Source organism: Papaver somniferum, chromosome 8 (genome assembly GCF_003573695.1).
Source record: "Papaver somniferum cultivar HN1 chromosome 8, ASM357369v1, whole genome shotgun sequence".
In the NCBI taxonomy this organism is placed as follows: domain Eukaryota; kingdom Viridiplantae; phylum Streptophyta; class Magnoliopsida; order Ranunculales; family Papaveraceae; genus Papaver; species Papaver somniferum.
Window position 1 is genome coordinate 107,275,977 of NC_039365.1, and position 72,089 is coordinate 107,348,065.

General features: G+C 36.7%; 2 protein-coding genes across 6 annotated transcripts; both read right to left on the reverse strand.

The window, feature by feature from the left end:
* Positions 1 to 31,742: 31,742 nt before the first annotated feature.
* Positions 31,743 to 33,721, reverse strand: LOC113306574 (derlin-1-like). Of its 2 annotated transcripts, none has more exons than XM_026555501.1 (7): positions 33,559 to 33,721; positions 33,170 to 33,305; positions 32,865 to 32,938; positions 32,642 to 32,735; positions 32,413 to 32,550; positions 32,191 to 32,319; positions 31,743 to 31,986 (listed from the first exon to the last, which is right to left on the reverse strand). In XM_026555501.1, exons 1-7 carry the CDS (start codon positions 33,573 to 33,575, stop codon positions 31,933 to 31,935), a joined length of 642 nt encoding a protein of 213 aa, XP_026411286.1. In that variant the 5' UTR covers positions 33,576 to 33,721; the 3' UTR covers positions 31,743 to 31,932. The 2 variants fall into 2 exon arrangements, with proteins under 2 accessions (XP_026411286.1, XP_026411285.1); XM_026555500.1 differs by having other exon boundaries at positions 32,159 to 32,319; positions 33,559 to 33,712.
* A 409-nt stretch (positions 33,722 to 34,130) lies between these two features.
* Positions 34,131 to 41,485, reverse strand: LOC113302500 (ceramide kinase-like). 4 transcript variants are annotated; one of them, XM_026551417.1, is made up of 15 exons: positions 41,394 to 41,485; positions 41,040 to 41,302; positions 40,304 to 40,471; positions 40,043 to 40,210; positions 39,258 to 39,350; positions 38,609 to 38,701; positions 38,161 to 38,365; positions 38,024 to 38,050; positions 37,563 to 37,644; positions 36,908 to 37,057; positions 36,710 to 36,811; positions 35,898 to 36,296; positions 35,258 to 35,324; positions 35,003 to 35,163; positions 34,131 to 34,744 (listed from the first exon to the last, which is right to left on the reverse strand). In XM_026551417.1, exons 2-14 carry the CDS (start codon positions 41,223 to 41,225, stop codon positions 35,026 to 35,028), a joined length of 1,878 nt encoding a protein of 625 aa, XP_026407202.1. In that variant the 5' UTR covers positions 41,226 to 41,302; positions 41,394 to 41,485; the 3' UTR covers positions 34,131 to 34,744; positions 35,003 to 35,025. The 4 variants fall into 4 exon arrangements, with proteins under 4 accessions (XP_026407202.1, XP_026407203.1, XP_026407204.1 ...); XM_026551418.1 differs by adding an exon at positions 36,629 to 36,633 and having other exon boundaries at positions 36,727 to 36,811; positions 41,040 to 41,477; XM_026551419.1 differs by having other exon boundaries at positions 40,304 to 40,438; positions 41,040 to 41,477.
* Between the last annotated feature and the right edge of the window lie 30,604 nt (positions 41,486 to 72,089).

Genomic DNA, 72,089 nt, shown 5'->3' on the forward strand with positions numbered 1-72,089 from the left:
GGGTGCTCAAGGTCCCGACAGTTTTCAACCTAGATTTCTTAAAGCTAATTGGCAAACGCTAGGGTCTGATATTACTTCTACGACGCATGATTTCTTTAAATCTAGCGATATACCTTGGATTTAATACAAATTTTATAACGTTAATACCAAAAAATTTCGCCCCTCAAACTCCCTTAGATTTCAGACCAATCAGCCTCAGCAACTCAATTTACAAAATTATTTCCAAATCTTGGCTAATAGACTAAAACCATTGCTTTCCAAAATTATCTTCCCAAATCAGTCGCCTTTTTACATGGAAGGCAAATTACTGACAATATTATAATTGCCTATGAAATCCTGCACTCTATGAAGGTTTTAAAAAAAAACAAAAAAAAAACTACCTAGCTCTAAAACTAGATCTTTCCAAAGCTTTTGATTGGGTGGATTGGCCTTTCATAGAACAAGCGCTTCTATCTCCCGGATTTGATATAGTTTGGGTTAACCTCATTATGCAATGTATTTCCACAACATATTTCTCTATTCTGCTTAACGGCATGGGCCAAATTTCACCACATCTAGGGGAATTAGAAAAGGCGACCTTCTATCACCATACCTTTTCCTTATTTGTATGGAAATCCTCTCTAGGATTTTATCTAAAGCAATTTCTAAAAACAAGATATCAGGTTTTAAAATCAATAAAGTTGCTCCCATAATATCCCATCTCTTTTGTGCGGACGATTGCTTCCTTGTAGACACCATGTTGATGGGTGAAAGATTTGCTAGTTTTTGAGGAAAAGTGGTGAGACGAGCGGTTCCTCGAACGAGCAAATTGCTTACACCTTTAGCAAACAGATGCACTGCACGGGAGTGCTTTGAGTTCGAGAGATCAATCTGTAAGACTCTGGACTAAACCAAGACAATGGTCGTTCTAGGGTCAATTCGCTCACAAAGGGGGATGGTGGTCGATCTGCAGGAGCGAGGCTGAGAAGTATGTGAGATCAATGATGATCAAGGATTGTGGATGTGTTGTAGACTTCTGCAAGTTTTCTGTGAATTATTGAGTTCCAATAAGATAAGTTCTGATAAATTGAATTTTGCTCTGTTGGGAATTCTTGTTGTTTAATCATGGACTGAGGAACTTATTTATATTGCAAGAGTAGTAGACACATTGATCCCCATTAAGTGTGACGGTTGTATAGGAGTGAAAGAGTGGGAAAGTTGGAAATCGTGGTTAAACCAGTTCCACGTGTGTCAGAGAATTGTTTGATTGTCCATCCACTACTTTGCTAACTCCTTCAACTGCTTGCACGATTTACTCACATTTCTCATGGTGGATGTACACACGTGTCGTAGGCCACCAGACCAAAACCCTAGTGAATATCCCCCCATGTGACATGATTATTGTCTCATGAAAGTGGAGTCTGCAAGGCAGACGTGTATTTAATTGGTCAATTATTGACTTGGCTAGATCACGAGTCTTCGCTTTGGTGAGTCGAGCATAATTGACGAATGTGATACGCTTTGAGACACGTGGTTGAGCGTGAGATGTCTGTTGAGACAGGATAATGCACATATGCTGAGTCTTGATGAATTATGATATATCATTTTACCAGTTGAGGTAATAATGATGTTCTTACAATTTGGATCGACAAGCGCCAATGAGATTGCTCAATCATGGACATATTCTGATATTTAGAGTATTCGACAGGAAATCAGAGATATTGTTGAATTATGCAGAATGCTCATTTCTGATCTAATATGCCATGAATGATCGAATTACAAAGTAAAAATCAGAGTATTGGATTCGATGGTTATCTAATAATATTGGATAGTCGGTCGTCTGAACCATGTTGCTCAGTCGAGCAAAAATGTTGGTAACAGGACCAAACATTAAATATAAATTAAAATATTGATTGCTGGATCAATATAAAAGTTATCAACGTTTATCGAATAATCGTAAATTCGAAACCCTAATTTTAGAGAAATATGGATCCTGGAGATAGAGAGTTTTCCAATGTGGGTGGAGAAATATCGACCAATCAATGGGCGTAAGAGTCTGGTAGTGGATAGACATCCGAGCGTGCGGAGGAATGTCCATGAATGAGGATTCATTATTGGAGAATTATGAAAGATATGAATTATTATTATTAAAATAATAATAGAGAGACGTGGGACCAGTCGGCCATGATGGCTAAGGGACCGTCCAGGTCCGGTCATGGTGGTGCACGGGCCACCATGTCCTTCGCGCGTCCAATCCTGAAAGTTTCAGGTGTTTTGTTGGATGTTTGAGCAACTTTTGGATTTTCATAAGAGTTTGATCTTGATTGAAACTCTCAATTTTGCATGAACGAGAAAGTAGGACTTTGCTCATACGTCCAAAATTTTAAGAATATTAAAATAATGATATTTTATTATTTGTCGTGAGAAGCCCGGACGGTTGTGAGACTATTTGTCTTTTTTGGAGATTTGAGCAATACTGAAGAAATATGGAAAAATTAGGTTTTTCGTTCAAACGAGGGAGATCCAAGAGATGAGGAAAAATAATAAAATAAGATAAAAAAGAACATATAGAGAGGCGTGGGACCGGCCACGATCCGGGCATGGACGGCCGGTGGGCCTGGTCCCGTGCGTGCGTTTTTTTTCCCTTCCTATTTTGCATAGGTCTTCATACTTCCTCGTGTGCGCGTCCAATATTTTATTAAAATAATGTTATTTTAATATTATTGATAAAAAGAAAACCTGATAGTCATGGGACTAGGTTTTTGGAGAGTTTGAGCAAATATTTGGAAAATATGGAAGCTAGGAGTTTTGCTCAAACGAGGGAGTTTCAAAAGATGAGGGAAACAATTAATAATATAAGGAATTAGAGAGCCATGGGACCGGCCACGGTCGTAGCATGGCCGGCCGGCCGGCTAGGTCCCAACGGCACCTTTTCTCTATTTTTATTATATTATGTTTTAACTTCCTTAGATCTTCATATTTTCTCGTTCGTCCATATTTGGGTGCTCGTTTGTGCATGGTGCTCGTTCGTGCGTTATTGTTAAGTGCACTCGCACCATTTTTTCGGGGCTTACTCGGTGGTGGCCTAAATGCACGAAAAGTGAACATCTATTAATAATCCATGGAATTCAGTTGAGAAAAAGCTGTAAATTGAAGTAATGAGATATTATGATAAAAATAAATTATTTTCTAGGAATTCAATTGATGAATATTGCACTAGAATTAATTAATGGATGGCTCTATACTAGCAGGAAATCTTTCTAAGAGAATTATATTTATTCGGGAGTCGAGGTATGAGATATTAGAAGCGTCATACTCATTTTAAATGTTTATTATGTATATTGAGGGAACATTGCGACATCCTGAAGACGTTCTTGTTCTATACTAGCAGTAAATCCATCTTGGAGCCGTCCAATCATTAAGATTCTATACATATGTATTCTGTATAGTCATGGAACATCGCGACATCCCGAAGACGTTATTTCTCTATACTAGCAGGCAATCTGTCTAGGAGCCGTCCAATCGTTTTTTGATTCTATATAAAATTGTATACTGACATTGTTCAGTATAAATGATGAAATATGCAAAATATTGAAAGCTCAGCCGAGAGGCTTTAATAATTACATATGCATGCTCTGAAGAGGTTATACGCTCGATTCATAAGTCATCGTGACATGAGCTTTCATGTCAAAATCCACAAATTTTGCACATTCTCCTAAAACTAGGATAGAAATGCACAAAATGATTTTACAATTTTATCCTTCGTAAAAAATTCACCATCAACACACCCAAATCAATTGCAAAGTAATAGCAAATTTTTCAAAAATCCCGTTATTGACGAAAAATGAGAGATATTTAGGAACACCGCTCTTCTTTGATAGGAATAGAAAGGAGAATTCGAAACTTTAATTCAGAAATATTATTCGTCTCTATAAGGTTGGAAGTCGAAACTTCTTTCTCAATCAGGAAAACGGTCTTAATACAATTTATCCTATAGTTTACCCAACTTATTAGATGCAATGCCTTACCTTTCCTAAATCCACCATTGACCAATTAGATAAAATTCGACGCGGCTTTTGGTGGAATAAAGATAAATCCAAAGGAATAGGCGGATAATTAAAGCTTTGAGAAGTATTTGTAGACAAAAGTCCCTACGAGGACTAGGAATTAAAAATCTGCACCAATTTAATGTCGCTTTGCTAACTAAACTAGCATTGATGGTAAGGGACGGTTTTAGGCGAAGGTTTTAATGTCCTGTTTCTAACTAAAAATATGCACCAATTTAATATGATTTTGCATTCGCCTGAAGAGGTTATCCTTCGTATTTTTACACAAAAGCTTTAATATGCTTTAATATAGATTTTACACAAAAATCTGCACCAGTGATTTTACATTCGCCTGAAGAGGTTATCCTTCGTATTTTTACACAAAAGCTTTAATATGCTTTATCAAAAAGGACTAACCTTTATTAAAGATAATTTCATTTGGCAGGTAAGGGACGGTTCTACCAAAATCTGGAATAATAACTGGATACCCAACTCTCCATCCATCCAAAAACCCTTAGACAAAGAATAGTCAATTTCTGAGATGGTCAGTGATCTTATAACTCCGGAGGGTAGATGGGGAGACTCCAAGTTAAATGAGTTTTTCTCCCCAAGAATCAAGACAAATATCCTAGCCTTCACTCCTCGAATAGATAAAGCATATATGATTGGGTGGAGACACCATCACTCAGGAAATTTCTCCGTCAAAATGTCCACAATTATCTTGTATCCCAACACCCAGAAAATAATTCTGATTTTTCTTGGAAAAAGATTTGGAATATTGCGGTCATTTCGAGAATTAAACTATTCGTTTGGAAGTTTCTTGTTTCAAAATGTGTTCACAGAGGGACTCTATTTAAGTACCAATTAATGTTTGGAAAGGAGTTATACCAAACACTTTCAAGAAAAAATCTTCGAGACCTTTCTATAAGATTTTTGGCTGTAGAGATAGCGTGGCAAAAAACCTTATTTTGATCATGGTTTGGTAGACCAAACATCATTGTAGTAGATGAAATTTGTTTCTGATAAGAGTCAGTTAGATTTCTCAGGCTGTCCGAAAAAAAATATTTTTGCAGATAAGTGATACTTATGGCATTTAAACATTTTCCAAAATAATTTCGGACAGTGAGTTTCAAGTCCTTCATTCGATTTTTCCACCAGGAAAAATTAAAGCCATCAAATCTTGATGGCACGTTAACTGAATCAGTCACCGTTTCCTTCAAAACCATATTTACATTCATTCTTTATAGGTTGGATCGCACCAAACGAGGACTGTTATATCTTATCGTGTTTGTCCGCTCTGATACCAATTGAAATGGCGAGGGTACCAAGTACACCGTAATCTAGTCTATATCAACCTATGCAAGACACACCTCGTGTAAACTAATTAATACAGATAATAACTGTCAAGAAGATTACAACAACAAGATGTACACTTCATATATGTTATAAGTTCGAGACCGAACCAACTATGGGATCAAACCAAGTGTTCGATTAACATACAGTGGTATTACTTTAATTATAACTATGAAAAAATAATGATAGTGCAGAAAATAAAGTAAAGGCACACAACAAGATTTTGTTAACGAGGAAAACTGCAAGACAGAAAAACTTCGGGACCTAGTCCAGTTTTAAATACTCTCAGAATTAAGCTGCTATACAAAGAATATTACAACTTCATATATGTAAGACCAATTAAACTAATTCAAGTTACTCGGTTCCTTTAGTATCCCTGCACCTATAAGTAATCTGGTCTACACACGTGAATCCTAAGATAAAGTCCACTATCTTAACTCACTTCACCTGCTATGAAGACTTCAACCACTAAACTCCTTTGGATCGTATTCTGAAATAGTAAATGACTAATCCGTTTCAGTAACCGCTCTATCAATCTTCTAGATCAATAAGTTAATCAGATATATAATTGAACATAAAGGTTCTTCCGTTTAATCAATGTAAACTCCTTTGTATCGGTTAGATCAACCAAGATCAAGATTACCGAAATAATCAATCTTAGCTCAAAAACTATCAAATTAGATCTCAAAGACAAATACACAAAGATAGATTGTTGATCCATACAACAAGCTTAAAAAGTCTATATGAGATAAACAAGCTTGTTGGATCCCAGTCAATCAAGTGTGCAGGAAGTTATCACAAAGATCAGAATACCAAAAAGTAAATCTTCTAGTGTTCAATCTTCAGTCATTGTTAGAACACTGCTCGGTTGAACCCACCAAGCGTTAGTATGTCAAGGTTGGTTGTCATATTTAGTATCAGAACTTATAATTCGTTTGATTAGATTACTAGAGTCAACTTCGTTAGGTTAGACTAGGAAGTCTAGAAATGTTGAGACATACAAGTATTATTCTGAAGACCTGAAGAATCCGAAGAGGTATCGACATCAACAAAGACATCATCCTTCCACTTGAGGTTATTAATACATGACTTGACTTGGTTCCATTTATTTATCGTTGCTTTCAAGTCGTTTTTGATTGAAAACATAACATGCAAAGTTATATACATTAAACTCTAGTATTAGAGATTTGATCATCTTATTATGATCAAAGTGTCAAGGAACAATATATCAATAGTTATGAATGCTTTGTATTGGTATATTTAATTACGAAGTATAATTCTTATCTTTTGAACTTCGTAATTGCAACATCAATCTTTGTAACTCGTTACTAGATTGTGTAATGAACATAGGTTTGATTTCATGCCTAGAAAAACATGTTTAATTATATGAGTTTAAGGAAAATGAACTTGTGTCGTAGTTGAAAGAAATCAAGAAGATTAAAGGTCCAATTTCCATTGAAGATCTTAATATTGGACCGATCCTAACCTATATAGGGAACCAAGGTAGAACCGATCCTAACTTATGATGGTAATTAAGGTAGAACCGATCGCTACCTATATTTGGAGTCAAGGTAGAACCGATCCTAACCTATGTTGGGAGTCAAGGTAGAACCGGTCCCAGTAGGAAAAATCGATTTCATTAAGTCATGTACACTTTAGGGTTCGTGAGATTTGGAATTGGGTTTGAAAAATAGGAAAGTTCAAGATGTCAACATAATGAGTATTTTGAACATGTGTTGAATCTTATTTATTAATTGTTCAAAGATATTCCTTGATACTCAAGGTGAGATCCCAAACCGGAAGGGTTGAGAATCTTTTAAGATTTTCGAATGAATATGATTTTGTTTTACCAGCAAGCAAAACATATCTCTGGAAAGATATATTAGTTAAGTGCTAGCTAATATCGAGTTGTCCAAGAGAAATTTCGGTTGTACCGTTGGATATTGGTTGGAATTAGACAAAACCGAATTTAGAGGCTTTATTGCAGATCTTGAGAATATTTTTGGTTATGGAAATTCCTTGTATCCAAACTACCTTAGTCTATAAATAGTGAAGTTTGTTATTCTTACAAATTTATCTTGTGGCATACACTTCGTTTCATTGTCACTGTTATAGCCGACTAATAATCTTTACTTGTAATATTATCTTGGAGATGAGAGTAACTTAGTTCGGCGAAATATCTTACATTCGCTAGTTTAAAAACTTCTTTGGGATCAAGAAGAGTCTACTAGTACCGTTGGTTTTTGCACCCCCCCCCATAGAAAATTACTAAAGGAGCCCCAGAAACGTGCTAAAGGCACCCCAAAAGTATGTTGGAGACGCCCACGAAAAATGTTATTGGCACCCAGTAAAGTTGATAAAGGCACTTGGAGGACACCTGCTATTCAGACCCCTCATGTTGGATAAAGGCCACCCAGTTATTAAGGGCACCTACTTGTTATCGGCACCTCGGAACCTGCTAGGGGCACACCCTTTCTTCTCCGTCGTTTGAAAGATTGGTTTTGGCGGGAAAAATATATTCTCACCTGCGTAATTATTGAATCGAGTTTCAAAAGATTTTGTGAGGATTCTTTCATGGTTTTTGACTTGTATGGGGCTGTTAAGTCCAAACATGGCTGATAATGAGTTTTGCTTCGAAAGAGAAGGGAGTCTCCACGTAGTTTCACAAAAACAGGGAAAGGGAGGATAACTCGTGATTTGGTTGTAATTGAGAGTAGCAAGTGAGTATTTCACATGTTGCTGCAGTTTGACAGAAGGTGACCACGTGTAGGTGTAGATGGTGGATTTTCGACAAGGGTTAAAATCGTAAAACCATAATAGTAGTACTCCTGATGCAGCAATCAGATGAGTATTGAGACTCATGTCTCCCGTCGAAAGCATGAAAGCTCGTGCCACAAAATCTTTGACTGAGAATACTGTCTCTCATAGTATATGTAGATGCGCAGTCTCTCAGCTGAGGCAACGGCACATCTCATGAATACTGAGCAATTTCAGTAATTATTTCTATATAGAATCAAATGATTGGACGGCTCCTAGACATCTTTCCTGCTAGTGTCGAGCAACAACGTCTTCAGGATGCAACAATGTTTTCCCTGACCATATAAAGGGAATATGACGTTTCAAAAAGCCGATATCTCTCAATTATCAGATAATTAATGCTCCTAGACATCATGCCTGCTAGTATAGAGCCATCAGTTAATTATCTCTAATCGTTAACTGAATATTCAACAATATTCTACGATTTTTCGTAATATTTCGTCACTTTAATTTGTGGTTCTTCCCAGCAGAATTCCACGGGTTAGTGATAAATATTCAACGTACGGGCATCTGAGCAGCTCTCGAGTAAGCCCCGACCAAAATGGTGCAAGTGCACTCAGCAATAATGCACAAACGAGCACCTGAATGCAAAAACGAGCACTCCAAAACACGGAGGAACGATGAACCTATGCAAAATAAGAAGAAAATAATAAATAATAAAATATTAATCGAGGCGCTGGGGGACTGGGCCCACCGGCCGGCCGGTCGTGCCGTGGCCAGTCCCACGCGCAATTTTATATTTTATCATATTTTTATTATTTTTCCTGATCTCATGAAAATCCCTTCATTTGAGGAAATATCCTTCGTCTCAAGGAAACTCCCCAGTCTCATGGTGTTTCCTCGTATCAAAGAAATAATAATAAATTAGGAAAGATGTCTTGGGACCGGGATCACTAGCCGGCCGGCCATGCCCTAGCCGTGGCCGGTCCCACACCTCATGACTCCTTATTATTTTATTATTATTTCCCTCATCCCATGAAAATTCCTTGAATTCATGAAATTTTCCTCAAGTCATGAAAATAATGTAAAAATTAGGAAACTCGTGGGACCAGGCCTTAGCTGTCCGGTCATGCCCTAGCCAGTCCCACACGCCCCTTATTTTATTATTATTATTATTTATGTTTCCCTCATCTCATGGAAACTCCCTGATTTCAACAAATTCCTTGGTTTCAACAAACCTCTTGATTTTATGATATTTCCCTAAAATCATGAAAGATATAATAAAATTGGGAAAAGTGCCCTGGGATGGGCTCTTTGGCCGGCCGGCCATGCCTTGGCCATAGCCGGTCCCACATTTTATGACTCCCTGTTTTATTATTATTATTTCCATAATCTCATGGAAATTCCTTAACTTCATGAAATTCCCCAGTTTCATGATATTTCCCTCACAACAAGGAAATTACATAAAATTGGGAAAGGTGCTGCGGGACCAAGCCTACTAGCTGGCCGGTCATGCCCTAGCCGTGGCTGGTCCCATACCTTGCAATTCCCTATTTTATTAATTATTTTTCCTCATCTCATGAAGATTCCCCAGTTTCAGCAAAACCCTGAATCCTTCATATTTTCTCAAAATGTTGCTCAAACGCGCATCAGAAAATATCGAAACTCTCAGGACTGAGACGCGGACATTATGGTGACACGGGCATGTCTCCTTGACCGACCAAGGCTGGCCCTGAGGCTTGCAAAGAGCCGGTCCCACGTGTTTTAACAATTTTGAACTAATTTGCTCAATTGCTCATATTGGGTCCAAACTCTTCCCAAACAACTTGGAATTTGCTCAAACGACCATCAGCTGGTCCCATGATCACCAAGGGCCGGTCTCATGCCCCCTTGGTCGGTCCCACATCTCTCCATAATCAGGTTTTACTATCTGACGCTCACACGAGCACTATTTTAATAAATGATTAAACCAGCATTTAATTATCTTTTCACCAACTGGTCTTCAGGAGACTTTGGTATTTTGCTCACTTGAGCATCTGGGAGCTATACGGTCGATTCATCATCCCATGTAGCCGGTCCGTCCTTCATATCATGAACGGTTTTCAATAAATCATCAATTAAACAATTGATCAAAATTAGGGTTTCGAATCCAGAACTCTGCAAAAAACATAATTCTGAGCAGATTCAAACATCAACAATTTTACGTTGATCCTGTGGTCAAAATTTTAATAATTATGCTCGGCTCAGATGCCAACATCTTAAATCAACATTTGCTCAGACGAGAAACATTTGTTCAAATGAGCAACATCTGCTCACACCAAAGAATATTGGTTCAATTATTAATATTCAATAATTCATCAAATGAGCAACATTCGCTCAAATGGATAATATTTGTTCATGCTGAAGAATGTTGGTTCAACTATAAATATTCAATAATTCATCAAATGAGCAACATTTGCTCAGATGAGCAATATTTGCTCAGACTAGCAATATTTGCTCAGACTAAGGAATATTGGTTCAACTATCAATATTCAACGATTCAGCAACACAGTTTGCTCAGGTTATCAACATTTATTCGATAACGGTATTTTCTGTCTCAGCAGACATGTTCGATTCATGAGTCTCAAAACATTTGCAAATCATGTTCAACTGAGCAATACAAGGACTCATAGTCCCATAAAGTCAGCAACTGACTAACTAAATACACGTCTGTCTTGCAAACTCCACATTCATGAGATATCAATCGTGTCACATGGGGGAATATTAACTAGGGTTTTGGTCTGGCGGTCTACCGGACGTGTGTTCATACACACGATGAGAATGTGAGCAAGTTGTGCAATCAGTTGGAGGAGTTAGCAAAGTAGTGGGTGGAAAGTTAACCAAGTCTCCGCATGATGAGCAACTAGTTTCAACACGATTTTACACTTCCCTACTCTTTGACTCCAACAAATGTCACACTTCATGGGATCATGGTGTTTTCAATTCAGCAATGTAAAAGGCCTCTGAATCATGATTGAAACAGACAAGAATTTCTCGACAAGTTCACACAGACAATCTTTCGTCTACACGAACTCATCGTCTGAGCAATCACTCTCAACCGATTAAAATTCAATCATTCAGAACTTTCTTACGTAGAATACACAACAAACCTACAATCCCGATCACCATTGATCTCACACATTTCTCAGCTTCCCTCTTACAGATCAGCCCATCCTCACTTGTGACCGAATTGACTCTGGAACGGCCATTGTCTTGGTTTAGGCCGGAGTCCTAAAGATTTATCTCTCGAACTTAAAGCACTCCCTTCTTGCAGTGCATCTGTGTGAGGTTGAGCATTTGCTCGGTTCAAGGAGTCTGCGCACGGTCATCTCCTCAATTCTGTAAAAACCAACAAATCGTTTTTCCCCATCTTCAGATTGGCGACCACAGTGGAAGATCATTCTCTCGGTTGGAATCTCAGTATTCACAAAGATGGTTGGTCTTAGGTCTGGGTTAGTTACAGGTTCCAATACAAACGACGGTAGCACTAGCAACAATAACAATTAGGATATCCCGGAAACCATTCTGGCCTCTAACACCGACGGTGGTGATGTTATTCCTCCTCACGCTAACATGGAAGGTCATTCCATGTTCGGCCGACACCTTGAGGAAGTCAGGGGGAATCCACCACCTACCATGGCTGATCTCATCAAGGTGCAAGAGACTCTTGCAAAGAATCAAACTGACATGGCTGCAACACATAAGGAGTTATTCAATTATCTCAAGACTCTCACTGACAAGATGTCATGGAAGACTCAAGTAAAAGGAAAATAAAAGGAAATATCCTCAGATACTGATCCTGAAGTAGTTCCAATTCATACAGTGGATGACAGCAAAGTCCGAAAAGCTGCAAACGATCCATCAGCGAAGGAATCATCAAATTTCATTACTCGAGAAGATTTGGAACGCCTCTTGGAGAACCATGGAAAATACAAGACGTCACATATCCATCGTCACCAGCCTCCATACCTTGCTGCTACGCAAAGGATTCCTCTTCCAAAATGTTATACCTCTCCAACCTTCACTTTGTTTGACGGAACATGCATTGCTCGGGAGCATGTTTCTCGGTTCCTGGAAGCCTTGGGTGAACATGAGCATAACCATGTTGTTCGGCTCAAAGAATTTTCAAAATCCTTGAAAGGCAGGGTATACACCTGGTACAACAACATCGCACCAGGAAGTATCACCAGTTAGGGAGAAATGATTAATGCTTTCTACAGAAAATATTTCTTCGTTTCAGAGCAAATTACCCACTCTGATCTTGGAAGGATGTTTCAAAGGAGAAAAGAACATCCTAATGATTATGTGAAAAGGTCCAGAGTTCAACCCCTGGACTGTCATGATCCAAATATCACAGAGCAGCAACTTGTAGACTTGTGCATCAATGGAATGATCCCGGTCTACAGAGCTTTATTGGAAAATCTCCGGTTCCAGACCTTTTCATAACTTCACGAAGCAGCTAAGAGATCATCAACTAGTGCACCTGTTTTACTGGAAAGAGCAAAGTCTGCAAGATCGAGGAACCTCGAAGCAGCCGACGCCTGGTCAACAATCGGTACAATCTCCATCCTTCAACAAACGTTGTTGCTGAAAGGAATGAAAGGAAAGCCGAGACACAACATCAAAGCGCTTATCCAACATCCCATAATCCTATGAAGGCGCAAAGAAAGATAACCAATCCTGAAATGCACAAACCTCGACCCAACATCAACAAACGGGGGAAATGGTCTGATTCTCTCTTCCCATGAAGGAGTGATTGAGTTACTGGAAGTCTGGGTTCAGGATGGTGCCATCAAATTGTCGTTCATCAGGAGAGAACCAACTGAAGAATAAATGGAGAATACAGGAGTACACAAGAATCCTCTCCAGTCAGAACCTTTACACTCTCTGGACAACCAGTCAAAGAAGCAGTTCAATCCTTGGTCAAAACGTGAATTCTCTATCTGTCGAAGGAACAAAGGAGAGACATGTTCACAGCACTGAACCACATCGTGTCAAGAATTCCATTCCGGAAATACTTCTTGAGCCTCCAGCCACAGACTAAGAGATGTTCGACTGGGGACTGCTTATTGTAGATGGGGAAAAACGAGCCGCCGGTTTTTTGGGAAAGTGGAGAGTCGAGCGTGCTGTCGAGACTCCTCAGCCGGGAAAAATGTTAATCTTCACACAGATGCACCGCTGCAAAGTGGATGCTTATATTCGGGAAATTAATCTGTATGACTCCGGCCTAAACCAAGACAATGGCTGTTCCAGAGTCAATTCGGTCGCAAAGAGGGAGATGGGTTGATCTGTAGGAGGGAAGCTGAGAGTTGTGTGGGATCAGTGATGATCAAGGATTGTGGGTGTGTTGAAGGTTTCTGGAATATTGTTGAACTACTGAAGTTGAGTTCTGTGAATAAGTTTATATCGAGTTGTTGACGGATAATGATGATAATCGATGATTGATGATATTCCATTGATCCCCTCTGATGTCTCGATTTATACTTATTTATATTGCAAGAATGATGTACCACTGATCCCTGTAAGTGTGACGGTTTCTTGAGTGAAATAGTGGGAAAGTGGGAGATCGTGGTAAAGTCAGTTCCATGTCGTGCGGAGACTTGACTGATCGTGCACCCACTACTTTGCTAACTCCTTCCACCGTTTACACGACTTACGCACATTTCTCATTGTAGATGAATCCACGTGTTGTAGACCGCCAGACCAAAACCCTGATTGATATCCCCATTTGTGACGTGATTGATATTTCACGAATCGTGGAGTATGCAAGGTAGACGTGTATTAGTTGGTCAGTTGTTAACAGATTTAGACTGTGAGTCTAATTTTGTTGAATCGAGCATAAGTGGTGAATGCTCGGCGATTCATGGATTGAACATGTAGTTCTCTGAGATGTCAATGAATTACTGACTAGAGACTGAGCAAGTATTGCTCAACTCGACGAATTGCCGAATATTGAAAGTTTGTCGAGCAACTGAGCAAGTATTGCTCAATTCGACGAATTTGATAATTTTGGTGTGCAACTGAGCAAGTGTTGCTCAATTCACCAAAACACTGAATATTGATAATTTTACGTGCAATTGAGCAAGTGTTGCTCAATTCGACAAACTACTGATGAATGACCGAATATTGATGGTTGGATCAATATTCGAGCAACTGAGCAAGTATTGCTCAATTCAAAGAATTATTTACTGGTGCCATGACCCAATAAAATATTAATCAAAAATATTGGTGAATTACCGAATATTATTAATTTGGATGTTGATTGCTGAGTCAACATAATTTTGTGTTTGAATTTGCTCAGAATGGTGATTCGTGGAGCGTTTGTTCGAAACCTTAATTTTTTGATCAATCCTTCAACAATTGGTGAATTGCTGAAAATTGGTCATGAGTGAAGAGGGACCGACCACATGGGATGATGAGCGTCCATGTGATGCCCAGTGCTCGAGTGAGCACGCACCAGGGTTCTCGGTTTGAGAGTTGGTGAAAGAACGATGATTAAATGCAGGTTTCATCATTTATTGTAATATTGCTGGATTCAGCATTAGGTGACAAACCTAGGTATGAGAGATGAGGACCGACCAAGAGAGCATGAGAGCAGATCTTGGTGGTCACGGGACCAGTTGTTGGTCATTTGAAAGGTTCTCCAGTTGGTTGGAGAGAGTTCGGGCCCAGTATGAGCAATTGAACAAATTAGGTCAGAATTATGAAAACATGTGGGACCGGCTTTGTGCAAGCCCTAGGAATGACTCTGGTCGGTCATGGAGGCATTCACGTGTTGTTGTGGTGTCCGTGTTTCCATACTGAGAGTTTCAGTATTTTCTGATGCGCGTTCGAGCAACATAGTGAATTTTCAGAAGAGTTTCATCTTGAGAATTCTCGATTTTTGTTGGAATGAGCATGTTTGCTCAATTCATCAATATTTTGAAAATATTAAAATAAAAGTGTTTTAATATTTAAAATTGCCGTGAGAGGCTAGCCAGTTGTGCGACTATGTTGGCTTTTGGTTTTTCGTGATTTGAGCAATATTTGAAAAAATATGGAGAAATCATGAATTTTTCTCAAACCCAGGAGTTTCATGAATTGAGGAAAATAATAATTATGAAAGATTAGGGATTGCAAGGTGTGGGACCGACCATGGCTAGGGCATGGCCGGACGGCTAGGTTGTCCGGTCCCGCACACCTTTCCTTATTTTATTATTTTTCATGAATCCTTGAAGTTATGGAGAATCCACGAGTTTTTGTTGAAACGGAGGAGTTTCGTGAGATTAGGGAATAATAATTATAAAAGGCTAAGGATTGTGAGGTGTGGGACCGGCCACGGCTTAGGCATGGCCGGACGGTTAGGTTGCCCGGTCCCGCACACCTCTCCTTATTTTAAAATAATATTGTTTCGTGAATCCACCAAGTTATGGAGAATTCACGATTTTTGCAAAAACAAGGAAAGTTGCTAAAACCAAGGAGTTTTCCTGAGTTCACGAAATAACAAAAAATAAGGAAAATAATGGGAGAGGCACAGGCGACCATGGCTATGGCACGGCCGGCCGACCGGCTGGTGGGCCCGTCCTTGGGCGTCTCTTATTATTTTATTAATATTCATTATTTTCTCTTGTTTTGTGAAGGATTCCTCATTATTTCATATTTTTTTGGACACTCGTTCGTGCATCCGGGTGCTCAGTCGTGCATCATTGTCGAGTACACTCGCACCATTTTTGTGGGGCTTACTCAGTGATGGTCCAGATGCCCGGTTGTTGGGTATTTATTACTGATTTATGAAATTCAGTGGAGAATAACTCATGAAACTGAGTAATAAGATGAGTAGTTATTTGATTATCAATCCATAAAATCAGCAGCGGATTTGACTATGGATTCATAATAATAAAATGATAATTTCATCACCATCTCATGGAATCGCAGATTTGACCATAAAATGGGAGTAATGAAATAAGTGGTGATATTACTATTTCATGAGATCAGTCGTGGATTCGATCATGAAATCGGAGTAACATCTATTACCATTTCATGAGATCAGCCGTGGATTCGATCATGAAATCGGAGTAATACATTTATCTATTACCATTTCGATCATGAAACAGGAGTAATTAGATAAGATAGATTATCTTCTAGGAATTCAGTGGTGAATATGACCCAAAATTTAATCTCTTGCGTATAATCAGTAAATCAGCGAGTGTTGCTAATGTCCCGAAGACGTTTTGCCCTCTCAACATTTCATGTATGGAGGACCGCCTGAGTCTATACACGGGTCTCTCTACATAGTCAGGAACAGTGAGTATCACCGTCCTGAAGACGTTATTGCTCTCAATCTTACGGAGAACCGCCCAATTATTCATCTATGTAGAGGAAAATTCCTCTATGTAGTCAGGGAACAGTGAGTGTCACCGGTATCCTCTGAAGGCGTTAAGCTCTCAATCTTACGAAGAACCGCCCAATTACATTATTCTACATAGAGGCTATGATGAAATGCCCGGTGTCGAACGCTCCGGAGAGGCCTTTCGAGCGACATATGCATCATGCTTCGTAAAACACGAATTTTCACATGGATCTCTAAAGCCGTGTCAGAAACATGCAGTATCATGATTTTACAGTTTTGACCTTTGTTGAAAATCCACCATCTACACTTACCACAGTCAATCTCAGAAGAAATAAATTTGGAAGAACTTTGATCGATGCTGGCACAACCATCAACAACATTCCACTGAAAACCATCGGATCCACAGGCATCACTCGACAAGAAGCTACTCATGCTCCCATCTCAATCAGATACCTTCAAGGAACGCTCGGAAATACTTATGGCTACATCACTCTCAAAGTGAACATAAGTTCAACCTGGATAGAAACCAAGTTTCACATAATCAGGAAGATCCAGGATATAACATGTCCTTCAGACGAGCGTGGATCCACGCTGAAAATATGGGTACTTACAAAGCGCTTTTGGTTACACATCTCTCCTACGAAGAAAGTTCTGATCCAGAAGATTTGGCGGGCGTTCCATCATCAGAGAACTTGGAGAAATCTTTGACGAGGTTGAAACAAGAACCTGAAAAAGATGCATAGACATTCATCAAAAGGTCATGTACTCAAGAAAGTCTCATTCCTCCCATGTCTATGTTATTTATTTCCTCACATGCTATTCTAGCATGGGGACTCAATTCTGCTAGCATCTCTGCTATTGCAAGACGCTACAAGTGGGTAATCTCACTTCAGAAATATTTTACCAAGTGGTTAAATTTAACATTTATCCGAATCGAGCCTCTCACTGAGACATTCATTACTGAGATGATGTTCAAGCACGACAAAGAACAATTTGGGCATTTCTCCATAACCTTGCAGGAGTGTTCATGTGTGCCACAAAACCAGAAAGCTCTGATTTCTGCACAAGTGTTGAATCCCACTACCGCGACTAAAGGAATGCTGAATCAACATAAGATAGTTGGGACCCAAACGATCAAACTTAAAGACATGCTCAAGGAGTATGACGCTTCAACGCTCAAGCATCTAAGAAGCCTTCAAATTTTACTCCCAATCAAAGGGTACACCTCCTATAACGACGCATCTAGCTTCAGCACAAATATCTCGACGATGACACACTGATTCAATACAACGCAATCAAAGTGTAACTAAATTACAATCGCTAATTCTTCATTATCCCATGATAAGACTTCTGAAGCAGATGCAACATCATTCATCCATGGATGGCACAAAATCCTTCAACATACAATGGGGACTTGATCTTATTGGAATTTGCAATCTGATGTGATTCCATGAAACTTCATCAAAAGAACCTCTCTACATCACAAGCCTTGCACGACCAAGGAACTTTTTCTCCTCACATCATGGAGACTGCCGATGTTATCTGCCAAAACAACATCGATTCCCTGACGAAGCCACTTCACAGTAAAGTCATATTTAGGAGAATTTGGGTTGAAGTCCTAGAACATCTTCATCTTAGGAATGCTCAACTCACCAACTAGCTCGTGAAAGGCTCACTGGATGAAGGAGCAAAGGCTATATCGATAATCATAGTTCTAGCCTTTTTCGGTATCTGGAGCAACTCCAAACATAGTATCGGCATCAATAAGAATATGTGGAGGAGATCCGTTCATGGTCTCAGCATCAACAAGAATTTCTGGAGAAATTTCAATCGTGATCTAGCATCAACGACGGTCTCAAGGGCAACATCCTCATGACCAGCTTCATCAACTATCCGTTCTCTGAAGTGTTACTCGATGGATCGTACTTCTCAAAGCACTAATGATTCATATCAAGGTGTGTAGACATGAAATATGTTCACATGAAAATCTTTCCGAAGTTTCAGAACAGGCTGGCACAATCCCAAGTCTTCTACAAGATGTTCTCATCACCTCTACAAATGAGATACAACATACTTCAGCCCATGGGTTTACAAAAACATAAAAATGATTGAGGAATGGGTAAATACTTCCTCAACGAAATATGTTCGTCTATGTCTCTTCTACAACATACCAAAAGGGTGTATCAATCGGACATACAAACTGAAAGATATGGCATTTACCGTCAGGCCTATGAAATCTGAAAGTCTTGTGCGGGATTATAAATTACAAATGTGCACGTTTTGTTGGATGACCTATGCAACTCCAAATTAAGTTATTATTTTCTCATATTATGACTGAGTCTTTTAGCTTCAAAAGTTGGGGTCAAGAACCGAATTCCGACGTCATATGAGCTTCCTACAACTTCCAGAGCGTACAACATGCAAGCAGCAATTCTTGGACGGGATTCATAACTTCCAGAGTCGATCGGTTTCCACCAGGTCTTTCCACTAAGTACTTCATCAAGGTACCTTCAACTTCGACCACCTAGGTCTTTACATCAATTTATCTACCTGGGTCCTCTATCCAAGTCTTGCCAGAAGAAGAGAAAACAAAAAGGAGAGATTTAACAAAATACTGGAGACTGACGGTCCACTGATCATGTCGATTAGTTTCACAGTCCAAGACCCGTGGCACCAGACTCTCATGTTCTGATCATTCATCATAAAACGAATGCTACCACTAGGACATGAAACCACATTCATTAAATCACCCCCTCCTGAGAGCGACCTCAGTTATGGTCCTATGACCAGGGTTTCAGAAGTAATGTTTCTACGACTGACAGAAGCAAGACGGCACTGCAAGCACCATGCTCATGTATCAATCAAGGTTTCTTGATCTCAAATGACTCAATAACATTAAAATCCTTCACCAACCATTCAATACACAAGCGAATGGTCTAAAGACACAACATGAGCGTTTTACAACAAGCTCGCCTAAGATGATTTTACACTTCCACGCACAAAGCAGCGAACTGGGAGAAATTGGTGAATAATATAGGGATGGGTCATATACCATTCTCTTCGTATGTATGTCCTACACAACATATCCAAAATTCATAGCAATTGGAGAAACGAGCAAAAATATGTGGCCAAAACATTGGACTACATACCAGCTGAAAAATTTCTGGAAGTTTACTGTTTCGTCAATTTAGACCCTTAAACGTGCTCAAAAGCCGAAAATATTCTTTGGGTAAAGCTTGGAAATTTTCGGAGGATGAAGAAACATGGGTAGATCACGAGAATCCGACATCGGACGAAGATTCTACATCATTTTCACTGAAGACCTGACTTCTGAATTTTCTGATGACGAATTATGACGAAATTCTTGATTCATATACATCTGAATCAGAAGCTACGCATTCCTCGCGAGATCAGACTTCATCTTCAGCCGCTAGTCTCATTTTCTGAAGCCGGCGGCGTTTTGCTGATAAGATGCAAGCCTTTCATCTTCAGCTTTCCTTTTTAGTAATAACTCATCTCGTCCCTGCTTCTCTTCTGCATCCGCTAAGGCTAAGAAAGCGTTGATTCCACCAAGGACGACTCCCAGATGATTGAGAGACATACAATGCATCAGCTGTCCAACGTCTGTGAAAGGTTGATTCACCTCGGCATGATTATCTGTAGAAGTCTTCATCTTTGACTTGATATTTCTGGAGCGTTCCCCGGAAGGGACAGAAGAGTGGTTGTAACCAGAAGTCACCACTATCTGAGGCGAAAGACATGGAGTCATGGATATACAAATAACAAACGCGTAACAAAATGGTAACAATCCAACTCTTACCTATTTACAATTTCACTAGCTGTAGTGATTATAACGTCATAATTTCGAAAACTTGCTCGTTCCCTCAAACCTGCAAAGACGAGAAAAATTCATTATTCAAAATCATGACTTGATTTTCATAAAACCGTGAACAACCCACGTGAATTTTAACATCCACTGGTTTTTCAAAAACTAGACAGACATCCATTCTACAATTGTGAAAACTCACATACAGACATTGTTTCACCATGTATAATGGTCTACTTTCAAGAGTTGTTCAAAATCAAAACATGATTTTACAAAATATATAAATATTTACGTGAAACTCACGTAAATTTGAAATTTGCTCCCTCGCACGAGCATCTGCTTCGAAGCGAGAGTCTATTTTCAAAGATTTCTGAAAGCTCGAAGATAAAAAAATTTCTTGAAAGCTCATATACAAAATTTTATTACTAACAGACGCACGTCTATTAAAAAAAAAACTTTTCTCTCGTACGAGCATCCACCTTTGAAACGAGAGTTTATTCCATTTTGTGAAATCTCACATATTTAAAAAAAAAAAAATTGGTTTTCGTGAAAGCTTATAGACAAAATTTTATATCATCATACTGAGGTCTATTTTGTTTGTTCCTTAAACTAACAAACGAACGAGCGTCTGTTCCTAAAAGAAGGATTTCTTTTCTTGGGCCCGGACCCATGAATCCTAAATCAACCAAGGATCGATCACTAAATCAGCAGTACTACACCAGTTTGCGCTCGATGCTCTATCATGCTACTGAGATCTTCGTTCAAGCCATGGTTCGTGCAATCGAAGATCCGGTAACATTCTATCTTACGACTAAGTTCAATTACTTTTTTCGTCTGTAACTAGAAAATCACCATCCAGTGCTGACTGAGGAACGTGACTGTCCCTCACTAAGCAGGGGACTTAATGTAGATGGTGGATTTTCGAAAAGGGTTAAAATCGTAAAACCATAATTGTAGTACTCATGATCCATCAATCAGATGAGTATTGAGACTCATGTCTCTCGTCGAAAGCATGAAAGTTCGTGCCACAAAATCTCTGACTGAGAATACTGTCTCTCAGAGTATATGTAGATGTGCAGTCTCCCATCTGAGGCAACGACACATCTCATGAATACTGAGAAATTTCAGTAATTATTTCTATATAGAATCAAATGATTGGACGGATCCTAGACACCTTTCTTGCTAGTGTAGAGCAACAACGTCTTCAGGATGCAACAATGTTTTCCCTAACTATATAAAGGGAATATGACGTTTCAACAAGCTCATATCTCTCAATTCTCAGATAATTAATGCTCCTAGACAGCATGCCTGCTAGTATAGAGCCATCAATTAATTATCTCTAATCGTTAACTGAATATTCAACAATACTCTACGATTTTTCGTAATATTTCGTCACTTTAATTTGTGGTTCTTCCCAGCAGAATTCCACGGGTTAGTGATAAATATTCAACGTACGGGCATCTGAGCAGCTCTCGAGTAAGCCCCGACCAAAATGGTGCAAGTGCACTCAGCAATAATGCACAAACGAGCACCTGAATGCACAAACGAGCATTCTAAAACACGGAGGAACGATGAACCTATGCAAACTAGGAAGAAAATAATAAATAACAAAATATTAATCGAGGCGCTGGGGGACTGGCCCACCGGCCGACCGGTCGTGCCGTGGCCAGTCCTACGCCCAATTTTATATTTTGTCATATTTTTATTATTTTCCCTGATCTCATGAAAATCCCTTCATTTGAGAAAATCTCCTTCGTCTTAAGGAAACTCCCCAGTCTCATGGTGTTTCCTCGTATCAAAGAAATAATAGTAAATTAGGAAAGATGTTGTGGGATCGGGCTCACTAGTCGGCCGGCTATGCCCTAGCCGTAGCCGGTCCCACACCTCATGACTCCTTATTATTTTATTATTATTTCCCTCATCCCATGAAATATCCTTGAATTCATGAAATTTCCCTCAAGTCATGAAAATAATGTAAAAAATAGGAAAACTCGTGGGACCGGGCCCTAGCCGGCCGGTCATGCCCTAGCCGGTCCCACACGCCCCTTATTTTATTATTTTATTTTTTTATGTTTCCCTCATCTCATGGAAACTCCCTGATTTCAACAAATTCCTTGGTTTCAACAAACCTCTTGATTTTATGATATTTCCCTAACATCATGAAAAATATAATAAAATTGGGAAAAGTGCCATGGGATGGGCTCTTTGGCCGGCCGGTCATGCCTTGGCCATAGACGGTCCCACACTTCATGACTACCTATTTTATTATTATTATTTCCATAATCTCATGGAAATTCCTTAACTTCATGAAATTCCTCAGTTTCATGATATTTCCCTCACATCAGGGAAATTACATAAAATTGGGAAAGCTGCTGCGGGACTGAGCTTGCTAGCTGGCTGGTCATGCCCTAACCGCGGACGGTCCCACACCTTGCAATTCCCTATTTAATTTATTATTTTTCATCATCTCATGAAGATTCCCCAGTTTCAGCAAAACCCTGAATCCTTCATATTTTCTCAAAATGTTGCTCAAACGCGCATCAGAAAATATCGAAACTCTCAGGAATGAGACACGGACATTATGGTGACACGGGAATGTCTCCTTGACCGACCAAGGCTGGCCCTGAGGCTTGCAAAGATCCGGTCCCACGTGTTTTAACAATTTTGACATAATTTTCTCAATTGCTCATATTGGGTCCAAACTCTTCCCAAACAACTTGGAATTTTCTCAAACGACCATCAGTTGGTCCCATGATCACCAAGGGCCGGTCTCATGCCCCCTTGGTTGGTCCCTCATCTCTCCATAATCAGGTTTTACTATCTGACGCTCACACGAGCACTATTTTAATAAATGATTAAACCAGTATTTAATCATCTTTTCACCAACTGGTCTTCAGGAGACTTTGGTATTTTGCTCACTTGAGCATCTGGGAGCTACACGGTTGATTCATCATCCCATGTAGTCGGTCCCTCCTTCATATCATGAACGGTTTTCAATAAACCATCAATTAATCATCAATTCAGCAATTGATCAAAATTAGGGTTTCGAATCCAGAGCTCTGCAAAAAACATAATTCTGAGAAGATTCAAACATCAACAATTTTACGTTGATCACGTGGTCAAAATTTTAATAATTATGCTCCGCTCAGATGCCAGCATCTTAAATCAACATTTGCTCACACGAGCAACATTTGTTCAAATGAGCAACATCTGCTCACACCAAAGAATATTGGTTCAATTATTAATATTCAACAATTCATCAAATGAGCAGCATTCGCTCAAATGGACAATATTTGTTCACGCTGAAGAATGTTGGTTCGACTATTAATATTAAATAATTCATCAGATGAGCAACATTTGCTCAGGCTGGAAATATTTTCTCAGACGAAGGAATATTGGTTCAACTATCAATATTCATTGATTCAGCAGCACAATTTCTCAGGTTATCAACATTTATTCGACAGTGATATTTTCTGTCTCAGCAGACATGTTTGATTCATGAGTCTCAGAATATTTGCAAATTATGTTCAACTCAGCAATACAAGGACTCATAGTCCCATAAAGTCAGCAACTGACTAACTAAATACACGTATGTCTTGCAGACTCCACATTCATGAGATATCAATCGTGTCACATGGGGGAGTATCAACTAGGGTTTTGGTCTGGCGGTCTACGACACGTGTGTTCATACACACGATGAGAATGTGAGCAAGTTGTGCAATCAGTTGGAGGAGTTAGCAAAGTAGTGGGTGGAAAGTTAACCAAGTCTCCGTACGATGAGCAACTAGTTTCAACACGATTTTCCACTTCCCCACTATTTGACTCCAACAAATGTCACACTTCATGAGATCATGGTGTTTTCAATTCGGCAATATAAAAGGCCTCTGAATCATGATTGAAACAGACAAGAATTTCTCGACAAGTTCACACAGACAATATTTCGTCTACACGAACTCATCGTCTGAGCAATCACTCTCAACCGAGTAAAATTCAATCATTCAGAACTTTCTTACGCAGAATACACAACACACCTACAATCTCGATCACCATTGATCTCACACATTTCTCAGCTTTCCTCCTACAGATCATCCCATCCTCTCTTGTGACGAATTGACTCTGGAACGGCCATTATCTTGGTTTAGGACGGAGTCCTACAGATTGATCTCTCGAACTTAAAGCACTCCCTTCTTGCAGTGCATCTGTGTGAGGTTGAGCATTTGCTCGGTTCAAGGAGTCTCCGCACGGTCATCTCCTCAATTCCGTAAAAACCATCAAATCATTTTTCCCCATCTACAGTAGGAGATAAATAAGGAGAAAATAAAAGCTACAGACGCGTGAAAGAGAAGAAAAGGAAACAAATATATCCCCCTGACTTGCAGTTTTAATGGAGATTATTCTGGATTGATTACGGAAGATTGTTGGTCTCTTGGACTATAAAAAGGAGACTTGGGATCCATAGAGAGGGTGTCGAGTGATTGGGGAAGCTACAGAGAATAATAGAAAGTCGAGCATATTTTTCTGCTGCTGCAGAGAATAAGAACTTGAAGAACATAATAACGTAAAAAAACGGTCGTTTCCAGCGTCTTATATTGAATAGTTTGTAACGGTCTGTTTGTAACGTTTATCTTCAGTTTGTGACATATATGGTAACGTGAGTTCTGTAACGCCAAAGCAGTGTTGCGAATTCCCTGAGTTATACAATTTCTTCGTTGTAAACACCATTTGAGCGATGAAAAATCATTTTGAAAGAGTCCACAACATGAGGAGTTAAACCCATTACTGGGTCGACAGACGAAGCTGTTTTTCATCCATGTGGTAATTTAATTAATTCTTTATTTACTTTTTGCATCAATTTTAATTGAATTATGATTTTTATTAATTACTTGTGACCTTGTTTGATGGAGCACTTAGTCTTAAGGATTTTTGATGCGCCGTACTTGTAATCTACAAGTAATCTTCTATGGAATCTACCTTTGGCAAATAATTAGAGTTGATATTTCTATTGTTTGAGCTACAATTGCCTATGATTAATTTTTGAACCACTTGAATATGAAAAATAGTGAAATCCTGAGTCTCAGTAAATTCTTCATCCTCGTCAACTTTTGTGCATATAATTTCTTTATTTCTAGTATTTTCATTTATTAAATCTGAAATCAATCCCGTCAAGTTCGAGTGAACGACAACCTTTCTTATTATTGTACAAAATCAAATCAATTGGCCAGATTGGTTGTAGGCGCAGGGATACTGAGGAAACTAGGTATCTAGGGGTAGTTTACTTGAAATCAACTATACAAAGTTGGTAGAGTCTTTATATAGCGGCCTAATTACTTGAGTATTCAAAACTGGACTAGGTCCAGAAGTTTTTTTGCATTTGCGGTTTCCTCGTTAACAAATTTTTGTGTGTGCTTTTGCTTTACTTTCCGTACTATAATTTTTTTAAGTTATAATTAAAGTAGTTGCACTTGTACGTCAATCCCAAACACTTTGATTGATCTCTATAGTTGAAGTTTCAGTTTTGAACTAGAAACTATATACCAAGTTTATACCTTTTGGTTGCTATCTTCTTCACAGTCTCTGTCTATATTAGATCACGTAAGGTATATGAATTATATGTTGATATCGAAAATATTGTGGTGTACTTGGTACCCTCGTCATTTTAGTCTTCAAAGTACCTGCACAAACAACTTGATTCCACTAATGATCGATTATGAAAAGGTCGAAGTCTGTTAACAATGGATTATCAAAAGTCATATCTTCAGATCTAGATACAATAAAGCAGATATAAAATCGTTGATATTTGAACTAGTTCGAGTGACCTTATATGGCATAAGAAAAGGATCACAAAATAAACACACTAGATTTATCAAGGTTCAACACACCATTAGTCAATAAAATCAATAATTAAAAACTAAATAACAATACGATCTAGTTTCCCGCCAATGGTACTACTAGTGATTTTTTTATCCCACATAAGTCTTTAAAAAAAGCGCACACAAGAGTTTTCACCTAATTAGGATACTATCCTCTCAAACGAGTATTACAAGAGTACTCCACTAGGCTTCCCACACAATCAGTTATCTCAGTGTGTCCAAGGGATAAGTTTGTAAGAATTATAAACGTCACTATTTATAATGACTAAGGTAGTTCGGACAACAAGGAATTCTAAATCCGAAAATACTAAAGACACGTGATAAAGGCTTATTTTCGGTTTTGTAAATCCAACTAATACACCAGAATCTCTCTTGGATTACAACTAAATATTAACTAGCATATTGAAAATGCAGGGGTACCAAGTACACCACTAACTTTTTCGTTCGACAACATGTATGTACAAAACCTAATATAACTGCAAGTAGACCAACTGAATGATTCTTGGAAATATGTATATAAAGTTTATATCTCTAACCTTTTCTCAGTCAGTATGTATATAGAAAAGAGCTTGTGAACATGATGTTAAGAAGAATACTTGGACGATCTCAAAAATCAATATCCAAGATCGATCTAGTCGTATCCAAATAATCCAATCGGAATTCTGCAAAGTAATTAAACTTGTTATTTATCTTTCAAGATATGAATTCTAAAAGAACGAGTCTCTTAATCGATCACAATTAGATAGACGTATTTACTTAGATTCAATACGTACAACTTGAGTAAATACAATTATCAAGATAAATAATATAATGCGGAAAAGGAAAAACACAAGACACCAAAAGTTTTGTAAAGTGGAAATTGCAATATCAGAAAAACCTTGTGACCTCATCCAGATTTGAACACAAAATTGTATTAATCCGCTACAGACACTAGCCTACTATCAGACTTCGAACTGGAATGCAGTTGAGACCGAATCCACCCTCCAAGCGATTCAATTATTGTCGCGCTCCTTACATCTCTTGAACCTCGCAAGGCTCTAAGCAGTTGATTCCCTTAGCTGACGTCATTTACATCCTAAGAGTTGCTTCAGCCGAAATGAAGACTTTTGGTACCAATCTTCCTCTAACAGATAAGCCTATTTGATTTCAGTTTAGATCAAAGATCAAGGTGAAAAAATTTGTTTGCAATAAAGAAATCTAGAAAAACTCATAAATCCAGAACTTACGACTCCCTAAGAGCAGCCTAAATTCTTAACCACCTCTCAAGAATAATATTCAAAAGATCAATTAAGATTAGTTTTCAAATATCTATCTTGAGGAACCAAAAAGTCTGAGACGAAGAGAACTTTGCGATTACTATTTATCTTGCTTAAAAGAGATTACGAAAACCTTGATAACATAAAAGACACGAACTATCAGGGTAAAGATAGTCGTACCTGGCTTCACGAATCCCCAAAACGAAGTCTTTTAGTCGTAGACCTGATTATGTTTCTCAGAGAAAACATAGGACTATAGAGGACGACTCTAGAATCAACTAAGACACAAAGTGTCAGGGATTTATTTTCCCAGTTAAAAGAACATCTCTGTTTATAGATTTTCAAAGGCCAGGGGTTCTTAGAATTCAAACTAAGATAAGGTTCGTGTACCTGATTGTGTAGAAGAATTATTGGATGATCTCAAAAATCAATATCCAAGATCAATCTAGTTGTGTTTGAATAATCGTGATCCGACTTCTAACAAGTATGAAACTTGTAATCTGGCTTTCAAGATATGAATTCAACAAGAACAAGTCTTGGTTTAATCTTTGGAAAAAAAAGAACTTAAACTATATAGATTGATTACGTATTACTTGTGATATTCTCGTTATAAAGATAAACAATATAATGCGGAAAAGGAAATAACACAAGACACCAGAATTTTGTTAACGAGGAAGCTGCACTGGCAGAAAAACCCCGGGACCTCGTCCAGTTTTGAATACCACATTGTTTAAAATTGCTATAGACATTAGCCTACTATCATACTTCGGACTGAATTATAGTTGAGGCCGAATTAACCCCAAGCAATTCAGTTGCAATCGTGCTCCTATACGTCTCTGAACCCAACATAATTCTACGCACTTGATTCCCTTAGTTGATGTCCTTTACATCCTAAGAGTTCTTCAGTCTTAGTGAAGACTTTTAATATCTATCTGCCTCTAACGGACAAGCCTATTTGGTTTTCACTACAAGAGAATCTAGCTATTGCTACACCATATATTGCCACACCTTCAATATAGGTGTTGCAAAAGCAAATTTCTAGTCACGGTGCTTTTCTGTTGCAGTTAAAAGCTATAATTTACTGATACAAAATAAAACTTTTGCCACACAACTGTAGCAACAATATGTAAAGAGTATGGCAAAAAACTATAATCTCTTGCTGCGGCAATATAGATTGAGTGCAGCAATAGACTTCTTGCTACATAGGTTGTCGCGACACTAGTAGGGGTTTATGCCATAACCATTAGGTGCTGCAATATATTAAGTTTCTTGTAGTTTTTCCTTTTGATATCTTTCAATCAAGGTTTGGAAATCTGTTTGCAGTAGATAAATCTAGCAAACCATTTTTTTTGATCAAAATGGAAGTTGTATTAAGAAGTAGAAGAATGTACAGAGTTTCTACCAGAGGTAGATGAAAAAGAAAACCTTATAGAATGTAAATCTAGCAAACCTCACGGATTCGGAACACTTACACTCTTATCGAAGAGAATGCTAAATCATTAACCACCTCTCGAGAACAATCCAAATAAATTATAGAAGAGTTTGGATATGTATCTCACAAATTTTGAGACGAAGAGAACTTTGTGATTTCCATCTATTTCGTTCCCGATCTGAGTTACCAAAATCTCAAAGATCAATAAGAACAAAATCCGGATATATGAACTATCAAATAAAAAGATAGTCTGACCGGACTTCTCGAATTTTGTATTAAGAAACCTAGGTTATAGAGGACGTATCTAGCTTTGGAACTACGACAAAAGAATGTTGGGTATTGAAAAATCCTATTACAAGAGTTTCTGTATTTATAGATTTTCATGGCAACTTTCAATGGTTTTCGGGATCCTCTTTTCTATTGGTCAGAAGTGTGTTTTTCCTGTTGCTCCTTGTGCAGTTGCATTTCAAGTATTTTGGACAATCTTCGGATATTCTTTTCGGAGTTCACTTACTTTCCCTAGGTCTGCTTGGGTTCTTTATGGAGCAGTTTTTCCTTTTATCTTCACCACCTGGCCTAGTGCCTCAATAGCCGTTCGACGCGTGTGGCCTTTCCATTTGACCCCTGTGGCCTTGTGCTTCAGTTAGCTTTCTACTACCCTTGTCCCTCCAGAAGGTTATGGCTTTGGAGTTTAGCCTTTCATTCTGCCCGTTGTACTTTGCCTGGAAGGTTTGTCTAGCATTTCTAATATTTCTAAACTGCCTGTCTAGATAACTCCTTGCTCCTCCATTTCACCTTTTTGAAACAATGAAGAGTATGTATGCTGTTTAGAAACATCTCGGATTCTCATGCAATAGCTTAATTGATTACCTATTCATGCACTAGTACGACCGTTGGCATAGTGGGAGGGCCGACCGAAGAAGAATCTGAAGATGGGGTTTGTCCGTAACTTTTTTTGTCCTGTTTAAGAAAAGGTGATACTTTCACCCCGTTTCAGAAAAAGTGATATTTTCCCCCCGTTTCAGAAAAAGTGATACTTTCTCCCTGTTTCGACAAATTATACTTTCTCCCCATTTCATAAAAAGTGATACTTTCGCTTTCTGAAACGAAGCGAAACTATCATTTTTCCCGAAAAGGGACGAAAGTATCACTTTTCCCGAAACGGAGCGAAGTATCACTTTTCCCGAAACGGAGCGAAAGTATCACTTTTCCCGAAACGGAGGTAAAGTATCATTTTTCCTAAAATGGGATGTGAAAGTATCACTTTTTCTGAAGTGGAAAATTAGTCGATCCATAAACCAAAATATGGTTGAATGATGTGTTATGCATCCTTTGTGGTGGTTTGCGTAATAGCTATGCATTCAATTTTCGAGAATTGTGCCTAAATATCATTTTTCTTGAAACAGAGGGAGTACATCGTTTTATTAGTTGCAACGGAAAATTAGTTGATGCATAAACCAAAATTTTGTTACATAAAGTATTATGTATCCTTTGTGGTTTGCATAATGGATATACAAATTTTCTAAAATTATGCCTAAAATGATAAATACCTCCAATTTTTTCGTAAAAACTCTAAATTTGATATTGTTGTTTGTACTTGTTGCGTAGAGTTTTTATAAGCTTTCCAACGAGATAAAATTTGTAAAATTCCAAGGCACGGATTTTTAGATATGTTATATTAAAGTTTGGTTTCCAATCATACCCCTGAAAAGATAAGATACAGGAGTTATAATAATTGGATTAAAAGGGAGTGACATTTTTGGTTTTTTCGGCCCTAACCATTTCCAATCTTTTTGTGTCAATTGCAATGTAGTCGATCTCGGCCATCTCGGCCGAGATTCCGGCGATTTTCTCGTTATCGCTAACACAGTAGCCGAATTTCATAATCTCGGGGAAACGAGATTGTAACGAGAATTTCGCCGAGATAGTCCTTATTTCGCTTGGATCGGTCAAAAATCGACCGAGAATAACCATAATTTTCATCAACAGAGACCTAATATTCATGATTAGAAACCCTTGATTTTTACACATAATTAACATGTAATTACATCAATCGAAAGAGAAAAGAAAATGGAGAAAAGGGTTTTAAGTGATACAGATTTTTAACGATTAAATCCACTGTTTGTATCAAAGCAAATTAATGATAGATGATGATAAGTAGTAAGAACAAGACAATCAACCAAAGGACAATTTCTTTTTGGCCTTTCAAATAATGAAACACAGATTGACAGGAAAAAAATGGAGTACTTTCTCGACTTTCTTCAATGTTCTCAAATCTCAACAATCCCTGCAGCTCTTTTTTCCTAAAGAAAATCGATTTTACCTCTTACCTATGTTCGCTTCCTATCAAAGAGACAACTCTTTGCATGAAATACACGTATTTCCGTAGAAAAAAGTTAAATAAATTTTTGATCATCATCTATCATTACTTTGTCGACCTTTGGTGCGTTGTGGGTGTGACTCTATTGGCGTTTGTTGTTCGTTCATTTTATTTTTAAGGAATTTGTGTTATATCGATCTTGGTTGCTTTTAAAATGTACGAGATACTTGACAAATACGTTTTACATGCATGTACAAAATATTTGACATATAATAATATTTGTGTAAAATTTTAAAATATTGATTCCGAAATTTCACCGAGAATCTTCCCGAGATCTTGTTGTATCAGTGTCTCGGTCCCAGCCGAGACACCCCGAGATCCGAAATTGACTACATTGGTCAATTGATCACTTACATTTTACAAGGTCTTCCCTCGTTTCGCTCGGTTGGCCCAATAATCCTACATTTTTTTACCCTGAAAACAAATTAGTAATGTGATTCCGATCAATACTTAGTTATAACACAATTTAGATAGAAATTAGAATTTCCTCTTGTATTTTCAATGTCTTTCAGTTCGCCAAATTTCTTAGAAAACAACATCATCTCAAGAGAAGGATAAATGGATAATAATACATAAAAAGCTTATACAATTCATGGTGTACAGCTTAATTTCCTCCAAGTCTTCGACCTCTTCCGCGAAAAGCAATCCCAGCGGATGGGTTAGGTTCAACCGGACTGTCTATTTGAGTTCCCTTGCCCCAAAATACCACCAACTTGTGACTGCAAATTAAGATGTTAAGGCGAAAACAACTCCGCTGCATCAGTATCTACGTTACTTACATCTATGTCGTAACAAACATTTCAAAATATGTTTGCGGGAAAGATTAACGTTAAGAATCTAGTCAACTAGAGTAACATAACATAACATATATATATATAACAGAAAGGATACACCCAAAGTGGAGTCTTCAAAATGTTTCTTACTGTAGAGAGAGGATAAAGCACTGTCAAGAAGTAATATAAATGGCCGGCAATAATTCCGAGGATATCTGGTATCAGAGGAGCTCCAAAGATCAAATCCAAAGCAAGCATCGCCCAAGGAAGATAGAATCCCTATATGCACACAACAAAACTTCAATTCGACAAACATACCACATTTTATCTATCAAGGCATTTGCATTTGCATAATCTCAAAATAACAAGTACCTTCAGTCTCACAACGCCATATATGTTGATCTGCGCATTTGGAGACTCACGGCTCCAAACGTAGAGAAGCATGAAAACCAAAGATATCGACATGAAGGTTTTGTAGGGAGGCAATAACATCAGAACTGGAGCAACTGTCTAGTAAATGGAGATCAAGGCAAAGAAATTTCAGCAAGAAAACTTACTGGATAATAGATTTCGAATTCACAACTGCTTTGATAGTATTTACCAAAAGTGAGAAAGCGCCAAAGATCATCATCCACAGAAAATCAGCCGTTCTCTTGTCAAACAGTCCTTTCTCTAACAGAACTCCATATCTTGCTCTATGAAGTCCAATGACAAAGTATTGCAAGGTCAAGCTATGTATCTCTTTAAAGAATGAGAATGAAACAAGCACTAATTGAAATGGAGTACAGGCCAAAAAGTAAGTTGAAAAGAGTGGGTTTTCTTACAGCATTATAAGACGAACCGCAAACCCGACAGAAAATGGACCAAGGTAGAAGAAATTGGAAACTAGCCTCCATATCTGCAATGTTAAAACAAGTACGTAAAACTTGCAGTCAGGGCATCAAAAGTATTGTGGAGTCTCTTGATTGACATGTCACAGTTTCAAAAAAAGTTAATTCAATGTTGAGACTCTTTTTTTCCTACTTGGGTTGGTTTTATAAATGGATCTCATATATCTCGGAACTTTTAAGTGATAAAAAAAGAATGAAGCAGGTAATTGCATGTAAGCTAGGAGGCATCCTTGATGTACCTGAAAACGTTTTAAAACGAGCCCGTACTGTAACGATAATATGTCCGGATCATACAGTTTGAGATAATAAGCTGCAGCGGTCATGAAGCAGAATACTCCATAAAATTTGCACACTGGTGGCAGGGATCTATAATATCTGAAACAAGATCAATGAGACAAATTCTTGGTATTAAGAATCTGAATATCTCAAAGTTTTCAGAAATAATTCATGTTACATTTACAATTTAGCATATCTATAATTAAGTAGTTCCAAGAAATTGAAAACAATGATGACAAACTATAAAAATGACAATGAACTAGAAAGCATGAGTAGTTCACAATGGAACCAAAACTACTAACACAAGGATAAGTAATACACGCAGCGAGTTAACATGAACTAGAGAGCTTACTCTCCCGGTGTAGACATTGGCAATGGTGTTGAAATGAACTGAAAGCAGAGATGTGGTTTTGGTTCAATGTGAAATTCCACTGAATAAAATGTAATGGTTGGTTTCAAGAGGAATTTCCCAAGTCAATGCTTCTGTGATGACTTACTAGTCCAATGGGAAGACTTAAGACTTCCTATTCTCTAGCTCTACCGCTATAATCAATATGGCCTTATTCCAAACCTAATAATGGATGTTGATATTTCAGCTCAACTACACTGATGGATGTTTTGGGTCAATTCCATTAACATGGTGGCGGAAATATCACCCAATTTTTTTGAAAAAATAAATTCACTTTGTATTCTCAGTCATGCATGTCTCGATCACCCGTCGTGAACCATACTCCTAATTCAATCTTGAATGCACTGCCTGGGCCGGCTCCTTGTTACTGTCTCCCAGGCAGTAACGCCGTGCTCCTTGTTATTGTCTTAAGGCACGAGTAGAAAACTCGAGTAGCAAAGAGCCGTCCCAGGGAAAACTAACATGAGATGACTAGCACTGCAATACAGGTGAACACCCAAGAAACAAGGGAAAACTGAAATGAACAAGGAGAGAAAAACAATGAAAATAAAAAACAGTGATTTAAACTCTTTTTATCTAAAAGACCGAGACCAAATCAAACCACTGCAAAGAGCACAAGCAAAACGCTAAAAGAACAGGGAGATCAATGGAGAAAGAAGACGAAGGAGACACGGAACTTGGAAGTTAACTCAGTTGCCCCATCCACAGAGCTTCTCTCTCATCATAACAGCCATCTTTGATTGCTAACTGTCTTTTTGTTGTTGACATAATATCAAGTTTCATAGAGAAGATGGTTCTTTGAAGGAAACACCGTCTGAACTTGCTGCGTTTCGATGCGGACTTGAATGATGTAGTTTCTGACGATTAACTATGTTATGTTTTTAGTTTGCCCCATATATTGCTATTTTTACACAACCTTAATTATGTTACAATATTTACATAATGTTCAAAGTTAGTGGTAGTCGAAAAAGGCTACAATGAACAAAGTTTAGTATAGAGCTGTCGAGACCTTTCAACCTTCAGTAACTGACGCAAATGGGCTACTGAAGTAAGAGAGGCCTTTCAATTACTAGGCTGAAAGTTGGTCTGCTTGAAATAGCTGACCTGTATCCACTTCGAAACTATCCCTCTGCAGAACATCACAACAAGAAATAGTATTAGAGTCCGTATTTTGTTCTGTTTTGGATGAATGTTTCGACGGGGTGCTTATCAGAAAAATAAACATTACGTATCTTAACGGCAAGTAGCTAATGCAAACATATAGGAGTTGTATGGTATGACCTCAAACAAACTAATCAACATGATGAGGCTGAGGGGATCACGAAAAGCTCGACATCATCTGATCAATTTATTTTGTTCCGAAGTATATAATAAACCATGTACTTACATCGAAGTCAAAAAAGAAGAACTTCAGATATCGGGTCCTGTTGCAAATATAGTAATAAGGCCTCTGAATATTTGAGCTGAAAGTTGGTGTGCTTGTAATAGCTCCCCATCCAAATTCCAGATGCTTTCTTCCCCAATGGAAGTAAATACGAAAGCAGGCGTCTGTACATAAACCAAAATAGAGATGGTCAGAAGAAGTTTTATCACTTTGTTGATTGGAGATCAAAACTAAAAAACGAGAGAATATTAAACATACTTTGAAGTGTTCCACAAACTCAAAGTTTAAGGGTTTTCCACCTTTCCTTGCTAGTTGCGTAAGGTGCCTGCAAATATCATATTAATAAAGTGATAAGAACCACACCAAGTCAAATGCAACTTACTGAAACTCTGACATACCTAAAATAAATGATTGAAGTTGGATAAAAATGGAGGCTAATCATGTGGTGGTGGAACACTAAACTTTCAACCACAGTTTGTTTTTAACAGCCTAACTATATTTCAGCCTCGTTTATAGTGGCAAATAGAAAACACATTAAAGTTAACTCGAGAGATGATTTCCGTGAGGGATAAAATCCAAACCATATATCATCATCATCATCATCTTGCTATAACTTTTAAAAAGTAGGTTCTCAAGTAACTAGAAAAGTGGATGGTTTATGACGCTTTACATCGAATATTTTAAAGTTAAAGTTTATGTACTGTGATTCTCATGTGCAAACAACAAGATTTCCTGCACATAAAATCCCTACAGAGTCTCCTAATCCTTGGTGGAAACTTCAGTACATGTAAGCGTTTTGCAAGACCTGAATGTTCCTATCTTTGTTTTACAGAAAATGCAGATAAACATAATGGAAATTGCATCAGTGCGAAAGCTTATAGTGATAAGAAACTATTACCATAAATAGAAAGCATGGGGACAATCTTTAATTAGTATGAGATCCAAAAACCCATCGGCAAGGTGTGCATTAGCCACTAAACCATCAGGAGCTCTTTCATTGCGACAGGAAATAACTGCACCGCCAATACTAAGAAAACGTCCCTTACACCTCAACCATCCAGAGTGACCATGGTTCATTTCTTGTGTTGCAGTTGGATTGCGAGCAGGCATATGATTGGTTTCCGGGGACTCATTACAGATTTGGCAGTTCATACGACAAATCTCTCTTTTCGTTTTCTTTGATGGAATCCATGAACGCCATAGTTGTTGAATGCCAGTATCCAAGAGATCTTTCTTAGATGTTGTGTCTGCCGTTTCTGTTTGGACGTCTAGATAAGCTATTTCTGCTTCATATGACCTGAGACATGAAATATCATAAGTATGAAACAAAATCATGAAAGTTATCTGCTGGTAACAAATCAGCAAAGCTGAGGTGCAGCGTGTCCTGGCCTGCAAATTTGTAAGAAGATTAAGCCAAAACCTAAGTCAATCAACCAAGATGGCCAAAATTAAATAAGGTCCACGCTGAAACCAGATATTTTCCTAAACACATATGTTCTCAGAAACTTTCTATTAGTAGCAAATAACGAAATAAGATGCAACATGCCCAAGCTTTGCAAAAACTTCTTGAACAGAATAGCCAAGAAACTGGGATCCAGCGTTTGAAGAGAACTGATAAATGTACCGTACTTTTCCTGAAAACAAAGTATTGATTTCACTAGCAAGAGGGTTCCAATCAAAAAACATTTGAGCAATCTACTCAGAACATACTTATGTTTTAAAAACACCTTTGTTCCAGCATAATCATAGCGTTTGGGACCCATCCAGCGATATTTTTCACTCTCCCTTATGACATCTCCATAAAAACCATACCTGGTGGAAGAGTCAGATAATCTAAGAAAACCGAAAAAACAGAAGTATAATATAAGTCAAAAGAAAAATGAAAAATGAATAGCGGCGAAGGCCTACCCAGCAAAAGAAGCCGCGTAACGCACAGAAGGTGCATCTGTTGAGGATGCTGTTGTTTTCCATCTGACAACTTGTGCTATATCAAGACGTACACTTTTACCCAAAATAATTTGCAGAGCAGATGTTATAGGATCTCGAGCTCCAGTTGTACTGCAAAAGGATAAGTTGATGTTCCCTCTAGAAGTAAACTTACAAACATAAAAGAAATAAAAGATACTTGCATAGTAAGTAGTTTTCCCTTAATTTCCACCACCTCTGATAACAAAGTAGAAGTAATCATTTTAAGCATCATGCACTGAATTGGATTTTAGGACCTTGACACTCATTTTTAATTTTGGGCTTTTCTGTTCTTTCGTGCATATATATGTATTTCCTAGTTTTCCTACAGCCATTGACAGTAGTTAAGCATCAAGAAGAGTACATACAAATTCTTTAGACATCACATTTATCCATAACAAGTTATGTCTACCTTTACGAAGCATGATAAAATCTAAGAACTACCATGAAATGTACAACTGCCAATAGGAGTTTAAGACTAGCCATCTACGAAAACAGTTCTGGAATGATATGATTGTAAGTAATTTAAGTATGACTAAGAGATGCAGGAAAATACTGAACTTAAACAGGGAAGAAAAAAAGAGTATGAGAAATGTACCATATCACTATTGCATCAGTTGATCCGGAAGGAATTCCAAATCTAAACCGTTCATTCGGAAGAGGAAATGGCGCGCTTTCACCTGCATAAATTCTCGTAAGAACAGGGAATGTACACATTGTACATCACCAAGACACTTCCTTGTTGCTTAAGAAATCATTAGAAAGATAAGAAACCACTGGTCCTGAACACTTCTTAGCATGTGTGTTTATAGGCCAAGCAGAGCTAAATACCACACTCTTTGAACCCACAGTCACTATAATGTGTTTATCAGGAAGTTTTCTATTTGTATCTGTTCCAAAGGTCCGTAAGAAAAGGAAACTCAAGTCAAAAGAATGTGGAACATATAGTGTTTGTCATAAGAACCTTTGAATAAAACCTCCGAAAAATAAATCTTGACAATTTAATTTATGTAGGAAGAATTTCACCTTCGACTCCAACAATGTGAACAGTAAACTAACCTGTGGTGCATGAGTCACAACCAGATCCTGCAATTTCAAGCAAGTGCAAGAACAAATCAGACTCCCAGTTGGCATCCAATCTAAGGTATCTTTTGACGAAATATGCTTTTTCACCAATCATACTGAAATTTGGTAACCTGTTCTAGTAGGCGCTTCACTCGAAAGAAGTGGATCTTGTTCTTTGTATTCTTGAGAAATCTCAGATGTTGTTTCAGTTGGATGGGATATACTTCCACTGCTCTTAGCAGAATCAATAACCTCAGCTGGTGAAGGTGGGTAAGGAGCCTTGTGCCTTGACGACAGAAGACCATTTAGGATTTCGTTGAAGAAACCATCACCACCCTGGAATAACATTCAAATGTAAAAAACTAAGCTGTGCCAAGTACCAACTAGACACTAACTCACCTATCTGATCACTTTATTGCTCTACCTAGGGTTCATAAGGATGGTAAAACGAATCACCTTCAATCTTCTGGTGCTTCATAAGATATAAATTTTAAAAGTACTATAGAAAGTTTTCCCAGCTATATTTTAACAAACATAAACTGGAAAAGAATCAGAGACATTCAGAAGCTAATTACTTACAACAGCAACAACACCATCGTAGGAATTAAGTTCCTTACTTGACAAAGATGTCATCACGTCAAAAGCATGACCAGCCCTCTCTGTCACAATTACCTGACCGATAAATGTGAATAAACTATCAAAAGTAAGAAGTAAACATTCACAAAAAAACCATCTGATTAATCACAAAAGGAAAGATAAAGGGAAAAGGAACGTCGGGATGGTGATAATTTAATCTGCGATGCCCAAAACATGACATTTAGCATATTCCATCAACAAAATAATTACTATAGTCTTGCCACCCTAGACTGAATTTATAACTATTTATAAATTCTTAACCATTTGATATGAACACTTTATCAAAAGATTGTCCTATGTACAGAGTTTTGAGCTTGTCCATGAAGTCCATTTTGTGGAAGATACTGTTCTACCGATGGATGTGTGTTACATTTAAGATGCTAGTGGGGTATGTGGAGCGAGTGGGTTAGTGTTTTGCCCGTCCACAAGTTTCCAACACCAGAGACTTATCAACACATACAAGCATCTATGTGGTAGAAGTAAAGAAAGTTCTAGATTTTACAGTAAAGAAATGAAGCTCACCATCTTAAGATTGAGCATTTTAATTGCCAGATAGAAATAGAAGAACTGAAATACCTTTCCCTCAACCCACCTTCGTTTTTACTTTGGCACGAGAAAATATAGGAGACACAGTTCCCCAAGTCATGCAACCATTTCCTTTCCCGCTTAACGGGTGAACAAAAACCTACCGCAAAGACAGGTAAAATTTTAAAAAGTAAACATATATATAGCCCTATTCTGGTTTCATGAGGTAGCCTAGAAGCCGCTTGTATTTTTTCGACTTACCTCCTCATGTTTTTCAGTTAGTTTTGACATGCCCTTTAGTCATTAGTTTCTAGTCGTTCTGATGACATAAACCTCCCACTTTGGTCAGGTGTCATAAACTAGCAGTTGAATAGCAAAATAGTCACCAGTCTATTAGCTGAAGACTAAACTGACACAACTTGCCATAACATTATTTAGTAAACAATGTGAAAATGGAATTATCTGGTCAATTTTCTAGAACCTGGGCGATTCCAGCAAACTTAATTGAAAAACAAAGAAACCATATTAAGAGTTATCAAAAACCATCAGAATGCCCGTTTGACCATGCACACCATGGGAAACAAGTAAGCCCTTAATAATGAAGATTTATCATTTCACAATGTTCCAGGCAGATTTGACCATGGAGTAGAAAACCAACATTAAAAACTGATTGCCACCACAATCTGCAGCTAGTCAATGACTCTTTTACAGAGTGAAGAGCCTTATGTCATCAAAACTGCTAAACAGGGATACTTCAAACTGGACAAAGAAAAACATACAGGGAGGGTACAAAAAAACAAACGAAGGAAAAGCTACCAATTAACTAAATGCGGGACCATTAAAACAGCATACCAAAAGTCTCTTAGGCCTCCCGACTTCCTTATTTATGAAAGAATTAATTTTATCCACCCATTTTTGGCATGTCGGCAAATCTGCATTGCCAAAGGTGTATGTAGCTAGGACCCAAAGAGAACGTTTGGTACTAGACCTTTTAAACCCATGAACTGCGAAGCGGTACATCTGCAGGAGGAATGCAAATAGATCTGTACTTATAATTATAGAGCAGCCTGAAGGCAAAAGGGAGTTCATAAATAAAGGAGAAAAAGTAGTAACCTCAACACCATGCTCGCGCACTAAAAGAGCTGCTCCTGCACTTGAAATAACTGATTGATGAATCAAACCCCAGTTCTTGAACTCAACAGCATATATATCTGATATTTTAAGTTCAGTTTCAGCTTTTGTATTAAGCTTTATTCCCAAACAAGAAGATGAATTCAGATCCTAGACAGATAGAAAAAACATTGAAATATTCAAAATTTAATTAAAAAAAATTATATACCCCTAGATCCCATGTATGTGTACACGGCTTGAACAGACACTCTGCCATGCATGAATGGTAGTATTCTAAATCTAAATAATGAAATAATTGGCCGGCATAGGAACCCCCTCTTGTGAGTAAAAGTGACAGAAAACTGTGTTCCCTGAGCAAGAAGTAAGTAACATGATACAGTTCATTCCAATTCACTTAACTATCACTTGGAATTATGTCGAAACTTACGCTGGAAACCACTGTCGCAGGCTAGCAGAGGTTACTAGTAGGAATACTATTTTTCTTTTATTAAATAATGGTTTATGCTTATCATCATGTTTCAATGATGTGCAATTCCTATTCAATGTAATCAGCCTCTGTACACGGAAACATTAATCACGAAATTGGCTATGAATCACTGATGAAACCATTTTCTGGTAAACCCTTTCTTGAATTCTACGATGTAAAAAGTGTACTAATGTTGACCAAAACATAAAGGGCTTCACACAAACTGAATTAAAAAAAAGGGATAAATCTTACATTATTATCTGTTGATGCTGGTGATTTCCAAGACAACTCATCTGAATTGATTGTAAGAATAACTTCCCCTACATTATCCAAAAATAAATTCGGACTTAAACCCAATTCATCTCCTCCATTCACATCCATCTTCATTTCGGGATCAAATGCACTTATTTCTCCATACCCATCTCCATTTATCTCCATCAAGTTAGGAGAAATTCAAAACTGAAAATGTTATGAATCTGAACGTAGTCTTTCTCAATTTGAATTCAGAACGAAACCTTTCTCAATTCCGAAAAAACAAACATAAGATTCTAACGAGCCCAAGTTGGATTTGGGTAATTTACAAGTAGATTTGTGTGCGAAAGATACCTTAAATATGAAATCCCCACCTTCATTTACCAGATTCTCTCTCTGATCTCTCTCTGTCTATCTTCTATTTGTATGATGTGCTGATCGTTCCGTTCTGGGTTTTGATCAATGTTTCAATACCGGTATGGTTATGTTATCAGGTGACACGTGTTGGATACACGCTTTAGTGACCTACCAGTCTTCCACAGGTTACATGTACCTAGCTAAGAAGTAAAAAGTGGAACTTAAATAACTCTTTTTCTTTTTTTTTTCTTTTTTTGGATGTTTGTTAGATATATTACCTGTCGTCATTAGGGGCGATCCTGAAAGAATTATGGACGATTTTTTTATTCCCAACCCATATACACGGTTATGGGATGTCTTAATTGTTGGAGATTACCTAAGTGCCCTTACACAATCGGTGTTAGTATAGTGGTATTATCTACCGATTGTTAAAGTATAAAACTCGAAATGGAACTTGTGGCCGTTAGCAATCAGTAAATAGGTGAAGTTCATAAATAACTTCATAAACTGCCGATTACTCTAAACCAATCTTGAAATTTTTGCCAACTTATTAATCGGACGTTTGGTGAAGTTCGTATACTACCGATTATTCTAGTTCCCAAATTCAAAAAAAAAATGAGATTTTGGCAAAAACAAAATTTGGGGCAACTTCATAATCGGAGGTTATGTTACCTTATTAACCTACCGATTATTATAGTTCCCAAATTCGAAAATTAGTGATTTCGGCAAAAACAGAATTTGGGACAATTTTATAATCGGAAGTCGGAATAACTTATTAACCTACCGATTATTGTAGTTCCAAAGTTTGAAAAATTAGAGATTTCGGCAAAAACAAATTTGAGGCAACTTTATAATCGGAAGTTAGATTAACTTATTAACATATCGATTATGTAGTCAGTCATCTAAAAAATAGAGTCGTTGGTACTCTAAACTATAAGGATGGTTCGTTTTACCCTCTATGCAACACAAATATATTTAAACTCTCTCCAACATCATCTTCAACATAATGGCCCAACCATTCATTAATTCTACGGAGTTCACGATTGAAGAAGATTTATCTTTATGTAGGCGTTATGTTCAATTCTATCCGAGACGAGGAGAAGAACGTAGGAAAGGAGGCGTAATGAGTATGAGTTAGTTGGGGAGAATTCACGAAAATTCTGCGCTGACACCGGTAACCCAAATAACCGTCACTCCGCTGATCTTTTCTGCCGAGTTGGTTCAATAAACGGACACGTCAAAGAATTTTTCCATTTAACTTATCTTGTGAATTAATATCGATTGAGGGGTGAAACCAATGATGAGGTTATAGCACGATCTCTCGGGGAATGTTTTTTTTCTTTTTTTTTTGCTGAATCACATTTTTCATTAATAGAAGGACTAAAAAGTCAAGCTAAAAATACAGGACAGACCAAAAAAAAACAAAAAGGAGAAACTTACAAATCCAGCAAAAACAAGGACCCAAAGCGTAGCCTAAACAGAAAAGAAAAAAGCCCAACAACAAACTAAACAAACAGATGACTAAAAGCACTCGGACTTAACTTTTAAATTTTGAAAAATTCAATTACTTTACTGTCATAGTCATTACTCCATCTGGTGCCATTCACTCTGTATCTTCCTTCATTGACAGTCTGCCAAATTTTACTCTTGAAGCACATGAGATTAGGTTTTTTCTCATCAAATATCTTTGCATTCCTCTGGAACCATAGATCTTTCATGATGGCACAAGCTGTTATCATCCATCACTGCTTAACTAAAGGACTTTTACTTTTGGAAGCATTACAGACATCCTGAAAATAACAAGGGATACCAAATCCAAACACTGTATTAAGCCACTTCCATACCTCAATGCTGAAATGACATTCCCATAGAGTATGCTTCATGTTGTCCTGTTCTGCAAAAAAAATGCAACATACAGAGACCATATCATAACCCCTACTCCTCATTATTTCATCATCCACATACACCCCTTGCATCAATTTCCAGACATTGCTAGCAATGCTAGGATGAATGAAAGATTGTCAAATATATTTAGGCCAATTCAATGTAACTCCTCCGTCTCTTATTTTCTCTACAACATCTGTTGTTGAAAAATTTCCATCTTTACCTGCAATCTACATCCTCTTATCAATGCCTCCATTTATTACTGGAAAACTAGCAGATGAAATGAATTGCTGTAACTCAGCAGGAATCCTCCAATTTCCTTCATATATCAAAGCTTGGACCTTCATTCCAATATTTTCCTTAACATAATCAGTGTAACCCATTGTGTTGATTAATGAAACATCACCATACCAAATATCAAACCACACAGATATTGGTGCTCCATTACCCACATTCCACCTTATATCTTCTTGTAAAACATTACAAGTCCATTTCAACGCATTCAATACTGAATATTGCTTCCAGCTAGTACTCCATTGCCCATATTTATCTTGAAATTTGGCTGAAAAGAATAGATCCCATTCTTGATCAGAATTAAGTATCTTCCATAACATCTTCATTAATAGTGATTTATTTATCACTTCCAACCTTTTAATACCAAGACCCCCTTCTTCATAAGGCTTACATACCCTCTTCCATGAAATTGTTTTAAATTTCCTCTACTCTCCATCACCAGTCCACAAAAAGTTTCTAATTATTTTTTCACAAACTTTAAGAATAGAAGCAGGCCACTTGTAGACTGACATATTATAGATAGGTAGACTGCATAAACTGATTTAACAAGAAAAAATATATCTTGAAATGAGAGCATATTACCTTTCCAAAAAGCCAATTTTCTCTGAAGTAGTTCAACAATAGGCCAAACCATTACTGAAGTTATCCTCCCTGGAGCAAGTAACACTCCCATATATTTATCTGGAAATTTTGCAACCTCCATGTTGACAAGATCACTAATCATTTGCTTCCTCTGTGGGGTAGTTCCATCCACAAAAAGCTTACTTTTAAGCTTATTAATTACAGAACTTGTTTGATAACAATCTAGGATCTTTAAAAGGTTTGTAATACTCTGTTATCCTCCATTACTAAAGATAAAAACATCATCTGCAATAAACAGATGAGTTGGATGAATACTTTTTTTTGTTACCATTGGTTGTATCTTAACTTTCTCCACTAAGGCTGATATATTTCTACTTAAAACATCCTCCATTAACACAGACAAAATTGGAGATAGGGGATCTCCCTGCCTTAATCCCCTCTCAACTTGGAAAAAGCCACTTGGACCACCATTAACCATCACTGAAATTCTTGCTGATCTGAATAGAGTAAGCAACCAGTCACACCAAGATGAGGAAAATCCATATTTCCTTAGAACTTTAATTAAGAACTCCCAACTAACTGTATCATAGGCTTGGGAAATATCAATCTTGATTCCAGCATTCCCTCCTCTTCTTTTGAACTTCATTTCATTCACAAGTTCAGATGCCAGCATTACTTGTTCATGAATGCTTCTCCTTTCACATAAGCAACCTGCTGAGGAGATATTAATTTCTTCATTAACTCACACATCCTACTGGTGATCAACTTTGTGAAGATTTTAAAAATCACATTACTTAAGCCAATTGGCCTAAACTGATTTGCAGCTTTTGTACCTTGAGTCTTAGGAAATAAGACTAAGAAACTTGAATTCATTCCTTTGGGTATAAATTTCCTCCTCCAACAGAATTGAATAGCATCAACTAAGTCAGTTTTGATTATCTCCCAACAGCTTCTGTAAAATATGCCTGAAAATCCATCTGGTCCAGAAGCACTTTCTGGATCCATTTCAAACACTATTTTCTTTATCTCTTTTTCCTCAGGAATTGCATCCAATTTAAGTTGATCTTTCTCATTAATAACTTTTGGTATCACCTCTAACAATGCATCGTTAACATCCACATGTTGGAATTCAAATTTTTCTGAAAATATTTGACCAAAAAAATCTGCAATTTGAGTTTGATCAGCAATCACATTTCCTTCATTGTCTTCCAACTCACTTATCATGTTTTTAGCATTTCTAATCTTCATATTAGTGTGAAAGAAACCTGTGTTAGCTCCTCCTTATTTAATCCATTTAACCCTGGATTTTTGCCTTAATAAAGTATTTTCTTGAACTTATCTACTAGCATGATCATTTTGAGCTTTAATTAATTCTTGAAGAGCCTCCTCATCAAATGGATTACTATCTGAAATTTGAGTAGCTAATTCAACTCTATCCTCAGCTTCTTTTATTTTGACATGAACATTGCCAAACACCTGCCAATTCCAATCATTTAAAACCTTCTTTAGAATCTTCAATTTTTGTAGAAACTGAAAAGCTGGATCACCAACTACTGAATTTGCCCAGCAATCTGCAACTACATTCAAGAAATTAGGATGACTAAGCCACATTTTCTGAAATCTTATTGGAACATTTTGAGGTTTTGGAATGCTTGCACATCCACCAAGTAGAGGAGCATGATCTGACACTATTCTCATACCAACTTTATACCCACAATCCCCATACAATTGTATCCATTTTTGATTAAACACCACTCTGTCTAAAGTACACAAAATTATCTTACTGCCTTGTTGTCCATTTGACTAGTATAATTCAAACCATTTTTAGGAGCTTGTATTAACTCACACTGATTTAAGTAATCACTGAATTCTAAAATTTAATTTCTGTTAGGAGATTTACCACCAATTTTCTCATCTTGAGATAACATAGCATTAAAATCCCCAAGAATGATCCATGGTTTGTTTAAATCACTTATTAGCTTCATGACCATACGAACCTTCTTTGAACCAACTTAACACGAGCATGTACTCCAGAAACTAACACATCACCAACATAAACTGTAATCATTTGACTTGATACTGAAATAACTTGTGGCTGAGATATACATTTATTCCAAAATAACCATATATTTCTTTTCCTCTCATTGCTATAATTATGAATCACCATTTTTTCCATTCCTGAAAGATTTAATTTTTGACAAAAAGAAGTACTACAAAAACCTTTGGTTCAGCAATCCAAACCAATGCAGGACTAAAATTCTTAACTAGAGATCTAAGTTTCTCCTGAGCCCTTAATCTTCTAAGGCCTCTGAGATTCCAGAACATTATCTTCATTGTTTGATGGGAGGGTTTCTGGTACCCCCTTTACCAGGATTTTTTCTAAAATTATATTTGTTATTTAATGGAATTTTAGGAGATACCTTTGAATGGTTAACTGTACTGGTAGAAGTGGATGCACTAGTTGTAGAAGTAACCATTTCCTTCTCTACTACATTGGCCCAAGAAGTAATTTGCACTTCCATATTAACAACTGTTACATTTGTTCCATCCACAAATTTGATAATATTCACATCTTTATTCTGCACAACCTCTACTACTTTAGGAACTTCCTGTATTATTGCTTCTGGAATACCAACATTTTCCACATTCATTAGGGAACTGAATTTAATTTGTTGAACATCACTTGTTTTGCCTGTGTTGGTAACACTTACTGATTCTTGAAAGATATTAACTGTTGCTTCTTGAATTTCTACATTTTCTTCATTTTCAAGAGGGTTGAACTTACTTTGTTGTGTAAAACATTCTCCAATTGATTTTGCAACTTGTAATGTTTCTTAATTTCTACTATTGAATCACTTACTGCTAAAGGATCACAAATGTCAAATGGCACTGGAATATGCTTTTCCTTTGGAGTCTGAACCTGATTAACATTCTGAGTATCAGACTTTCTTTGCTTCTCAAATTTACACTCAGAGTTTAAATGTACTACAATTTTACAATGAGAGCAGAATTTTGGACAATCTGAAATCAGAAATCCTGAAAGAAACCCCCGTATTTAGTTCCAATCCATACTTTACTAGGAACATGTTGAGAAAAATCAATTTCCACCAATACATTTGCATAATAACCAACTTCACAATTTGCAGTAGTATTATCAATTTTGATTGGATTCCCAATTTCCTGACAGATCTTGAATAAAAAAATTTCACTCCAAAATTCCAAACCCAACCTTGGAAGACGAACGCACACCATTGATTTTGAAATTCTTTGACTCGCTGGTCTGAAATTTGAAATCTATTTTCTAATATGAAGAACTTGATTTAAAACCTCCCACCTCTGAGATTTAATATACTGATTATCTTGTTCATTATCTAATTTGATAGTAAAAAAACCTCTTCTTAAAGGAATCAGTTTACAGTCACCCACCAATTTCCATTGCTTTCTTAAAATTACTGAAGCATCAATAAACTTTAGTTTCTGTAAATCAAGTCTCCCAATCAAAGAAAATCTCCAAGGATTTAAGCTTTCTTCAAACAAATCGTCAGGCAATTCAATTGAAGAAATTTTCATAAATTTTTTTCAGAACTCAAAATATTCATATTAGACTTATTTTGATCAATCGAAGTGTTTTTATAACCAGAATCCATTATTAGCACTTCAATTAATACACTTTAATCATTGTTAATCGTAAACTATAAACGAAAACCAAAAAACATCACCTGAATTACTACTCTGAAGCGCTGAAAACGAGATCTGCGAAGAAGAAAATCTGAAGAAAAAAAATCGCCGAGTCACGGAACGATTCCATCTCTCGAGGATTGTCGGAGATGGAAAAGATCAAGCTTCCGTTATGAATCTCATTTCAGAATCCATAAGGTGATGGAAATTTTTTAATCCGTTTAGGGATCGTCTAACACGTCCACGGAGCTAATCACAAGACCTTGTAATAGAATTTTGGAAGTTCAATCAATAGTTATGATTGTAAAATTATTATGATTTATAGGTGATATTGTTATTTATAACAATCATAAGTTTGATTTCTTTACCTAACTCCCGATTATACTCCAACGGCTATTTCCTTCAAAATAAACTAGTCGTGCCTCGAAATCCACACACAATCGGTGAATAATACGTATTGATAATCCTCCGATTATAGGACTCTAATGAAACTGAGAACTCTGTTGACAAAACTGCATATAATCGGTAATACATAACTTCTGATTATGGACAATCAGTAGTAAGTGTTCAATCCTTGTTGTGACGCCCCAAATCCTGAACCTGCTTAGCTAATAGGATTACAAACTAATTGAAGCATAAAATCTATATTAACGATCTTAAGAATCTGGACTACATAAGCTAAGTCCAAAAGCAAACCCATACACTCTGATACAGTAGAAATGAAGATCTCTCATGTGATATGAATAAAAACCATGTGTTGTTTATAGAGAAAGTATACATATATAAAATATAAATAAACATCTTCAATTCACTAAAACTTTACGCTACGGAGACGAATATCTTCACGAGTGCCTTTTCTTCTGAATACTGAAACTGAAGTGGGAACGGATGAGCACATCATCCCAAAAAGGGGGCTCAACGAAAACATGCAACTCTCAAGTAATCACTAACATGCTTCACAATTCTAAAAGAATATTAATCGAAAAAAACAAGAAGAAAATTAATCATTCGAAATGTTTATGCATCATTAAGCAAGTGTCGCTCTAACCTCGCCAAACTCATTGGAGAATACGACGCGAGAGCAACCCTAATCAATAATAATAACATCGTCCACACAGATTGCCCAGACAAAACATGATTCAGAATACTACTATCAAGATCAGGAAGTTAGACAAACAAGTATAATATGCACACGAGTGATTTTTCCAAAATAAAATAGTATATATAACAACGAAACGGGGAAGAAGCCGCCCTACTATATATTATGTATATACTATCGAAACCGGGAAAAAGCCGCCCTACTAATATTTTGAAACGGGGAATAAGGCGCCCTACTAGGTAATATTATAACGGGGAAGAAGCCGCCATACTTAACTTAGCAAGGAGCCGTGGGGAATCACAGACACTCCTTGCGGGGAAATCATACAACACATATTACACGCACAACAAGGCACATACAAGCATTTACATAGATAGTAAAACACACATACATGCCAAAAGTAATAAAGACTCATCATGCTCGCAATATAAAGAATTCTTAATGATTACAAGAAGGTTAAAGAGTTCCCACCTGTTTGGAAGGCAAACCACTCCTACCTCGAGATCTGTGATCCACCAGATCATCCTTTGAATCGTTCGTTGTTAATAAAGACTAACTGTTAATCACACAAGCATTCTAAGAATTCAGCCAATAAGCTCACACAAGGTTCATAACATAATTTCATATACATCTCTAGTTTTATTCTAAGTGAACTATTTAATGGTTCTAAGCCCATTTATGATTTTACACCTTTTTATTATCTATTTTTAGCATAAATAAAGGTTTACTAATTCAATTAGGTTGGTCTATAGTCCATTCGACAGTTCTAATGAATATCTACAACTTTGTCGAAGGAACCAAAGGTCAATTCGAACCATAAAGATCTAAGTTATCAAAATTGGAAAACTATGCCTAAGCCCAAGTCCACTAAACCAAGTCCATCACACAAGGCCCAGTCCATCTGGGTCAAACTAACGGTCAAAGGTCAATTATCAGCCAAGGTCGGTCAAAGTCCAGGGTCAATGGTCAAAGGAACCAACTGGTTAATTCACTGAGTCAAATCGGGTCAAGTCTGGTTATAGGGTCAACTCAGTCTGAAGATCGATTCAGGAAGATAATCTGACTCAGACGAGTCAGATTAAACTAACAACTGGCCAGGCTAAAACACAAGGCCTGAGCTATCAGCTCATGCCACAAACTAATGCACAATTTATATGCAAGCAAAACACGCCAAGAACAAAAGATGCATTTCTAACTGTACACGGTTCTATAAGCTACATCTAACTTCCATCTTCATTTCAACTAAGATTTGAACAATAACATCATTAGCTTCATTACTTCTCAACAGATTCATACATCTCTATTTCCAGTTCATTTCCTTTCATCTTGCAAATCCCAACACCAGCAATAACAGCACCAGGCTTCACTTTAAAAGTTCACACAAACCGCCATAGTAGCTTAATCCATCAACCTACAGATTCAACATCCTCATACCCAAAACCTTGTATTGATCAACCCATTTTACTTTCACAGCAACATCATTACCAATTCAGCTTCACATTTCAGACCCACTGGATTCAGTTCACATACCATTTAACCCTGTCATTCCCTCTTCTGCCAGTTCAATCCCATTGCTAACTCTAATTCCAACTTGAATGCACCACCAAGTCACCACCACAGTAGCTATAAACCTATGTCTTCACCATGGCAGCATCATTATCCATTACAAAACTGAACATCTACATCATTGCTAGCAATTCAGTCCTCCCGTAACAACAAAGACCTCGTCTTCATTAACTCTATCAACACCTCCATAACCTTAAATCTTACAATACCACCACCACCAATCTTCACAGTTCATACACTATACTACTACCAGAGTCTCAGCTTCATTTATATTCTTTTCAAGTCAGCAGTCTTGTAATTAATCCACTAACTAAAAGCTTCTCCTGCCACTTGAACTTCATATCAACAACAGTTCCCAATTCTACTTCTATGTTCATCAAGACAGAACCCTATAACTCAACCCATTATCTTGTTGCATCCATTACATGTAACTTCAAACTACAACTGTTGTAACCTTTCTCCACCATCTTCATTAGCTACAACAATAACTCAATCATATAACCTCCATCCTCATGAACTGAAATCTCATAACCAACCACAATACATCCATTGAGCAGAATAACACAATCTCCCTCTATCTCAGTTTATACCTCTTCCTTACAATTTAAATGTCATCCTTCTAAAATCAACAAAACCCTATTTTCTCAATTTGGGGAAGAACAGGGGAAAAACCTAATTTGATTCAATTAACAAAGAAACTAAAATTAAATCCTATAGAACCATCTAGACTTCACTCAAACACAAACCCACCTAATAATCTATCAAAACACTTCAAATTCAAACAACAAATTCAATTAATTCGAAACCCTAAATTAAATCTTTGTTTACCTTTTCTGTTGGGTTTGATTTTCACCAAATCAACCAAAACTATCACCATCATTTAACCTTCGATCTCTACAAGCTTTATATCAACTTAGAATCATGAACTGATTCTCAAAATCGCCAACAGACGAAGAACACGGAAGAGAAGAAGAAGAAGAAAGATAAAGAAAAGATATGATTGAATTTCTCTGCGACACGTTTGATGAAGATAAGGCCAACAAAAGTTACTGAGGCACCCATGTTTTGGATAAGGGCAACCCCTCAACTAAACTGATGATATCTCTTTCGTCTAGTAACCGAATGACACGATAGAGTTGTCCATTTCGCCTAACTTTTCGAGACCTAATCAACAGTGCTAGTTTTGTACCTAGATTATTTTTAGAATAATTTTTATTAATTAAAATCTACATTAACTAGTCGAGTCATTAGCGGTAAATCATCTCTCGATCATCTATAGACCAGTCAAATATCGTTGACGAGCTTGAGGGTCCTTACACTTGTCTACCGATTATATGTAATCATTGTACGTTATTTCAGTACACACTTGTAAAAGTACGCATCAACGACCATATTTTCAAAAAAAAAAAAAGACGTTGGGACTCTCATCTATATAAGGAGGGTAAACTCTTCTTATTTATGCACCAAACAACACATATATAGCGTCTTGTATTCTACAAATAAATTTTCCATCGTCTACTCTTGTGAATTCATTCTATATCTCAACTTACAAGCATGACAACGTTTGACGCAGCTGAAGATTTGGTCATTGTCAAAACATGGTATCACGAAACAAGACGTGAAGATGTCATTGCCGAAAGGATCACACTCGAAATATTTTGGGTGAGGGTATATAACCTCTTCTCTTCCTCCCGCTCTTCCACGGTTAATTTGATAATACGGTCATGCTCTTCCTTTGTCCTCTTGGTACCCTTATTTCGTTTTTTAGATTGGACACGAGGCTTGCAATTGGATAGGAGGTTGTATTGAATATGCTGTGTACATTGCAAGTTTCTGGCTTCCGGAAACACTACCTCTATTGCATTCATCAAATCTTAATCGTTATCCGTTACAATAACCCTTAGAAAATCCTCGCCGTTATAAATGGACCTCAATGTCTCCAACATCCAAATAAAACTAACGTTGTTCTCATGATCCATTAAACCCCATGCAACCGTAAACGTGTTTTTGTTGGAAGTGTGGCAAACAATGTTCAATAACGGCATGTTATATTTGTTTGTCTTAGAAGTTTCACCTATCAACAAAATTTGATGAAAGCATTGTTCCAATTGGATCATCAAAGGATGTGCCAAGAAAATACGTACCACTTTACCATCCTTTTCTTCCTTTCGCAACGTGTATTCATGCAACTCCGCTAACCACTCTGATTGTTGCATAACCGTTTTACCATCCCATTCCATCCTTTTTATCGTAGCTAGGGACGACTTGATCGTATACAAAGAAGAAAGGTTGTCGGGGTCGTCCACCTTTATCTTACTTAAGATGCACTCGCTTTACAAATCCTCATAGACCTCACCGTATCCATTTCATGTGTTTTAACTTCGCAACCATTACATGTCCAATAAGAGTATCCGGATCATCGTGGTTGTGACAACCATTAGACTTTAGACATTTTCCACTATTTACCTTCCCTACCATCGGGCTTATAGAAGACAATCTTAAATGGGAATCCAATCTTCTTTGTATGAGTTTGGTATTTCCTCCTCTCCGTCTTCCTTACATACGTATGATTCTTTCCCTCATGACTCTTTTTCACCCCATCTCGCTCACATATCATTTCAAACCGAATATCCTTCACACAACGGTTCTGAACTACCACACACATCTTCTTCTTTTCCTTGTCGATAAGCCATTCCTTTGCCTCCTCCTTACTATTAAATGACTAAATGCGCATATAACAAAACAAACCCCATAAGCATAAGTATGTAACATATATTATTTGAAGAAAAGAAAAGTGTAGTCATGAGTATACCAAATCGTTTGCATAGTGGTGAGAAGTATCATGCCTCAAATAAAATTCATCATCCGCCGCTACAATAGCCTACAAGCAATAACAACAAGTTAGGCCACTATAATCGGAAGCATGGATATCACATTGCTACCGATTAGTGAACAATCGGAGGATTAACTACCGATTATGAGAATATCTACCGATCGTATACACCAACACACCCGATTATGGAATTAACTACCGGTTATGGGGTTCCTAGAAAAAAGAATGAGGCAGACCAAATTAAACTACCGATTGTAGTTTTATCTACCGATTGTGGAGGGTATATTTATCATTTCAAAAAATCGTAGATAAGGCATGGCTTCAATTTAGGTTTGGGTGACCCTATTTTGTCTTATTAGTCTCCCCTAATTCTTTCATGGTCGCCCCTAATGACGCCAGGATATATTAAGAGAAAAGAGACTCCTCACCATTTGATTCATTTCTAGGATTTAATTTTGGGAATTTAAATAAAGGGATATTTTGACTTTGGGTCACATAAAAGCGACTAGAGTTGTGTTGGGTCACCAAAAACTTTTAATTAGAGTTTGGATCACATGACCGTCATTGATTATAGTGTATTAAAATGTCTGTAATTCGAAATTGAAAACAAAAAAGTACAATATTACACAACTGACAAGTTGCAGGAATTGGTGTGTGATTTTGGATGAATAATAACTGAACTATCTCCAACGGCGGGTTTGGATGGATTGAAGCGACCACTCTCGGTTCTCCTACAGTAATGAGGAAGACCCCTGCACCTCTAGTATTCGATAAAAATCCTCAAACAGGAGAAAAACTTAGAGCCACCTCTACAACCACCCATCTAATCTAACAGTTTAGATTAATTGCACACAAAATAATTAAAATAAAAATTATTTTAGTAACGATCAAGATGGTCAATGACGGTCCTATGATCCAAACTCTAATTAAAAAAATTTGGTGACTCAAATGCAACTCTGGACACTTTTGTGTGACCCAAAGTCAAAATATCCCTTAAATAAACAGCCCCACTCTCAGTTACCGGTTCAATAACATGCCCCCATTTTTTCCAACTTTTCAAAGGTGCCCCAAAGTTTGTTTTTTTGTCCAGATTAGTTTTTGGTCAAACTGGTCAACACGTGGTCAAAATCCCCGTTTAAATTACACTTTATCCTTTGGTTTTTATGACTTGTCGAAATAGAGAGGATTCATTTCTTCTTTCTTCTCTTAGGGTTTATAAAAAGTGGTAGAGCAGCGGCGATTGTGAGAGACATTTCCAGATCAATCAGTCGTGTAACCTAAAGTGAAATCGAGGGTGATGGAAAGAATTTGATTCATGTTTCACTTTATTTGACGATGAACGAAAACGAGGAGATGGAGGAAAACGAGAAGAATTAGAAGAAGGTTGTAGACAAATTAGATTTATCATACCCTAGTTTGATTTATTCGTTTTGATGATGATTTTGAAGTTGCATGATGATGATTTTGTATTTGCATGATAAATATGTTACTCTATTTGATGATGATTCTGTCACTGTTATCTGTTTCATAAAGTTAGAGTCTTAAGAAAAAATTCTGAATTTTTAACAGTATATGATGAATCTTTTCTCGAATCTATGACATTAAAAAAAAATCCACATAAAAAGAAAATTACCTATATTTGCTTGTTTTTGAATTTTTCAGTGGCTCATACAAGGACATAAATTGTTATTGCACACAAAGCCAGATTCATTTTCTCTTGACAAACTTATACTGAGATGAACTGAATTTGAAAATGCTTGAGCAAATGATTCACAATAGATTACAATTGGCAGATATAGAAACTGTTGATCTAATGTAGATGATAATGGATTTGGTTGTAGCTTAATGAATGATGAAGACTGCTTCACATTTTAGGAGAATCTTAAACTGAATTGTAATGGTTATACAGAATTACAAGTAAGGATATTCAACACACCTAAGAAGACTACAGTTTCAAAATCACCAATAGTACCACTGAGAAGAAGCCCTAGACTTAAAGGTAAAGGAGTTACAAATTCTACTTCAAAGAATTTGTTTGGTGAGATAGGTGGTTCAAGTAGTAAACCAGTTGTACTTGATGAAGGTGATGAAGATATATTTGATCATGATTATTGGGTATATCAAACCATGCTAGACAGAGAAATGAGAGCTGCTCAAGATGATGATTATGTTGTTGAACTTGAGAAGTTTGGGGAGGATGAGTACCACCATGTATAGGACCCTGATGCTTTACCAATATATGATGGTGGTCAAGATAATGACTGTACGGAGTTTGGTGATTCAAGTGATGATACAAGAAATGATAGTGGTGATTCAAGTGATAATGTTGAAGGTAACACTTACACATTATTGCTTTTGTTTTCACTATAATGCTTGTACTAACTCCTTTTTGTTGTTGTTGTTGTTGTTTTGGTAATCCTGAGAACAAAGTCGATGATGATGATCCTGATTGGTTCAATAAATTTAAAGCTTAGAGGGCATTGAACTACCCTGGTGAAGTTATTGAAGAAGAAGAATAAGAAAAATTGTTCCCAAATCAAGACAATGATGAACCTCTTGACCCCTCATAGATAGTGGTAGGTACATTATTTCCTAATAAAAAGGCATTTCAAAAGTATCTTAGACACCATTATGTACTTGAAGATCATGAGTATAAAGTAAGAAAAAGTGATAAGAAAATATTTAGGGTTTGGTGTCCAAATAGAAAATAATGTAATTGCTATTGGTTTGTGTTTTAATCTAGAGTAAAGAAAGAGTATATATTTTAAATCATGAAAGTTAATCTCACACATACTTGTGAGGGAAATTTTGAGAGTAGATATAGATCCAAGATTTCTAATTGATGTTGTAATAGACAAGTTGAAGCACAATGCCAAGAAGGTAATTCCAAAACCAAGACAAATTAACGAGGATTTTTAAAGTTTTTCATATGATTAATATTCCTTGCCATACTGCATGAAAGGATAAGATATTAGTATTGGAACATATGCATGGAAATTATGAAAATAGTTTTAAGATGGTTCCAACCTTTTGTAAGATGGTTAGTAACAAGGACAAAGACAATGTTGCAAACTTCTCTTACTGCAAGACTAATAATGCATATGAAACTATGACTATTAGAGTTGGGGCGGCAAATAAAGGATGGCAACAAGGGTGCAGGAATGTTATTGGGTTTGATGATTGCCATCTAACTAGTAAGTTTGGAGGTGTGTTACTTGTTGCAACAGGATTAGATGCAGAAAATAGATTAGTGTCATTGGGACAAATCACATGGATTTGTACCCTAAAATCAAATTAAAATAATATCTACGCTAGTTACGGACAAAAACATAATTTTTGATCGATATGACTCAACATAAGAGAATCTTACGGAGTGTGTCAAGCAGTATTAAACACAAAAGTGTGATCACATGTAGATCAAAACTGCGAGAAAATTCTCAAAGAGTTTGTTCCAATTCCCCGTTTATAAATAAACATAATAGATTTAACTTCTGAACATATATGAAAACGTAAAGGCACAAATATTTCATAAGACTTTTGCAATAAATAAACCAATAATAATTACATATTTCAAGTACTTCCATCATCTTATCTAAGAAACAAACTTGTAAAGAACATACAAGTTTATTTGTACTTAGAAGGAAGAATAATATTTTCCGCTAGGATTTACACTAAGATTGGCTACCAAAAGCGTATAAAAAGGGAAGAATCAATATTTTCCGCTAGGATTTACACCATGATTAGCTACCAAAAGCGTATAAAAAGATTTCCTTGACAAAGAAGAAGATGCGCACATATGTAAATATATAATTCATTAATAATCTTGCATCATATGTTCACATATAAACTAAGGAGGTCGTGAACATTCAAGTAATAACCAAGTTCAATAACACTCAAGACTTAAGCTATGAATTACGATCAAAAGATATTTAATGATCAAAGTTGTTTTAAAAGTGTTAGAGAGTGTTTTTTTAATGCCAAACATATTATAAATAGTTTGTATGCACTGAAAAATATTTGGCAGGTTCCCGACCCTAAGTTACAAAATAAAGACCTAAAATATAGTTCGTGAATCTTGGACCTCATGGTACACATACCAGTATGCATACCATCCTTTTTAAAAGGATTCCATGAGCCTTTTATTATGTACAATGGTATGCAAACCCCTTGGTTCACGAAATTCAGAGTTTCCATGGTACACGTACCTGTATGGGTACCCTCATGTAGACGTCGATATTTGATAAGATTGTTTTGCCCATAATTTCTTCGTCCGAACTCGGAATGACCTCATTCTTTTTGTATTATCTTTTTAATTGAGTTATATTAATGATTTTGATGATAAATTCTTAATTTGAATAAGTTAAGCTTGGTCTTTGGCTTGTCTCTTGATTTTTAACATCTTTACTCCTTTTCGTCCCACTTTTTCCACTTCTCTTCGACTTGCGCACTTGGATAATTGAAATATGTATCTTCTTAGATATTTTTAGCAATTTGTAGCTCCTTTTTGGATAATTAACGTAATAGAGACAAATAAGAGAAAACAAGAGTAATAACAAGAATACATGCAAGAATAATAACCAACATGATATGTGCACCCTAATTCTTTTGCCTTCCTCACTGTATTCATAATATGGTATTTCTTGGTGAGGATGCACTTTCAAAACAATCAAGTTGTGTTGGGGTGAACAATATCTTGCTCACCACAGGTGGTATGGGTTTTTCACCATCTACAGTTTTTGGCTTATTTCGTTTCTTCTTCCACCAATTCTTGCGTTTTACTTTTGGATTATCACGAAAGAGATCACTTTTAGACCCATTCATATCTAAATCCATCTTTCCCAAACAAAAAAAAAATTGTAGCGCCCCCAAAGCTAGCAGCTGACTAGTCCAAAAGGTTAACTATAAAATGAGGCACTAAGGATCTAAAACATCTATTAAAACAAAAATAAAGAAGTTCTTAACGAAGATTAAACCGAATCTAAATACTCTCTGAAATAAATACAAGAACTCCTCTAAAAAGATACGTATTCAATAGTGAATTGATTTATAAATAGAATATAGACACCAAATAAACATAGCGGAAGCTAACGAACCACGTAACCAACTCCTTGAAGCTTTCATCGTCACGTGCGCATCTTGATCTGTCTTTGAAACTGAAAGTGGGAATTGGGTGAGCACATCGTCCCTAAAAGGGGTTCCCAGTGGAAATAACATTTAACTTTCAAGTAATCATGGCAAAAATTTAGAAAACAATACATGTTTTCCCAAACATTACAAAGCGACCAAGTCACTGAAATAAACAGCCATGTATATGGAACAAACTCCTTCTTCAAACAATGTATAATATTGATGTCAACCAGTTCCACACCTAATAGGTAATATTATGGTGTATCGCCCTAGCCGTAGCATAAAAGCTGAAAGTAAGTAGGTATAAATGTGAAGGAACGTATCCTATATACCACGGGTGGAAATTCTTATTTCCCATACTATTCATAAAGACAAGTGAAACATTACAGGTCCTTTCCAAACCATGGAAAGATTAAAAAAATCAACAGAACTTTCGGAACTCAAAATAAAACAATGCAAGAAATGCACAATCCGACAATACATGAGTTTGATAAACATAAATCTTTGTAAAAGAAAACATCAATGGTTACAAAAGAATTAATGTAAAATTCCCACCTCTTTTGATGACAAGCCACACCTACCTCGGGATCCATGATCCACTGGTTCATCATTTGAATCGATCGTTGTTAATAAAGACTAATTGTTAATCACACAAGAACGCTAAGAGTTTAGCCAAAAGTCTCACACAAGGCTCATAATATAATTTCATACAATTCTTTAGTTATAAGCTAAGTGAACTATCTAATGGTTTTAAGCCCATTATGGTATCTCATTCTCTACCTTTAACATAACTAAGAATTGGTTCTATAGTCCATTAGCTAAGTCTTATTTATATCTACAACTTTGTAGAAAAAACCAAAGACTAATTCGGATCATAAAGGGTCCAAAACATCAACTTAGGAAAATAGGGTTCAACATAGTCAACTAACAGTCGCCAACAGTCAAACTGACGGTCAAAGGTCAACTAACAGTCAACGTCTAATGTCAAGGTCAAATATCAACTCGGTCAATAGGGTTAACTCGGTTAAGGTCCACTGGTCAAACAGGAAATCGATGAGTCAACAAATCCGACTCAGTCAGATACACTGAGTCAGCTAAACAAATTGAGTCAACTAAACTGACTGGGATGACTAATAGGTCTAAACCATTGATTCAACAATGAATTCCCATTCTACCAGATTATATCTATAACTTCCATTGCAACACTAACATATTATTTCAACTAAACTTCACAATTTTAACTACAAATACAAGCCTAGCTTACCTGCAAAATCAGTAGCTGCAATAACTATCTTCTCAACTCAAACATACATACACCAATCCTTTGTTCAGTTCACAACAAACCAATACCCTTTGTATCCAACATCGTCACCATCCATTAAAGCCTCTTTCAACTCAATCCAACATCTTCATTTCACCTACACTAGTACATCCAACCCCCATCAGACAAAAGCTATATTTCCATCACCTTCACCTTCAACTGAGACTATACCCAGTCCTGGCAGATTTCACTTTTTTATCTCTTACTACATCTGTAACTCCATTTAACTCATATCCAATCTCAATTCAAACTTCATAACTCAATTACAACTGACAATTCAGTTTACCTGCAATTGTATCTCTATGCAACACCTTCACTAATTCTCATGACCTGCAATACATACACCACCAATATAACTCCCAATACTAAGTCCAACTCATACTTCTCGAGCCACTAGTCTTTCCCAACTGCAACTTCTCAATTATTTTCATCAGTAATACCTACAATCACTCATCCATTCTAACTCTTTTAACATCTCCAAGATCATGTACTTACCAAACCATCATCATCTGCAACTTCAGTCTCATTCATTATACAAACCATCCATGCATCCCTATCTCTAAACAATAACTTCCTGACATTCAACCTATATTCAGATTTATCTCAAACCTCATCTGCAACTTTGATATTAATCACACTTCACTCCCAACTGTAATTCAATCCACTAATACCTACATTACCAGATTATCCATTCTTAACATAACCCTCTCATTCCATATAGCTCACCTGTAACTCAAATCTAACCATAAACTTTATCTCTCCATCATATAACCATGATAACTATCTCAACTTTGAGTTCATTAACAATCACACAACTTCAATATAGGAATCAAATAACTTTACTAGATTCACCGAGAAGAACAATTACCTCAGATCTATGCTACTCAGGAAATTGGATTCAGTTTATTTTTCACTTAACTCGATTCAACAACCCATCTCAAAACTAACAACAACCTTCAAACTTCATCGCCAACAATTCTCAACTAAACTCTAATTAAACTCCCAAATCTTCATTAAAACAAAATCAAACCCTAACTACCAAACTCAAGGTATTCTTCAACTTAAACTCTAATTCAGATTAAACCCATCTTCAATCAATCCTCTTGAGCATCAATTTTCCTGAAACCCTAATCCAAAACTCTTCAATGATTTCTCACTGAATCAACTTCAAAACTCCAATCCAACTAGAAACTTTATGTTCTTCATCTAACAGCAACCCAATTCACCTCTCAATTCTAACCCTAACTCCAGAAATCTTAACTTCGATTTACAACATCAATACTATCCTATTCATCCGATGCTCAACATCATCATCATCTTCTACTTAATATACTCTCCCTAAACAAATAATTCTCTCAATTCGTACCTCAAAAACATCTATCGATCTTCAACAGAAGAAGAACAGAGGAGAGGAGAAAAAAAAATATATGAGAGTTTATCCTCTCGGTTCGGTTCTGATAAGGCGGACCAAATTACTGAGGCACCCACCACTCTTGGATAAGGGCTGCCAAGGCGGCTAAACTATGAAATAACTATTTTGCCCCTCAACAAATCTGATGATATCTTCTTCGTCCGACATCCGAATAACACGTTCGAATAGCCCATTTCAAATAATTTTTCGAGATCTATCTAACAGTACTAGTTTTGTATCAATATCGTTGTTAGGTTAATTTATATTAATTAACGTTCGCGTTAAACTAATCGAGTCATTAGCGGCTAATTCGTCTCTTGATCACCTCTTGACCAGTCAAATAGCGTTGACGAGCTTGAGGGTCCTAACATTTTTAACTTCCAACATCGTGAGTTTTGCCTTTTCCATAGTCATGGAATTTTCTGGGAGATCATTCCTTTTCATACTCAATGCATCATTGATTTTTTTTGGTACCCACTAAGTGTGTTTAGGAACAACCGAAACCTTCTTCCTATTATTCTTTTCAAAGTTTCTCGAAACAGAATTGGATTGATTATTCTTTTGCAAGTTAGTCTTTCCACAGTTGGGAGCAGTGGATCTTGTCTTCGTCTTTACAAAGTTATCCTTTTGATAATCATTATAATTGTGAAAAGGATTTGTATGACGTTTATAGGCAAATCTTGGTTTATCACAACACTGATTCCTTTTCCTAAAGGTCGGGCAGTTACAACCTATGATATTAAGGGGATTAACCTTAACATATGATCTAGGTTTCATAATTTCTTGTGGTACCTAAACAAGAACATCATGATGTTTTTCATTTCTTATACGAAAACGACATCCCCTTTGCAGGTGACTTTTATTTCCGCAATAGTAGCAAACGTAAGGAATGTTCTTACCTGGATTCGTGTGTGCTAGCTTTGGAGGTTGATATATTTTGGTCTATTGTACCTTAATTGACGGAGTAGGTATTTCACTTTTACCGTCAGTGGAAACCATTGGTTGATAAGAATCACTAGCCTTGACAAATTTTACCTCTTTGCTAATACTTGGAGCATTTATTCCCTCATATCCCAATCCTCGTGTATCACGATGATTTTTACTTGCTCCTAGCATAGTGGTTAATTTTTTTGAACTAATATTGAACTTTTTCAAGTCCTCTTCCAACATCAAGGCGTTTTTCTTTGTCTTAGAAATTAATTTGTTGAGAGTTAATCCGTGCTTCAGATTCTGCAAGTTTCTCTTCCAGCAAAAAGTATATTTGATAAATATTATCATATTCAAGTGATTTCTTAGGTAGGTATTCCTCAGAATCTTTGAGGATCGATTCGTTAGGGCGATTCGAAACAAAAAGACCTGCGTAAATTCCTCTTAATTTCTTGTTTCCTCGTCAGAGATGGGTCACACAAGGAGTCGTCAACTTTTCAACTCGTTCCAATAACTTAACATACTCTGAGATTTCCTCATCAACATCTTTATTAATATCTGAGTCACCTTCATCTAAAAGTTCAACCAATTTTTCTTGTAGGCGTATTTCCCTCTTATCAACAGTTTCTACATCCAGAGGATGTTTAAATATTGATCTAGATGTGACAGTTTCCTCAGGTGTTGGATCAAAACTTCAATCAAAATCAACTGGTTGATTCTGTACTGGTGATACGTTATTAGAGATTGCACTCCTGTCCATATAGTTAGACTGCTTCAAACACATACTTATTAGGTCTTGGTGTGTTTGCCTGCTCTGATACCAAATGAAAACGCGGGGGTACCAAAATACACCACCATTTTTTTCTTAGGCAATCTGTATGGACAAACTCAATACAACTCCGAGAGTTAAACTCAATCAAGGAATAGTATCTTAGAGTTGTATATCTTTATCTCTTGCTATTAGAACGTTTACATAATTGAATCTGTGAACCTAATCACAAAGAGATAACTTGAACGGTACCAAAGACCAATATCAAGTATCAATCAAGTCGTATCCAAAAAACTAGCTCGGTTGTCTCAACTATAATTTATGAACAAAGCACAACTTGTGATATTTCAATTATAAGGATAAACAATATAATGCGGAAAAATAAATAGCACAAACACCAGAAGTTTTGTTAACGAGGAAACCGCAAATGCAGAAAAACCCCGGGACCTAGTCCAGATTGAACACCAAACTATATTAAGCCGCTACAGGCACTAGCCTACTACTAATTAACTCCGGTCTGGAATGTAGTTGAGCCCGAACTCAGTCTCCCACTGATTTAGGCACAGTCGCTCCTTACGCCTCTTGAATCCCAGCAGGACTCTGTGCAATTGATTTCCTTAGATGAGGTCACACATACTAAGAGTTGCTTCAGCTCAATTGAAGACTTAAACCAAATCCTCCCACAGATCAAGCCAATATAATTGATTTTCTGATTACGATCGAAACAAATGATCAAATCAAACGTAAGATCAAGGTGATGGAAATCGTAGCAATTTGATAGAAATCTACATATCCTCAAAATCCGAATTTATGCAACCCGAAGTGCAGCCTACATTATTATTCACGTCACAAGTATAAAACTTGCAGAATCACAAAGTTGAGACGAAGAGAACTTTGTGATTTCTATCTATCTTGTTCAAGTGATAAATCAACAATCGAACAAGATCAGGATACTCAAGTTATCAAGACTAAATATAACTGGACCTAGATTCACGAATCCCAATGAAGTCTTTGATTTTCACTAAACCCTAAAAGGATTTCTAGAGAGGACGAATCTAGCTACAACTAGGAAAAACTAAAAAGTAGCGTCAGGATTCAAAGATCGCAGTTGCCAAGAGTGCCCCTTATATAGACATTCAAGCATAGGTTGCTTTATGTTTAAGCTAAGATAGATTTGGAACCAAGCAAACAATACTCACTGTTAGATGAAAACTTTGAATCTCATTCACATAAACAAGTACACTCTGGTTAGGTAAATCGTAACCGAACTGTGTACAAAGACTATGTTCAACATGGTTAGCCGAAACTAGCCGGTTTGGACTTAAAATCATAATACTCATTTCCACGAACGCAAACACATTAATCTTGAGTCACAATCATGTGATCAAATAAGTCTAGTGTTTTTAGAGAATTGATCAAATGCAAATCATCTCATAGAAATAATTTAATTTCAATTGAATCATAATCGACATAGTTGGTAAATGCACAGAGTACAAATACATGAGTCGTTCGTGAACCGGATGAGTCATGGTACACGGATCGGTTTGCAAACTAAAGAGCAAAGCCGAGTTCCGGAGTTGACAGAACTTTTTCAGTTCATGTACCGGTTTGCAAACTTAGGTGCAAAACTGAGTTTTGGAGTTGATAGAACTTTTCAGTTTGCGAACCGGTTTGGAAACCTTAAGACTTTACCGGTTCTGGAGTTCACATAACCTTTTCAGTTTGCTTACCGGTTTGGGTATTAAACGGATTCAGGAACATAGAACTGTATTGGTACGCATACCGGTTTGGATACTGAAACCTGGTTCCCTTACCACGGTTCCAAAATGGTTTGCGTACGAATATGCATACCTATCTTGATCATGAAACAAACAAATTTTCCCATGTGTATCACACAAATATGTAAGTCGATATATAGCTACTCCACTACTTGTGCGAGTACATGTAATACGACTTCGGACATATAACAGTTATCTCGGTTTGTAAGACTGATAACACTCTCTTGTATTTTTTTATTTTTTTTTTGCTTAATCATTACATTTTATTATTGCCATTTTAACAAAAAATACAATGGAGCCAAAGTATCAATCATAGCCCAAAGAAACAAAAGAAAAACAAAAGCTCAACACAACATTACAAAAATCAAGTACAAAAATCAAAATCTAAAGTATATATCAACCTCATTCTCTATTCTGCCTAGAAACTGAGGTGTTTCCTCATAATAAAGCACCACTCCCCTGTCCAATGTTACTCCTTTTTTTTTCCATCTGATCTGCAAAGAAATTTATTTCTCTTTATGAATGCCTAAAGGTGATCTGAAGAACACTGTGCTTGATTCTCATCCATTTATGTAATACTATCCATGGTATTTTATTATTGTTGAAAGAAATCAAAACAGCTTTGGGGTCTAGGCTGAAGCATACCTCATTATACCTTTTTTTTGATAGCCCATTCACCTGATACTATTAGAGCTATCACTTCAGCCTAGACAGTCTCCACTACTATCTCTGGCAATGAATCCCAATCCTACTTTCCCTGGATTCCCTTTAGATGCACCAACACAACAAATAAGTACTTGATTTTGGTTAGGCAGTTTAAAGTAACATTGTTTAGCTCTGAAAGTTTGAGTTCTGATTCCTGAAATACCAAATGTTACGAGAATCTGCAGATCATACATACTGCCATCCATTGTCCCTTTCATCCTAACACTACATTCTTTTGTAAATCTCATGATTTGTTGTTTAAACCTCTCTATGTTTGGATTTTCCCCTTCATATATAAATTTGTTTCTTGTATGCCATAACTGCACCATTGTATTAAATGCACAGTTATACCAAACCTCTTCTATAGCAGTACTCCTCCTTTTGGCTGTTTTTAGTACATCTTCAAAATTACCAGGACCTGAGCAATGAAAAATACCACCTATCCAGTGCCATATTGATTCACTAAATTCACATGACCAGAGAAAACGGTCCATTGTATCTTGATGATTACCACAGATATAACATTTAGATACTGTAGAAAACCCTTTCTTCCTAACAGATTCTTCAGTTGCACAAGCACCTCTTAGAATTTTCCACAATTGGAAGATGTATAAGGATGGATACAAGGATGCCATACCTGATGATCCCAAGACACCACTAGATGTTTTTTCCTTACCACCTGTGCAACATTAGTGACAGTAAACTTGCCAATAGTATCATATTCCCATATTCTTTTATCTTGGCCACCCTCTATGACTGGTATTTCATTAAGAGAAAAGTATTGCAATATAGAATTTGGAATGTGCCATTCACCATTCTGAATTAAGTCTTTCACTTTCATCTCCAAGTGTTGTTGGATAAAATCATCATCTACATGTCTATCAATTAAGGCGTAATCTTTAATACATTTATCCTTCAAAACTGACATATTCTTCCGATCACCCACTAACCATCTACTGCCTTCTTGTACATCTGACATTACCCATTTTAGTCCTGGCCAAATAGAAGACTCCTTGTAGTAGTTAATCAACTCACCTTTCTTTTTTTTATACTTAGCTTTCATAAACAATGCCCATTCTGTATCCTCAGTTTCAATATTCCGTAGCAGTTTCATTAACAATGCCTTATTCATCATATCAAGTCTTCATAAGACCAATCCACCTTCGGTGAAAGGAGTATTCACTTCATCCCACTTGACAGTGACTAGTTTCTTCACATTAGGATCACCAGACTACAAAAAATTTGTAATGATTCTCTCACAAGTTTGTATCACTTACTTAGGCTATTTGTAAACTGACATATTGTAGATTGGCATACTACAGATAACAAACTTAACCAGAGTCAATCTTGCAGAAAATACTAATAGATTTCCCATCCATCCAGCTAACATTTTATGCATCATTTCCACCATCCCCCACACCTGATTTGTTTTAACTCTACCTGGATTGAGAATAAATCCTAAGTATTTGTCAGGAAAAGAAGATAGTCCCATTTGCATGAAGTTTGCAATTTCATTTCTCCTTGATTCTGAGACACCTCCAACAAAACACTTGCTTTTGGTCTTGTTCACCTCCTTCCCTGATGCTTTCTGATATTTAACAAGAAGATCCGTCAAGTTTTGTAAACTTTTCTTGTACCTATTACAAAAAATAAATATGTCATCAGCAAACATCAAGTGAGATGGCTGACAACCTCTTCTATTTATCGTTGCTTGTATCTGGCCAGTTTGTACTAATTTTGTTATGTTTCTACTCAACACTTCGTCAGCAAGCAAAAAAAGAATGGGTGATAAGGGATCACCCTGCCTGAGTCCTCTCCCAACTTTAAAGAAACCACAAGGTCCGCCATTAACAAGCATTGAAATTATGGCTGAGTCAAATATTTTCCACAACCAATTTATACTCCTTTCTGAAAAACCAAATCTTTTTAGTACTTCAAATAAGAACTTCCAGCTCAGGGAATCAAGTGCTTGCGTTACATCAATTTTAAGTTCTACATTCCTCCCATTTCCTATTGATATCCAACTCATTTACAAGCTCAGAAGCTAATACAATCTTCTCATGTACGTTTCTCCCTTTTATGAATGGACTTTGTTGAACTGACACCATTCTATCCATCATAGTGCTAATTCTGGTGGTAATAATTCTTGTAATAATTTTAAAGTTAAATTTTGCCAGTCCAATAGGTCTAAAATGCTCAACTTTTTTTGCTCCTTCTATTTTGGGAAGTAGAAACAAGAAATTTGAGTTGAAACCTTTTGGTATGAAGTTGTTTCTCCAGCAGTATTGTATAGCTTCCACCAGATCTGACCCAATTATTTCCCATGCAAATCTATAAAAGCTCCCTGGAAAGCCATCAGGCCTGGTGCACTGTTCGCATCCATTCCAAATACAACTTCTTTGATTTCAGTCATAGCTGGAAGAGCATCAAGCAAAGAATTATCATCCTCATTTAAAATTTTTGGTATAACTTCAAAAAGTTATTCATCAAATTCAAAATTCTTATCTTCAAACTTCTTCTTGTAATGCCCTACTAAAACATCAGCAATCTGATCTTGAGCAGTTATTAAGTTGCCTTGAGCATTCTCAATCTCAACAATAGTATTATGTGCCCTCCTAATTCTCATTTTTACATGGAAAAAAGTTTAGTATTAGCTCCACCTTCTTTAACCCATTCGAGTCTAGATTTAATTCTCATCATCTCATTGTATTGCTGAGATATTAACTCATGTTTCCCTCTTGCAGTTATTAGATTATTGAGTAACTCTACATTTTCAGGGTCAACATCAGATTCCAAAGAAGCAGCCAAAACATCAGCTTCAGTAGATTTAACCTTAACTCTTAAATCTCCAAACACCTCCCAATTTCATTTATTTATTATAATCTTACAATTCTTTACAAGATATAAACTTACAAAAATAATAAAAGTACTAAACAACTTCAGTAAAAATCAAGTACAAGCTTTGGCCTCCTGTTTATCTTCATTTGACGTATCTTCCATTCAACGCGCTCTTTGAAAGTTTCACCTTTGTTTTTAAATTTTTTGTTGTTAACTTTCAAAACTGGAGCTCTTCTTTGCCTTTTAGCGGAACATTTTCTTGGATCTATTTCAAAAACTTGCACTTCCCTCTTACAATTTTCAATCTTTTGCTTAAACTTCCATATATCTTAGAAGCATCAGCTTCAAGTTTTTCATCGCAAAAAAGTGTGATCGCTTTTAAGCCATTTCACCAATAATAAAACTGAAAACTGAAACTGATTTAGAAGAGAAAATTCAAGAGAAGTGAATTTTGGTGTGATTGTATTGTTTGAAGAGGGTGGTAATTTATAGAGGTAAATTTGAAGAAAAAAAAAAGATCATTTCTCAAATTTGAAAACCTAGCCGTTGGAGATTATGCATCACACGCCAGCCTGTATAGGTAAACCACCCGTTTTTTCTAAAAACGCCAGTGTTTTTAGTTGAAACACGCGTTTGATGATCAACTGCTCACTTCTTTTCCCATAGTGGAGAAACGTGTTTGGTCATCCACCTGGCTCAACAAACTTTTTCATTTGAGCATTGTCATAGGAATGGCCCTAACTTGTGTAATGGATTCTTCTCCTATAATTTTTTAGATTGTTCTGATGCGAAATTATTTTTTAAACTTATCCCATGCATTATTTAGTAAAAACTAAATTAATCTTTATTTTTTTTGAGTAATTTTGTGGGACCTCGTGAAATATAAGATGAGCTTGTATACCGTATTGAGTTAATTTGAGTGAGTAACCCATAAATAATAAAATAATTTTGTACATTATAAATAACATGATACAATGATTAGTACTCAATGTGGTCAGGGTTTACAAAAACAACCTTGATTCTGTGTGTGACATTTTTTTGGATTTCTAATCAATGAGTTTCAAATTCGTGTTACAACAACTTTGCAATCCAGATGCACGTGAGAGAGACAGAGAGGAATCCTATGATGGTTATGCCCAATATATATATTCAATAACCCACTTATCTTGTTCACGGTTATAAGTGTTTCAGAAATGTGATACAAAATCTTCATATATCGCACCTACATACAACTACAAAAATTGAACATAAAATATTATAAGCAAATCCAACCTTAAGAGCTAAACTGAACGAAACATAATTTTCTAAACAACAAATGACAGCAGAAGTTAAAATACTTGATCCCAAGGCGTTGACATATTACAACCCTTAAGTTTGTGCTCAAACTTTGAGACCTAGATTATGCATATGCATTCTTTTTTTCATAACATGTCCATTCTTTCACTTGTGTTTGTGATCGTGCAAAGTAATTCTAGCACAATGAACGCAACCAAAACAATAATATATATTATTTTTTGGATAAAGAAATTTTTCTTAAAAACTAAATATGTTCGGGCTCAACTTGCCCATTTAACAAACTATGAATCCACGGTGTGTAGTCCATGTGTTCCTCAATGACCATTTTTTTATTCCTGCATCTTTTGGAAATGGTAGCTGCAAGACTATTACCATTCCTTCTTATAAAAGAAACTTTCCAAAAAATAAAAGAAGCAAGAAGAACTTTAATTTCTCTAATTAACTTGTTATTTTCCCATCTGACACTAGTAATGTCAGAATTGATGGAATGCACTACTACTTCAGCATCTGAAATAAGATGTATTTTCATGATGTTTAAGCCTTCAATCCAACGTAATGCTTCCAGAACAGCCATGCATTTCCCAACTTCAGGATTGGTTACTCTATATGCGTAGGTTCCTTTGAATCCATCAAAACAATAATATATGTACCTAGATTAAGTGTAAAAGAATCAAGAACCCGTATAAAGTATTCTAGGTAAACCTACATGTTTTTCCAGGTATCAACTGTTCTTCACATAAAATTTGATGGGAACCTGGGATTGTGTTAAATCGATTCAAAATAGTGGTGGAGAAGAGTAACAAATACAAACAAAGACAGAACAGGGATATTATTACAATGATGACACCGTCGTAGAGGTAAAGTATGATACAAAAGTTTAAACTTGTCCTTAAATAGTTTAGCCTATGTTGAGCAACTCTAAAGTCTATCCAGAGCTTAACTCTTTATATCTCTATCAAGGGTGATACCTTTTATTCTTATAAATTCCATCTTGTTGGATACTAAGTTACTAACACCACAAACAGGAAAAGAATACCTTGTTTAGCATCTAGTAAGCAATTTATGAGATAAATGCACAAAGTTGATACATAAATAAAGAAGATGAGGACACATTTGTTCAAAGATATATACAAATTTTGAAGTAGAGGTTCATAACCTGCTACATCAAAACTACCTTTCTGGAAAGCCAACAAATCACGCGGAAGAATATATGACTGAAATCAAACATTACAAGAAGTTCAAAAATAGTACACATAATCAATGACGTCATGATTTTAACTACATATGTACTAATCGATATACTTGTGTTTCTGCATATAATCCATTGATCACTTATTTGCTAATTCTTCAATCAAGAAGAACTTAGTTTGAAGACCTTGTTGCTGATCCAGTTTGGGCTTCCACGCTAATGCAAAATATAAACCACGTAATACGTGGACTCAAACTTATATCCAATAAAAATAAAGCAAGCAAGAAGAAGTCCATGTATAAGAGACACCGCTATCTACACACTAAAGCAAGCAAGGACCATCGAATACAGATTACACATACATATAACATAAAAAGTACCATCAACAGGTCTGAAAAGGAGAGGGTACCAAGTACACCACCAACTTTTTCGTTCGACAAACTGTTTGAACAAAATCTAATATAATTGCATGTAGACCAAATTAGTGATCCTTGATAATATGTATATAGAGTTTATATCTCTATCAAAAAGTCTAGACAATAGAAACAATGAACCTGATCGTTAAGAAGAGTACTTAGACAATCTCAAACATGAAACTTTCTATCTATCTTTCAAAATACGAATTCTACAAGAAACGGGTCTCGTAAGATTGAATACGTAGTACATGTGTAAATCCTACTATAAAGATAAACGATATAATGCGAAAATGGAAAAACACGGGACACTTAACGAGGAAACTACAATCGTAGAAAAACCACGGGAACTCGTCCATATTTGAACACCAAACTATATTAATTCGCTACATACACTAGCCTACTATAACACTTCAAACTATAATGTATTTGAGACCGAACCCACCCTTCAAGCGATTCAGTTACAGTCACGCTCCTTATGTATCTTGAACCCCGCAAGGCTCGACGCAATTGATTCTCTTAGATGACATATTTTACAGCCTAAGAGTTGCTTCAACATAAGTGAAGACTTTTGATACTGAAAACGCGGGGGTACCAAAATACACCACCACTTTTTCTTAGGCAATATGTATGGAAAAACTCAATACAACTCGGTGAGTTAAACTCAATCAAAGAATAGTATCTTAGAGTTATATGTCTAACTCTTGCGATTAGAACGTTTAGAGAATTGAATCCGTGAATCTAATCACAAAGATATAACTTGGACGGTACCAAAGACCAATATCCAAGTATCAATCAAGTCGTATCTAACAAACTATGTCTGATGTCTCTACTATGATTGATCAACGGATAACTTGTGATATTTCAATTATAAAGATAAACAATAGAGTGAAATGAGAGGTAACACCGGAAATATGTCTGAAAAAGTAGGGGTCTAACAACCACACCCAATATTTCATTCGACAATATGTATGGACTAACTA

Bases quoted from the DNA above. Each gene is read 5' to 3' on its own strand.
- LOC113302500 (XM_026551417.1), bottom strand. From the start codon at position 41,225: ATGGAGATAAATGGAGATGGGTATGGAGAAATAAGTGCATTTGATCCC. The intron at 40,472-41,039 runs GTAAGATTTATC...CTATCTGTCTAG, and splicing joins CAGCATCAACAGATAATAAT to GATCTGAATTCATCTTCTTG. The intron at 38,366-38,608 runs GTAAGTAATTAG...ATGTTATTCCAG, and splicing joins ACGATGGTGTTGTTGCTGTT to GGTGGTGATGGTTTCTTCAA.
- LOC113306574 (XM_026555500.1), bottom strand. The intron at 32,939-33,169 runs GTACATCAAGGA...TTAACATTGCAG, and splicing joins TCGTTTTAAAACGTTTTCAG to ATATGGAGGCTAGTTTCCAA. The intron at 32,320-32,412 runs GTACTTGTTATT...GTGTGCATATAG, and splicing joins ATGGCGTTGTGAGACTGAAG to GGATTCTATCTTCCTTGGGC.